Genomic DNA, 72,089 nt, shown 5'->3' with positions numbered 1-72,089 from the left:
TCTTGGTATAGGATAAAGCAGACTTATGGTGCTTCGCGGTGTTTTATTCATCGGGTACTCCTTGATCCTCCTATCGTCGGATTTGTTTGGTGATGAGTACGTGGCAGATGATGGCGACGCATGCCCCTTGGGTGTTGTAACATGGCATCAAGATTTGATGGTTCTTTGCCTCGTGTTTCCCACGTGTAATACTTGTGACACGTGGCTAATTGGGGATTATGTGTATACAGATACTGTAGAAGAAACTTAAGAAATCATGCTCATTTTGATTTATTATTTTTTTGACAAATAAAAGGGAAATTCATTAAAAATTAACACTCATTGAAAAATGAGAGCTAAGACAGAAAATACAGATATACGTGAAAAATAAAAGTGACTAAGTGACGCTAATCACAGCTTCCCAATTACAAATCAAGATACTTAAAAGAGAAACCTTTAAAGAGAGAAGAATGCAAAGACCAATAATATAAAAAACATTTAACCGCAATGATTAATTGATCAATACTTCTACGCTTCTGCTTATAAAGTCAACAATTACGCCCAAGCCAAATATTCCACCAAATTGCAAAGGTAGCAAACTCCAGACTTTCTTGATCATCTTGTTACTCTTTTTGTTACACCATTCCCAAATATTTGCCTTGATGTTATCAGCAAAAATCCAGCTGACACCGAAACTGTGTAAGAAATAGTGCCACAATTTCCTTGTTTCTGTGCAATGTAAAAAGAGATGATTATGAGTTTCCCTTTCATTAGCGCATAGCAAACATAAGCTCTAATCCACCTTCCCAGCAGCATAAAGAAAGTCTAGTGTAGGTGCTCCGTTATAGCAGAGAGCCCAAATCAAAAAAGAAATTGTCAGCGGAATTTTTGGATTCCAGACTTGTTGATGTGGGAAGACCAGAAACCCATCAACATCCAGAGATTTATAACAGTTGACGACTGAAAAGTCATTACCCAAGTCCCAAGATCTAAGTATTACTGCCGACAAATCCCCCGTTAATTCTAATATATTAGCCGAAACTCCTACTTCATGCTCGTTCAAATTTCTCTTGAAATTAAAATTCGAAGCTCCATTACTAGAAATCATATCTCTTATAGAAGATGACTTTGATCTAGAAATCTTATAAATTTCTGGAAATCTCTCACTGCTTATTTTGATATTCATGGCGCAGATTTCTTTCAATGCTCTCTCTAGCTATAACCAAGCTACTTCGCATTCTCTTTCGATAGTTAGATCCTACACCAGAATGTATACACATGAAGACTGTCTTTGCAGCTGAATAAATAATGTAGCAACACAAAAGAAAGGCAGAATGTAAAATTTGTATTCCATCAATAATTTTAAAATGAAAAATCCGAGAGAACACGCCCTTTAGAGCAGGTAAAGGTTTACCAAAGAACAGATACTAAATCCTGGGCAAAAATCATGGCCTTGTGGTTGTGTGTTATGCAAGGATGGATAATGGATCATGGTGCTCATCATGACGGTAACGAAATGGTGGGAATTACTTTTGACTGGTTTTAAAGATCATATTTGTCCTCCCAGATAAATGATTCGAGTTTATCAAGTGGACTTGCATGACTTTGCCTTAGAATTGTGGCAATTACTCTAGGGAAGGATCCGTTGACATGGTTATAACGACATAATCTTGACATTTTTGCTCTATTTTCTCTGCCAAACACAACCGGCAATGAATTTGAAGCTAAGATTTTTGTGACATGTTCCTTATATAAAACTCAATATTCCCACCAAAAATGAAAGTATTCCGAAATACGAAACTTCAGCGTATTCTTTACATGATTTTGCAAAGTATAGAGAGAGAATCGCGAGTGTGTACACGGACTGCTAATTATGAATCAGGCGCATTTGTTATAAGCTTTAACATACCCAAGTAGCTATTGTAAGGTCTGTAGGACTACAAACTGAACCTTTGATTTGTCAATCTGATGAAGGTTGTGGGTCCTTGTTGGACATATCTTCCACGTGTACGACAGAGAAAGATAGGTACGGACTCCCAACTTACACCGGATGCTCACTATTTTATTTAGAAGATCTCATTGGTGCATCGACTGCATTTTCCATCTCAAAACAACGAGAATGCTTAAGTCACCGGAAAATAAACAAAACTCACACCTCGTGAGGGGGTGTTGGGGCTTATTCCAATACCATTCCCTATCCCAATACAGACAACCCTTAGGTCTGTCTGTCCGATCCCCTTCGGGAAAAATTGAAGTGCAATTTTCTATGTGTCCAGCACTAACCATGGTTTTCTTGGCCTTGTCGGCTACTCTGAAGACAGTCTCCAAGTATCATTCGGAGTGGTTGCTTTCTGATACATACGGGAAAGTTTAGCATGTCGACTGGTCGGAAAACATAATACCTAGACTGTCTTACACTAATAAAATTCTATGAAGTTTAGCGTACCAAAAAATAAACAAAAATAACAGAAAGGCAAAATAAGTTTAGTGTGAGAAAAAGATACTCACACTAAAAAAAGGAAAACAAATGCAACATCTATATGATCCAGATTTTTTTTTTACCTTCCATCAAAAAGATGAACGATTTCTCTCGACCAATTAGCTAGACACGAAACATAATGCTCGTATGAACTGTATTTTGGAGTATTTTGTGCGCAATTTAAAAACCACGCATACTTATAAATGAGTAAGTAGTTGTTGTGTGAATTTTAAACACCAAGGTGCTCTCTAAAACGAAAACGGTTTGGGTCCTGAGAAGTTGGAGAAAGCTGAGTTAAAATTGAATGAGTTAAAATTGAATGAGTTAAAAAAAAAAGAGTGAGTTTAATTATGGGTTTTGGTCCGACTCCTAAAGCATTCTAGAGAAAGCTAGAAGAAATTGTACGAGAAGACAACTTTTGCTTCCTTGGAGGAAGTACCTCTTCAAGACCTTCATTCATTTTAGTTTATAAGCTTTTTTATTTTTGAATTTTGATAATATAAGAGAGATTTTAGGAATAAGAAGAAATCCTCTAGATTACAATTATCTTTGTTTTGATAATTATGGTGCAATAGAATGAAAGTCAGGGGAGTTTTAAGCCACTTCTGGGGGTCGTATATCAATTTTCGTTAAGAGAAGTGGATCCAAACCTTTTTATTATCACATTTAGAAACAAAGAAGATTTTCTTCTACGAACGTCCCTTGGTACCGTTTTGCAAATGTAATGGCTGCAACAACCGCTTACCAATGAATGAGTATATCTACTGATAAGGTTAAAGAGATACCTTTATGGGCTTCCATCTCAAATGCAAAGTGTGAGCATAGAAGTGAGGAGGTGTTGGGTTTAATAGCTAGTAAATTAGGTCAAGTCAGGAGAGTTTGTAAGGGTTCTGAAACACCTGATTGTTTACCAAGAGTATTAGTATGGGTAAATAAAAAAAAGCCACTCATTGATCATCTACTTGTAAAAGTAGGCAGATACCCAGTTACCTCCATTTACTTCAACTACCTTAATCTTCCATCGACGTTCTGCTCTCATTGCTTACGTCTAGGACACAAAGTTGATACTTCTGCAGTTCTTAAAGGAAGACCCTTAGAAGATATTTATGATATCACAGTTAATTCCCCTTACCCCAGTGATGATATGGATTGGATGAATGGAGTGTTAGTTCAAGTATGGAACCCGAAAGATAACTTTGATCACCATGGAACAACAGTACCAGTTGAATCTTACCTTAGTCTACCTGGAGTGCGTGACACATTCACTGGTATATTTAGAACTTATGTTGATGAAAAGCCAGCTTTCCAGCAGCCTCAACAGTCATATGATGTGTTAGGTCCCTTTGTAGTTGAGGAGGAAATGCCTCTTGCTGCTTCATCAGTACTAGGAAAGAGAACTTTCCATTTCAACTTGCCGGAAAACTTTATTCCGTTACCTGACTCTGAGGAAGATTCGTTTAGATCGGCCAACTCGGAAACCTTTAGAGTTATAGATGAGTCCCGGATGGCTGAATTGGTGCTTCAAAATGGATCCGGTCTGTTACAGGACACACCTAACCGGTTCAGCAAATTAGGAGTTCAGATTCTCTTATGAGGGAAGGCATCTTTCTTTTGACGATGTTGGGGATTCCTTTGAATCCCAATCTCAATATCTTCTTCTCCTGCTTCGCTTTCCTCTTCAAACAAGAAAGACAAACAATTTTTCACTGCATCATCTTTCCAAACTCCTTTAACTCAACCCAAATCATCTTTCAAAATATCAATTTCAGATTTTCTTTCTTCATCTTCTTCTCAGAATGATGGAATTTTTTCAAGTATCAATCAATATGGATCTAATCTCCCAGTTCTCGAAGCTAAGAATGATACCATTTTGCCAATTCCATTCCCAGATTTATCCCCCTCAATGCAACAGGACGAAACACAGGTATTCCCCAATTCTTATTAAGCTTATTTACTTTCCTGCAGTTTCCTGAACCCCTTTTAATTTCATTGGAGCTTATTTTAAAATAGTAGTTACTTTTCATCAATCTAGCTGTTTATTTCAGGCATAGTAAAATTTCTAAGTAGTGTAGCCTTGTAGTTCTCCTTTTTTTGTCTGAGCTTGTTTCTGCTTAACTTTGTGATTTAGTATTCTGTTAATATGAAAATCATTGCTTGGAATGTCCAAGGGTGCAGAAACCCACTAACTCAAAATCATCTGAAAAGTTTTATCTCTAAGGAAAAACCTGATATCCTTTTTTTATCTGAAACCAAAAATCAGAGACACCTTGTTAAAAAAATAGTATCAGATTTCTCAAAGTATCATATTGTAGATCCAGTTGGTCTAGCAGGAGGTCTAGTTGTGGCTTGGATAGATGGTTTCCATTTTGATATAGTTCAATGGAACATAAACATGATAAATGTCATAGTTAATACTTCTTTTGACAGTAAACATTGGGTACTAACTTGTTTCTATGGAAGTCCTTACCCTGTAAATAGAAAAGTAGCTTGGGATTATCTAGCAGAAATCAGTGAACATATAACAGTTAGGAATATGCCATGGATAATACTAGGAGTTTCAATATGATCTTTAACCAGTCTGACAAACAAGGAGGATTACCTTTAAAAAAAAACTGATAGTGAGTACTACTCAAATTTTTTAGAAAATGTTGGTTTATATGACCTAGGATACATAGGAAATAATTACACTTGGGACAATCATAGGGAAAAGATTCATAATATACAAGAAATGTTAGATACACCTGTGCTAAATGCAGATTGGCATGCACAATTCCCTAATGCTGCTTTATCTCACTTAACTGTTATAGGTTCAGACTATTGCCATATTCTTCTTACTTTAGATGCTAAACTCTCTAAACAAGAATGGGTTTTCAAATTTTATGATACCTGGTGAAAGACTCGTCTTGTATAAATGTTATTGAACATTCTTCGAGTTTTAATTCTGAGGAAAATGTTGCTGCTAGTCTAGTTAATAATCTAGAAAAACAGGGAAAAACTTATTAGAATGGAAGAAAAATATTTTTGGGTTGCCAGCTAAGAAAATTAATAGATTGCTAAAAGAGATAGAAAGACTACAAAGGAACTTGCCTCCAATATCAAATCAGAAAAAGTTGAAAGACAAATTGGGAGAATTAGAAAACCTTTACGACATTCAAGAGGCTATAGCTAAACAAAAGTCAAGAGATAATATCATAGATCTAGGTGAACGAAACACAAAATATTTTTACACTATCACTTTAAGGAGAAGGAAATGGAATAATATTCATAGCCTGTCTTAGGAACTAGGGATAGTTAGTAGGGACATAAAGGAGATTAGCTCCATATTAACCTCTTATTTTCACTCTCTTTTTACTGAATATCCAACTGACTCTTTTTCTTCTTTTCAGAATACTAACTCTATATTTGAAAATATCCCCCCAGTCATCTCCCCACAAGAAAATTTAAGTATCCTACATATCCCTTCTCCTGAGGAAATCTTCTCTATTTTAAAAAATATGAAACCTAACAAATCTCCTGGACCGGATGGTTTTCCAGTTAGTTTATTTCTTCATAATTGGAACTTAGTAGGACCACAGGTAATAGAAACAATACAAAATTTCTTCAAGACTAAAACAATGAACCCAGATTTAAAAAAACTCATCTTTTTTTAATACCTAAGATAAAACACCCTAACAATCCTAGTCAATTTAGACGAACAGGGCTCTGCAACACTGTCTATAAAGTCATAGCAAAATTGCTAGCTAACAGAATAAAACCTTTTTTTAGAAAAGCTTATATCCCCATTTCAATCGGCTTTCTTATCTTCTAGGCAAATCTCAGATAACATAATAGTAAAACATGAAATAATTCATTCTTTCAAAAAAAGAAGAAGATAGAACAGGAGGTTTAGGTATTAAGATAGATATGTCTAAATCTTTCGACAAAGTGAATTGGAATTTCTTGTTAACTTCTCTGCATACTTTTGGTTTCAATCAAGAGGTCTGCCAATTAATAGAACAATGCATCTCTACAACTTCCATTTCAGTTTTACTAAATGGAACTCCTGGAGATTCTTTTAAACCTTCTAGAGGTCTTAGGCAAGGAGACTCCCTCTCTCCTTATTTGTTTATTTTATGTATGAAGGTCTTTTCTAGGATTCTCTTGTCTCAGGAACAAAAAAACTCCTGCAAGGAGTCAAAATAACTCCTAAAAGTAAACCAATATCTCACATTTTCTTTGCAGATGATTGTCTGCTCTTTATTAAGGAAGATTTAGTAGAATGTAAGAACCTACTAGGCACAATAACTATTTTTAGCAAAGCCTCGGGTCAGACTATTAATTTTGAGAAGTCAGGTGTTTTCTTTAGTAAAAAGGTGGAACCTAAACATCAAAGAATGATGTCAAAATTGTTGAAAATTAAGCATATAAATCTTAAGAATCCATACTTCGGAGCACCACTATTTATGGATAGATCAAAAATTAAAACTTTTGCCCTTGTTCTAGAAAGAATGGAAACTAAATCTAAAGGTTGGAAAGGCTTGGTACTTTCACAACCAAGTAGGTCAGTTCTAAATAGGGCAGTTCTGTCTAGTATCCCAACTTATCAAATGTGTTGTTTTCTGATACCAAAAAAGATTACCAATAAAATGAATGCAATTAAAAGAGATTTCTTGTGAGGGAAGGATGCTGGCCACAAAGGATTTTATCCAAAAGCTTGGCCAAATCTTTGTAAACCATTACTCAAAGGGGGTTTAGGCTTTAGAGATGCTAGAAAGTTTAACCTAGCAATGTTGGCAAAACTAGCATGGAGATTAGTTAAGGAACCCAATACGCTATGGGAAAAAACCATGGGATCAAAATATTTTAGCAATAAATCTCCTTTTAGATCTAAATCTTCAAACTCAAGCTCATGGACCTGGAAATGCATTAGACAAGGCATTGAGTTGATTAAGCAACATAGTATTTGGGAAGTAGGTAATGGCAAAGACATAAATATATGGTCGGACAATTGGATCCCGGGATTAGAGGGAACAATTGAAAATTTTAAAAATAATAGTAATAGCAACTTAAATAGGGTCTCAGATTTGATTGACATGGACACTTGTAAGTGGAATGTTTCTTTACTTTCTGCCTTTTTCCCTGAAGATATTGCTCAGAAAATTAGTAAGATTCATTTGTTTAAGGATAAATTTCATAATCTTATAAAGGATCAACTTAGATGGAAGCTAACAACATCAGGTGAATTCACAATAAAGTCTATGTACGATAAGCTGGATGAATCAGGTCAGGATATAACTAGTCTAGGTCTACCTGAATCTTTTTGGAAATTTCTATGGAGTTTAAATATCTCTGAAAGAATCAAACTATTTATCTGGAAATATCTACAAAATTCCCTTCCAACCAATTCTAAACTTTATAGGAAAGTCAAAGAGGTATTGCCACATTTCTCTATGTGTAAATCAGAAATAGAAACCACTGAGCATCTTATTTTCCATTGTCCTTTTGCCAAAGGAATTTGGGAATCTTCTCCTAATCCTGTTCACCTTTCTTTAGATAGTTCTTGTACAATTTTAGATATATGTAAAGAGTGGCTAGTTAATCCTAGAACAGATATTTCCTTAGAAGTATTTCTTACCAAAATGTGGTTTATATGGAAATAAAGATGTGACAAAGTGTTTTAGAATAAAGTATAATCAGTTAGAAGTCTAACATTGGAAATCCAGAGACACCTAGAGTTTTGGGCCTCAAGGAAAAGGAAACCTACAAAAAGCAAAAACCTGAACAACAAGAAGAAACAACACACATGGAAGTCACCTTGCACTGATACTCTGAAGATAAATGTAGATGCATCTTGGATCTCCAAAGATTTACCCTCAAGTTATGCTTTAATATTCATAAATAATGCAGGAAACTGTCAAGGTGGAAGAGCAGGGCAATCCTCAAGTGCATATCCACAAGAAGCAGAAGCTGTAGGAGTTCTACGGGCGACAATTTGGGCTAAAGAAAAGCAGTTTAACAGCTTCATCATCGAAGGCGATTGTGAAATCATCTTCAAATACTTAAAAGGTCACTCTTAAGAAATTTCGTGGCGCGTAAAAGCTTGTCTTGATGAAGCTAACAGAATAACTCATCTTTGTCAAAAAAAAAGTGGGTTTTAATTATGTTCCTAGATTAGGTAACCAAGTTGCGGACAATTTAGAAAAATCTGTAAGGGCTTCAAACTCAGTTGTAGAATGGGATATTAATCCCCCCTCTTGTATCCTTAAACAACTCTTAGTAGATAAATCTAATGTGGGGATGCCTCAAACCTCCAGATTAGATGGCTCTACTCATGCTGTATTTGCGACTCTTAGGGAGTCCTAGTTTTAATATGAAGTATCTTATTTACAAAAAAAAATCTGTAGATTTTTTTCATTACTATTTATGGCTAAGTAAACCCAAAGTATTTCATTTTTTTCATACAATCTTTACAACCTAAACAAGAAACATTTACACATAAGAATAATAATACAGACAAGATGAAGACTGTAATGCTTTTAAGAAAAAAAAAAGAAAAAAAAAAAGAAAAAAACCATGAAGATTGTCTTTGTAACTTTGCTATTTGTACCTTTTCTCTTGAACTTCGCATTTAACAGCTGAATAAGTGGTGCAACAACACAAAAGAGATCCCCGAGGTAAAGATAATCTTCCATCAATTTAAAAGGTCGGAAAAAATACCCGTGATAACTAAAAGTTTGAAAAATAACACTTCATTAATACTAAATCTTGGGAAAAAAAAACTTTCCTTTGTGGTTGTGCGTTAAGCAAGGATGGATCTTGGATTGTTGAAACTAGCTTAGTTAATTTCACCTGATTTCTGGGTCATAATCGGAAAGATGACCGAGTGATTGACACATAACATTTGGAACTGTTATGTAGGATTATTTTTTTGTACTGAGAGTTCGAACCCCTCTTGGATTGTTGATACCAGCTTAGTTAAGCAAGGATGGATGTTGGATTGTTGAAACCAGCTTAGTTGATTTCACCTGATTTCCTATTCTTCAACGGGTTAGAGTGGATGTTGGGTAGGTTCAAACCCTGGACTTTTGAGTTACAATATAACAAGAAACCATTGTACTGCATGGACAATTATGATTAAAAATAGTATAGGATCTTTTATTCTATGTAGCCGCCACCCATTTCCTTGAATCCTCCTACTCTGCTAGTGCGGCCACCCATCTTCTTGCAAGTAAGGGATTGGTAACCAAAAATTGACCCGGAAAATCAGAGATATTCTTTTGCTAAGGTTTGTATTAAGTTCCTTGGGATTATCTTAGAATATTGGATATAGGGAAAAATTTGTTATCTATAACTAAATCTTTCAGCAAACCTGTTCAGGTAAATAAGAATATTGTTTTTATGATTATGGTTAGTTTGCTAGTGTTTTGGTCGAGGTTGATTTTACAGTTAAGATTCTAGACCGAGTTTGGGTTGGTGAAGATGATGATGATAGTGAGGAAGGATTTGGCAGTGTGCCGAGTTCCCCAAGGTCCCTAAGTTTTATTCTCACTGCAAGATTATGAACACTTGGTTTTTGAATCAATAAAAGAGGATGTTTCGAATGAATTTGAGGATACTAATGTTTTAAATGAGACTACTAAGAAAAAAAAAGGAGATCTAAAAAAACAAAGAGTCTTTAGCACTTGAGGAGAATCAATAGGATAATTTGAATGGTTGTGCAACAAGAGTTCGTCCACCGTTTGAAAAAACAACATATCTTCAGACCCGTCATCCCCCTGGCTCTGAAACTTATAATACGTTGCATAGGTTTAAAGAAAAGCAAGAGGTCATTTCATATCCCTTGGTAAAGGAAGATACAAATATCAACATCTCAAAACAAGCTTCGTCTGCATATACTTGCAATACAAACCCGAGCCTGAAATCTAAGGCTGATTCTAGTGGCTCAATTTTGTACAATGACAATAACAATGACCAGAAACCGTAGTCTAAAGTCCAAAAAGTTTAAATCCCCATTTTCTCTGCTCGAAAGCAGGTAACGTGAGCGTGGATTTACAAATAGGCGAGAAAAACGAGGATTGAATCCTCGCTTACTCTTCTATTATAAAATATATTATAATAAATTATATTAATACCAGATTCTGGGCCAACCATTAGTGTTTTATTTTGAATTCTCGCCCATATCCTAATTACCGCCTCACCACTAGACTAAGACCTCCCTCCTACGTGACGTGGCGCCACTTTTCAAGTACCACCTTACCTCTTCCACTAGACTCATCCTAAAGCAACAGACCTATTCCTAAACGGTACGTTAATTTCATTTGTTGAGCTCTTGAACGTAGGTTTTACGTTGAGATTAAGTTTCCCCTCTTCAAAGAGAGATCACAAAGAAATGTTTTCCTAATTTAGGAAAAATCATAATGATCCAACCATTAAGGAGGTTGATGAGAGTCCTACTTGATAGAAACCTTCATGGTTTGCAAGTTTATGTAATTTTTTCTATGTACTTCAAGAGGCTCTGTTTTCCTGTGTATTTGAATATCTATATCTTTTGCTCTTCCTCCATGTTATTGTCTTTGTTTTCATGGTTTTGTTGCTCTCTTTTGATTGTATCGCCTGAGGATTTGTTGTGCGTCTTTTAGTATATTTCTATTGACCGATCAAAAAATAAATAAATTTGTCAACTTTATTTTCTATTGACCGATCAAAACATAAAGAAATTTGTCAACTTTTCTTTGGAAGCCCTTAGTATCTAACAAATTTAGATTTAATAATTCTTTACGTATCCTGTCAAATTCTCAATTGTTATTTTTTTAATTTTGTGTTAAAAATAAAAGTTAATAATAATAATTTGCTTGTTGCCGGCTAAATGAGAAGAGAAACGACAAGTTCTTTGAACAATTTAAAGAACCAAAACTGGTATTTCCCTTCCTCTGTCAGTGAGAATAAAACAAAAAAACATCTTGGAAGAAAACAAAAACACATAGATGTCAGGCTTTGGATGACCCTATTTTGTCTTTTGTGTCGCCCCTATTTTTTTTGGGGTCTCCCCTAAATATGCTAGGCTTCTTTGGTTTGTTATTAAAGAAAATTTATTGTGACTCCCCATCGTAGGATATGTATATGTTATCTTTCCTTCATTTATTTTACACCTGTAATACATTTTTTTTATAACAGCTGAATTTTCCTCCCAAAATACCTGTGGTTGTGGGAACATTTTGTGTGCAGTCCAAAAACAAATTCATGTCTGTCTATAAATAAGCAAGTAAAATCTACTAAATAATGTTGTTTATTGTGGTTGTCTGAATATTTGTGTGTGAGTTTTGTATTATTATTCTAGTTTTCTAAAAAATTTGTTCCTAATACGCTTATTAAAACGAAAGGAATTTGGGTCATGAGACATTTGAGAAAACTGAATTTCTTTTGCATTGGAGACATTCGAAGTTTGCATCGATATGGCTGTAAAAGATGAACATTTACTATTTATCCATTAACGAACTGAAGAAACTAAAACCACTCATGGTTGCATGTTGGATTTGTAGAGATTGATATTAAGAATTTAAAAAACATTAAAACCACTCATGGTTGCATGTTGGATTTGTAGAAATTGATATTAAGAATTTAAAAAACATGCAACGGGTATTAAAATATAGAATCAAAATAAGGGGAACTCCAGGTTTCTTTCACAACATGGGGAAAATCGTAAAAACATACAATGTTTGATGACTATTGTCATTTTTCTTCTTCTTCCAATTTATAGGCTATCTGTAACATGGTGTTGATTTCGTTCCACACTCTTTCTGGTAATAAAAACTAAAATCCAAGTTAATTCGTATTTTCTTTCAATTTTTACAACCTAAGCCAGAAACATATACGCGTAATAGTACAATTTTTTTATTAATTTAAATACACATAATTACAAATCATAAACCGATACCGTGAAGACTGTCTTTGCAGTTTTGCTATTTGTAACTCTTGTTTTGAACTTCTATCTTATTTAATAGCTGAATTAACGATGCATCGACACAAAGAAAGGGCAGAGCTGAAGTTCACCTTTTAGCATACATCAATAATGTCATCTAGTGGATTGGTTAATGTCAGCTTTTTTCACTTAACGATGTCAAGTTTCATGAATGACAAATATATGTAAAAAAAATAAGACATATTTTGTGCGTTTCATTGCTTGGCACTACCGTGTATTCGATTCGAAAATAAATAGCTAGCAAATTTGAAACAATATGCGAAAGGTGCGGCCGATTTGGGCGGCAGTGAATAGGACAAAAAGGATCATTACATGGTAATTTGAAGTGTCCTTTATAAAAAAAATTGAAAATGACTAATTAACCCTTACATAGTTTAGTATTGATAAACTAGTTTAGTGTTGATAATCAAATTTCACTTATATTAACTTTAAACCAAATCAAAATTACATTGTTAGAGTTTAAAAAAAAAAGTTTAGAGGATAAGAAAATAAAAACTTTTATGATATTTGTGAAATTCTAGATTTTGATTCACTCAATCAAAATGAGTGATTCCAATGACAAATTTGAGATGGATGAATCTCTAAATTAGTTCCCATTAGCTTTTTGTCGCTAAAGTACGTAAAAAAATCGAAACTTTTAAAATTTCAGAAGAACTTACGGTTGGAATTTAGCTCGTTACCAACCGTAACTGAGAAAGTATCGAATACCAACCGTAACTGGTTCAATTTGGGGAAAACCCAATCGTAATACCAGTTACGGTTGGTAGAATGACAACATATAGCAACCGTAAAAAATTACGGTTGGTAACTAATGAATCGAGATCAACCGTAACTAACCTACGGTTGGTAAGGTTATTTGAGTTACAAGTCGTAACTCAAATACGGTTGATAACAGTGATGCAATTAAAAATCGTAAAAAGAAAATGAAACATCCACGACAACTTACGGTTCGTAACTTAAGTAACGAGACCAACTGTAAACAATTTACGGTTGCAAAAAAAATTCTTAACTGAACATTTTATCTCATAATCAAGAACTTACGGTCGGTATTTGAGTTAAATGAACCGTAACATCAACCAAATCTATAGTTACGGTTCCAATTGGAAGTATTACCAACCGTAACTCACATGCAACACAGAAATTTCAATTTCAGTTTTGATCCAAAACCCTAAATTTTGATACCAAATTAACTTAAATCAAACATAATAAACTAAACCCTAACTGGGTCTATTCGAAATATAGTTTTCAATCAACGATTATCAATTTTTCATATCGCTGATTAATCGAGGACGACGAAATTTCAATTCTAATGGAGGAGGTGAAGAGAAGATGAAAAAATCAAAAAAAAAATTTGATTTTTCTGATTCCATTAGGTTAAAAATTGGAGAGGATAATCTAATCAATTTACACCTCCTATAGGACACCCCCTAACCAATAAGAGAAACACTGCTATCACACTTGCCGCCCCTCTAATGGAACATGCCCCATAACAGGGTTGATTTGAAATAAGGGACAACAAACTGACATGCGATATGTTACATATGTACAATTTGAAGGAAGGGAGACAAAATTGACCGGCGCAAGTTCCAAGTGATAACTGGATCCCGCCCAAACTGTCACATGGCAGAAACTCTGTATTAAACGCTAGCCATTGGTTATTACTTATCACCGTTGTGATTATAAGAACAACCGGGGAACAAAAACGGGTGTTGTCTTCTGATGCAGATAAGGCAGCTGTACTGTTATACTTCCATATAATTTGGATTGAGAAATTTGGTTCTCTCTAATATCTCATAAATTCTTGAGGATACAAACGACAAGAAATTTTTTTAGGTTTGTTTGATTATTCAGAATCCTCGATGGAAAAAAAGAACAACCCATCAATTTAAATTCTACACCTAGAAATGGTGCCAACGATAATATTCTCGAACATTTTATGCATGCTTAATTGGTGTGTTTCAAGAGAAATTCCATATGACTTCTCATTAAGGGTGTATGTGTGCCTTTCATTCATTTTACACACCTTTTAATTTTATCATATTATCTTTGACTAACGAAGGCAACACATCCAGTGGGAGGCATGCATTTGATTTGGTTTTGGTAGCTGAAAAAACAACGAGAATATTTGATGTACCGAAAAGAGGAACCATGATGTGCACCGTGATTTTGGTGTGAGAGAAAGAAAGATGGTGGACCCCACCTTTAACCCCTGCAAATCTCCCCAAGAACTGCTGTAATGGTCCTGGGATCTGATCACGGTGCATCTTTTCGGTGCGTGTATCATCTTTGAAAAAACAAAACAAAGGCAACCACTACTACAAAATGTTGTTTACCTTGGTTGTATAGATATTTGTGTGTGAATTCTGGCATTCTACATTAGTATTCTAATTTTTTTTGAAGCTCGTGGCCTAATGCATGTTTTCACGATGAAGGATGGTATGTATAAGTTTAATGTAACATTTCCTTTAGTGAAATGGGATAATTCTTCTGCTTATTTATGTGTATTATTGAATGTATGGCATGGTATACTTGGCCATGTATACTATAAATCAATGAATAAATTGGCTAGCGTAGGTTGCATACCTAAATTCATTATGAATAGAAATCATAAATATGAAATTTACGTAGAATCTAAGCATGCTAAGAAATCATTCAGTAAGAATGTCCAGAAAAACTCTAAACCCTTAGAATTAATCCTTTCACGCCTAGTTGATAATCAGTTCAAATTAGAGGTGGTAAGAAGTGCTTTCTCACCTTTATAGATGATTGTACGAGCACTACAAGAAAATCTATCTATTGCTACATAGGTTATCGCGACACTACTAATAGTTTATATAACTCAGTGATTTACTTCAAAGATGCAAGAAAACCACAAATAGGATTCAAGTAGAAACTAATTAAGGCTGTAAGAAATGTCTCACCGTGAAATTCATGGAACTATAACAATCAAAAAGGTAATAAGAGATGTAAAAGACGTGTATAAATATGTTTATCATTATTTGGAACGTTTCCACGATCACACAATCATAATAATTATATTCCAGACGTAAATGTGTGATCAGTTAAAAAACTTAAAAATATTGCGTTATACATTAAGTTTATGGGGAATAAAACTCGAAAACCTGTATAATGGGAACGATGATTGATTGATAAGATCAAGAAATTCTGAAACTCTTTGATATACTTTTCAAAAGATTGAGTCTGACTGTTTAGATGATTCTCTTGAAAGTATATTAGAATTTGACCATACATATTGTTAAGCGAAATATTGGGTGTGGTTGTTAGACCCCACTTTTTCAATTGGTATCATAGCAGGCAAACACGTTCAAGACCTCATGAGTCTATGTTTGTAGCGATCTGACTCTATGGACGATTGTGTTATCTCCGATAAACGCATCATCAGAAATACAAGTTCTGTTTCCATAAATTCTATTAAAGACAAAGATTTATCAATCTCGAATATAGATGAACCTAGTGTTTCGACGAAACAGACTTGTATTGACGAGTGTTACCCTGATTACCTAACCTATGAGTCTGACTCTGAATTAGAAAGGGAAGCATCCAAAGAGAGTGCAATGATTCTAAAACTTGCTAGAATCCAGGCTGATAAAATCAATCGGTTGAAACACAAAGTCAATTTTCTTGTTGGTATGGTAAATGAACTCTCAATTAAAGGTCATTCGAGAGGAAAACGCCTTAGTCTGTTCTTCACGAACTCTGCTTGAGGAAAAACTCAAAGAGGATGCTTTAGAAATTGAACTCCTTTTGAGTACACTCTCTATTCAAGGATGTTCTAAAGAGTCCACTATGCCAACTGCTTCTGACTCATCTGTAAGAAATTCAGTTCCAGAAGTAAAATCGAAACCCTTCCTATTGGAAAAGATGTGTTTGTTTCCTCATCTAATCAAGGAATCTCCACATCACATGGAAGGAATAATTCTCCCAACGATGTTGTTAACACTGTTATCTCTAATCACTCAGGTGATCAGAAAGTGTGTCTCTTTTGTGATTCAAATGGACATATTGAACAAAGGAGGAAATCTAGGTTGAATGACAATTCTATTGTTCAACTTCAACACACCTTAGATTTAATTCTCAAAGGTGTAACTGACATTCTTATGTCTAAACCAATTGGCTTTAACAATCACCCTGTGAATCCTACCAGGAAAGTCAGTTCGATGCGTTCCTCAAATGTTCAAGCGTGTAACAGTTCTCTTAACATAAATCGTCCAAGAAGAGCTCAAGGATCTTCTTCAGTTAAAAAGGGAGATAATGTTGTTCGTGATGTGAAAAAGTACCAGAGTAAGGAAACAAAAATAGGGATATGGAGGACAACCTAAATCTGATAATTGATGGGTACAAAGAGCTCCTCAACATGCTGTCAAATTCCTTTAGACAAAATTCTACAGGTAAGAATCCATATTATGCGTCGTATTTTGATGATAGTAAGTTTTATGATAACTTTTCACATCAAAAAAATTTTCCTCAAAGAATTAGGAGAAAGAGGTTTAACCATGAACAACATTCATTTGATGAGCGCAAAGATCATACTTGTGCTAATTAATCACAAGGTTGAAATCTCACACACACAAAATCCTGGTTGAGTGAGATATGATTAGGTATACTTGATGGGAAAATGTTCTCTAATTATCTAGCTATTTTCTTATCGTTCTTAGCTGGATCGTCATTCGCAAACATTTTTGCATAAGTATTTGTGTGTGGCTTTGTTAAGTATTTTTTAATTTTTTCTTGAAATTTAATAATGTCAAAAATTGCTCCTCTTATGCTCTAATTTTTTTCTTGTGAGAATATAAAGTTTATTGAGCTAATATTTGTGAATTTACTCACTGAAAAAAATATTGTTGTACAAACAGCTTTTCTTGTTTTGCCTTTGTTTTTGTTTCTTGGGTATTTTCCGCTTATAGGTCAAGTTTGGGTTCGTGCGGGTACCCGTGTTACATGTCACGAACCAACTGTGGAAACCCTATAATTTGTTCCCCTGAGAAACGTTTTAAATAACAAACCTTTTTAGGTGAGTACGCATACTCCAGGTTATTTTTCTTGATTTATCAAGAATGGAATCACCGTCAGGAACTTGTCAGTTTGCAAAAGGTTTTCTTAATAAGGGTTTTAGTTTCGATTTCAAAGAGGAGGAGAAAAGAACTCTTGCCGGAAGTTGATGACACCTCTCCTCAATCTCCTGATGTCTATTAAGACATTGAGGACGATGAAGAGATTTCTGCTGAAGTAGTTCAGGATTTTATTAGTCAGTTTAATAAAGCAAAACTGCAGCTCATTGATACTATGAAATACCTTGACGTGTTAAGGACTGAGTTGAAAAAGGTTAACTCTGACCTTGCTCTCATAAATACACATGTTAAGGTTCGTCTCAATGAGAATATCCTCTCCGAAGAAACAATTGATGTTGTTAATCACAAGTTCAAAAGTCTTGAAACCCGTGAAGCTTCCGAACATGGACTCTAATTTTAGCTTGTGATCGGTTTCTGTTTTTAGAGTTATTTTTTATCTTGTCTAGGAAACTTCTTATGAGAATTTATTCTTGTGATTTAAGAAGGATAACTAGGGTTTGGAATAGCAATTATTGTGAGTACACATAGCTATTGCCAACGATTTTCATCTTGCAATGTTTTTAGATTTACTTATTTAAATTCTAAGTTATTTGGAAGATAATTTTGCAGTATTAATCTTTATTGGTTTTATATATTTCAAATTGTTATGGGATATGTGTGTTTACATTCGTGAACTATGATTGTCCCATACATGCTCAAAAGTTAAGTCTATCATATGTCTTTATGCAAATATTGATGAAAGATAGAATGTACTTTTGGCATCAAAGATTAAGTCTATTATATGTCATTGAGAAAATAGTGATGAAAAATGGAATGAATCCTTGAATATTCCGCAGTATTGGTATTTCCCTGATCCACATCTTTGTGAAAGTATTGTGTTGCTCCGTAAGTTTTCTTATGTTGAGCATGGCCAATTGTTTTAATCATTTTCTTTGTGGTTAATTCAATTGAGATTTTTGGATACAAATTCATGTTTCATGTGATTTGAGTATGTCCAAAGAAATCCTTGTTTTCTTGTAAAAGTAAGGTCGCTCTTATTGTTCTTTCGGGAATGGCATTTTATGGGGGAGAGTTCTTATTTGAACTTGTGCTTAATTGCCAAATCTTTGTGGGGAGTGCGGTTGTGGAATATTGTAGGAGTTTTCTTGTATATTTATGAACTCCTTGATGAATGCATTTAGTTTCGACTATATGATTGCATCTAAACAAAGTTGATATGTTCTCTTTTGGTCATGAAGTATCTCTATGGAAATTTCATTAGGATCCCACTAGTTTTCGTACCTTTGATAATTTATATTGACAAAAATGGGATAATTAATGTGTAGTTCACACTACAAATACATATGGTTTACGGATTATTATGTAATGGGGAGTCGTTTTCATTATGAGATGAAATATTGACTAAAGGGGAGTGATACATATCACCATAATATTGTTTTCAAAGTTGTGATACAATTAAACTTTGATGTTGTGTAATAATACTATGACATTGTATAACAATGATTAAGATTAATTGTTTTCTCATTGTTATAGCTACGGATCTTCAACAACTATGATGATGAGTTGAACACGTTCAGAATCACTGGAGTACTGAGAAGTAACGAAGATTTCGAGTAATGTTGAAGAACAAATGAGATCAAGCATTTGGATGAGAAGGTACAAAGTTTTATTTATTTTTTAATCCATATGTATTGATAGTTTTGTCATTAAAATTGACAAGGGGGAGATTGTTAGGGTACTGCTCGGTAGAACTCGCAAGCGTTGCTATCTCAAGCTTGTTTGTCAAGTTAGTGATCAAAACTATAAGTCTTGATTTATAGTCTACTTATATCGATGTCTCGGACTAGGATAGATTGTGTAGTTGAGCTTTAGACTTCACGGCGTTCATCAATTGAAGACGAAGAACTACTAAGGAGAGCTTGTGGAACTTCATCAACAAAAGGTATGTGAAGACTGAAACTCATCTATAACTCAGAAAGTCTATTTCTACCCTATCTTCTTCTTGAGACAAAAGTCGTATAGCTTTATAGTATTCAATTTATACACATTTGATATTTCGAGCTGAGTTTGACTCGCTTACATATTTCTCGAAATATGTGTTGTTAAGCTTTCGCTTTAACCAAGTTCATCTTATATTCTTGACGAAATTCAAAAGATGATCATGTAAAATCGTCTGGTAACATCTTACATGATCTGTGTGAGATAGTCATTGATGTAGACTCGGAATATTTCGTGTTAATCATTCAATCACTTGAAAATTGCTTTGAAGCTAATCGTTTGTGTGAGATAGCTATTGTCGTCTTCTAAGAATGTTTCAATGATTGAAATGGAGTTTAGAACACTTAACCTTAATTGGATTATAGACATAGTATGCGTACTTGCATATATGTTGATCCAAGACTAGTGTAGTATATATACCAGTATGCATATTAACAAGGTCGGGTGAAGTCCGGGAGCTAGAGTATGCGTACCCGTACGCAAACTGGCGAACTCAGTTAAAGTCCGGGAACTTTGGTATGCATACCCGTACGCGTACTGATTTCAACTGATGTTTAGATGTGTAAAAGTTTGCGTACTGTCGAACATATTCCAAACTTAGGCATGCGTACCCGTTTGCATACTTGAGTGAGTTATGTTCCAAAATCATTTATGTCATGAACCAATACACTACTATAATAAGGAATGCAATATTTTGCAAACTGTGGCTATAATGTTCATGAATAATTCGAGTGAATCAAACCGATTTTGTTTCAATTGTGTCTTGTATACTTCTATGAGAATATAAACAATTGAACAACTCTAGAACTAGTTTTATTTGAGTCATTTGAACTAGTTGTGGTTAAGATGAATAAGGTTGATATGAAAGTGTTCATATGGCTAACTTCGGTTTACTATTGTTGAGCCAACAAGGTGTACACGTTTAGGTAAGGTTACTCATATCTAAATGAAGGTACATTTCATTTTTGTGTAACAAGCTAAGTTCGATCTAACGGTTGAAAGATATTAGCTTGAGTCTAATCAGGTTTTCATCTAACGCTGGATATTGAATGTTTTGTTACCAAGGTAACATTGATTGCAAACCCTAATTTGAAAACTATGTAATGGAGAATTCTAGAAACTGGAAAACCTAATCCCAACACCTCCTATGTGATAGTAGTTACGACTAGATTTGATGCTCCTTTAACCTTAGGTTTTTTCCAAAATCCTGTAGGTTAACGACTTGAATACTTCATTGGGATTGTGAAGCCAAACCCAACTATTTTCTTTGTAGTTTTGTGTTTAGATCTTACCCTGTTCCGTTGTATTGAGTATTATCTTCTCTAAGATTTTCTCGAGATTGATCTCCGATAGGTAAGATAAAAAAAAGTCACAAACATCTTCGTCTCATCGTTTATGATTCCACAATATCTTGTTTCGCTTCCATATGATTAAGATTATTGTGAGGTTATTGATAATACTAGGTTGTTTTTCGGGAATATAAGTCTGGTTTATCAATTGGTTCCTGTGCACCTTGATTTATCAAAAGATGGAACAAAACTAATAGGTATTTCTGTGGGAGACAGATTTATCTATCTCAATATACTTTTCTGTGAGAAACAAATTTGTTTATCAAGTCTTCGACTTTAGGTCGTAACAACTCTTAGTTGTGGGTGAGATCATCTAAGGGAATCAAGTGCATAGAATCATGCTGGGGTTCAGAGACGTAAGGAGTGCAACTGTACCTTGATCAGTGTGAGATTGATTAGGGCTCAACTATATTCTAGTCCGAAGTTCTGTGGTAATAGGCTTGTGTCTGTAGCGGCTTAATACAGTTTGGTTCTCAAAGCTGGACTAGGTCCAGGGGTTTTTCTGCATTTTCGTTTTCTTCGTTATCAAAATTTCTGGTGTCTGTGTTATTTGTTTTCCGCATTATATTTGTTTATATAATTGAAATATCACAGGTTGTCGTTAAGTTCAATCAGTTCTTGAGTCCGACCTTTGGGTTGTTGATTAAATTGATTGACACTTGGATATTGGTTTGCGATACCGCCCAAATTATTTCTCTTATTCAATCGGGCTCGCAAATTCCTATTCGTTTGATTGCGGATTGAATTGAGAAATTGAGATATACTCTTTGATATACTTTTCTAAAGATTCAGTCTGACTGTCTAGTTGATTCTCTTGAAAGTATATTGGTGTTTGTCCATACATATTGCTAAGCGAAATATTGAGTGTGGTTGTTATACCTCCACTTTTTCACCATTGAATAAACTAAGATTAGCTGTTTTATCTAAATATCTGGAGAATCCTTCCATGGCAATATTGAACAGTAAAGGAGAGATGGGACAACCTTATCTAACTCCTCCGGTGCTACCAAAAAAAAAAAAAACCTGAGCCGTTAATCAATACATAAAATGAAGTCGTAGAATAACAAAATCTAATTCAGTATCAAATGCCTTCTCTAGGTCTATCCTACAGATAATCCCAGGCTGCAAAACCATACCGTCTAATTTACATACTTATATACCTCGGGATTGAGAGATTTAGTTTTCTTCGATGTCTCGTAAAATTGTAGACACATGTTCATCAGTTTATCCACAAGAACAAATTGTAGACACATGTTCATCAGTTTATCCACGAGAACAACAACAAACGTCAAAAGTTCCCAGTTTGCTGATTGTTCAAAATACGTATCGTCTTTTACTTCCTCCATTAAATACATGGTATTCTCTATTTATATAGTTGTTGCCTGTTTTACACCAACGAAGACACTTCTCCAAAAGATTAGGCATGCTTAATTGGTTTGTTATAAGAGAAATCCAATATGACATCTCATCACAGGATGTATGTTGTCTTTCATTCATTTTATACTCTGTAACTTAATCTTTTTTTTTTTTGAAGCTGAATTTTCATCCAGAAATATATAACGATCATATGAATTACATTTGGAAACATTTTGTGTGCAAAAAACAATTCATGCCTATAAGAGTATAAGTAGAATCTACTATGAAATGTGGTACAATATTGTTGTGTAAAAACATTTGCGTGTGAATTCTGCTTATTCTGATATTTTTAAACTTACGTACCAGGCGTTCTATTTAGTATGAAGGATGGTTTGGGTTATAAGACATTGGAGAAAACTGTAAAAAAAAAATTGTTAGAGTAGAAGAGTATGAATTTGGGTCCCGAGACGTTAGAGAAAGCTGAAAAAATGTATACGACTAACAACTCATGATTTAAAGTAACAAATAAAATTTGGGTATGATTTTGGCTCTTCAGACACGGGAAAAAGTTTGAAAAAAGATTGTACTAAGTAAGATCTCTGATTTTCAAGTAAATATTGGGTAACGCTTTATTGTACGAAAAATTACTTTTAAATCCATTTCACTGTAAGAAGTTGTTGAATCCATTGTTGCACGGATTGGTGGAAGAGGAAAGAAATAATGCAATCACTAAAGAGGGGTTAAGAAATTAATCAAACAATGCAGCAGGCATTGGTGTAAAATCAAAATAAGCATAATTCATAGTGTCTTGCAACAACATGGGGAAAAATCGTGATAGAAATATAAGGTTTTTTAGACATTCATCGTCATTTTTTGTCAAATTATTGATTATTTTTTGAACTTATTGGTTGTTTTCATTTTGATTTTAGAAAATGTAAGAGGTTTTTAGGAAGGACGAGAGATACCGTATAGGCCTAGAAGGAAATCAAAAAATTGTGCCAAAGAAAACTGCATTGATGCTAAATCGTGAGCAAAAAACATGCCTTCAAGGTTGTGTGTTATGCAAGGATGTATAATGGATTGTTGAACACATGGTGTACATCATGATGACAGTAATAAGCCCTTGTCTGGCTACTTGAAGTTTGGCTTCCTTTTTCCCCAGGTGAGACTAGCATGATTTTTCCTTCAAATTGTGGCAATGAATCTAAGTAGTCAATTAAACATTTTGGAATCAAATCTCCTTGAACCACTTGTTAATTACAGAAGAAGCACCAAAGTGGGCAATTTTGGATGTCAGGTTTTGGAACGCCCATGCTGTTAACATCCATCTAGGGATGGCCATTTGCCCAACCCGAACTCATCTCCGTGGATACCCGTTCTGTTTGGGTAACGTTTTATCCGTACAAATAGGGATGGGTCGGGTGTGGATAATATCCGAAATCTAAGATTCGGAGATCCCATCCCCGCCTCATACCCGCCCCGTATCTTTCATATTATAGGGACTTAGACATCTATGCAAGAATTTGTATCGAAATTCTATACTTTCACCATTTAGTTGAGCTTTTTTTCATTTATCATATTCTTGACCTTTTTTGTATATTCATCAATTTCACTCCTTTGTTGCGACTGGATACATTCTATAAAAATTAAAATAGAGAAATCAAGTGGATAATGAAATGGTTAACATGGACGAAGATAGATTGAGAAAGAAAAAAGTAAAAAATCTAATAAGTCATATACAAACTATTTTCTTCAGTTTAAGATGAATTTCTGAATTTAAGATTTTAGAATCTATTGTTCTCACGTTATTATTTTAGTTTGAATCATATTTAATTTTTTATTATAAACAAGTTCATGTATTAGCTCAGTATTACGGGTAACTCATAGAAATTCCGTCACATATGGATATTCTTCATACCCGTCCAGCCCCAGTCCATCTGAGTAACAGGGCGGATATGCGTATCTTTTTTACGAACGTGGCAGTGACCGGGATTGTTATACCCGTCCTATGTACGTCTCATGGCCATCCCTACATACACCCTAGCTATCCTTCCATATGTGGCGTGTTTGTAACGTGGATAGTAGCTCCATTAATCTTAAATGTGTTATCACAAAATTATTTTTTCATTGAATTTTCATGTGTCAAACAATTTGTGTATATGTCGTTGATCTACTTATTTAGGTGATAGTAGGAACCGGAAAAAAAGAAAAGAAAATTAAGCTAGATTATGTTGACTAAATTGATAACAAATATGGAACTAAAACCATTGAAATGTTGGAGAAAATTGAAATCAAAGGGAAAAAATTCGTAAAGGGAGAAAGAAGAAGGAGAATTCATCGAAAAATAGCGTCTTCACATTATTCATTTTCAGTTTTTTAGGGAAAAATCTTTATGGAATGAATAAATTTTAATGATTTGCTCATTTTATTTCCACTATGAACTCAACAAACATGAAAAATGAATGAACAAACAAACAAATTTATTGGTTTGTTCACTGAAGACAAAGAAGACACACGCATTTCTTGCGAGGTGGAAGCTAGGTCGCCCGTTGAAAATTGATCCGCTTGACCGGCACACAGAAACTGACCAGTGCTTCATATCTCCTGTTTTTCCGTTAAATTTTTATATTATAATGATAATGATATTTTATTTTATATTAGACAGATTTTAAAGATTCTCTAATATTATACTCCCTCTGTTTCCGGAAAAGTGATACTTTCATTTTTTTCAATTTAACCTATTTTTAGGATAAAATAAAAAGGTAAAAATATCACTTTTTCAGAAGGAAGAAGTATAAACCAAATTTCGAGTCCTCGTTGCATGGACGTCGAAAAACTAACATGTTCAAGCAATTGAGTGTCAATCAATCATGTGCCCTCCACAAGAAAACACATAAAACATGCTATTTAGGGAGGGAATTTGTACTAACCTTAAAACGTTTTCATCACAAGAATTTGATTCATAAAGATCTTGAACTAACGAAACAAAGAACCATTACTATCGTTTAAGTCAAATAACTTCATATAGATAATAACAAGATATTTAGCCGTCTTCAATTAAACATGAAAAATGAAACTCATAACAAAGAAAGCAAGCAATGCAAAGAAGGCATCTATACCATCTAATTATCTTACATATATATACTTCCAGATTGGGAGACTTAGTTTTCTTCAATTTCTCACAAAATTGCAGACACATGTTTATCAATTTATCCACGAGAACAACAAACTCTGAAAAGTTTCAGCTTGTTGATTGTTCAAAATACATATCGTATTTCCCTTCCTCCGTCAAATACTCGTTTCTTCTGTTTATATAGATGTTGCTTGTTTTACGCACACTTCTCAAAAAATGAGGCATGGTTAATTGGTTTGTTATAAGAAAAATCCAATATGACTTCTCATGATAGAATGTATATGCTGTCTCTCATTCTATTTTACACCTATTTTGACATTTATGGTGCAGATTTCTTTCATTACTTTCTGTGGATATAAAAACCAAAGCTACTTCGCATTTTCATTCAATCTTTACATCCTAAACCAGAATGTATCCACATGGAGACTGTCTTTGCAGTTGATCAAACAGTGTAGCAACACAAAAGAAAAGCTGGAGAGGTAAAATTCGTCTTCCAGCATTAATTTGAGAAATCTGTGAGGACACCCTTAGGGCAACCAAAAGTTTGCCGAAGAAAACTGCACTAATGCTAAATCCTGAGCAAAAAACATGCCTTTGAGGTTGTGTGTTACGCAAGGATGGGCAATGGATTGCTGAGACACATGGTTGGTGGACATGATGACAGTCATAAACCTGTCCGGCTACTTGAAGTTTGGCTTCCTTTTTTCCCCAATCATTTTTGAGTGGTTTTAAAGATTCAGTATGTATATTTTATTTGTCATCTCAGGTAAATGATCATCCTGGGAAACCCTTTCGAAATCATTCAAGTAGACCTCATGTGGACTTGCATGATTTTGCCTTCAAACTGTGGCAATGAATCTAAACTGTCAATTAAACATTTTGGCATCAATTCAAAATTATGAGTCGAAATAACTAACATGTTCAAGCATTTCATACAAGGATGATAGGGGCAATGACTCCTTTGTCTGTTCTACCCTATACCATTATATGAGAGTTCACTGCTAAACAAAAACTATACCTGAAAAAAAAAACCTCCTAATGCACCAAAAAAATACAACTAGAGTAGTCTCACAAAGATAACGGAAACTTACTATTACCATTTAAACTCCGATTACATGCTTAAATAATGAAGTCATAGATTAAGTCAACATTATCTACTGGTTTTAGTAGTGAATTTTAACTTGCACATAAGCAAACACAGGAAGAAGAAAAAAAAAACGCAGAATCAAAGACTGGAGAATTGTCGCGTGGAAATTTCATTCACAGCTTCCTATGAAAACATAGGAAGTTTTACAGAATTACAACCAGGATATGGCAACTATTACGCTTATGTACTAGGATTATTATGACAAGGATGCCAAATGATAACAGTTAACCCACTAAACACGAAAACTAGAACCCATAAATAATTTAAGTTTTACCTGTCCCATGAACACTCTGCAGTGCACACCTGTTTGCTGCTATTTTTGCAATGACAGATGCAGCTACAAATCATTTCTGGATGTTCCATTACAGCTAACATCACCGGGATTCATTCAAAAGAATGGAATCCACAAACGATGAAGTTCCATTATTCGGAGCTCCTTTTATCTTAAGAATTGAAGTTAGCAAGTTATAAATCTGAACATTCTCAAATGACGGAGCTTTGCAACCCCTAGCAAACTGAGGACCGTGACCTATAAATATAGTCCTCATGGAGAAGAAAGCATTATCATAACCATGAGCACCACCACATTCCTGCCTCTTCACATTCGTCTGTTCTACCTTATACCCTTCTCCAACCAATCCAATAATAGGTGGAATTCGATAACTCGAAGCATAATGCAACCGTTTCGGCAAATCCTCCTTAAGATAAACCTTCAAATTCATCCCATTCTTAACCTTACCAGATCCCAAACCTTCATTCATCTTCGCCACAACATCCGAATGAGAAACACCCTCCGGAGGACTAATTGCCAACACCGGAGTATACGATTGAACCCATTCTTTCGGCACCTTCACCCACTTAGCCAAATCATCAAGAAACACTAGTTTCTGATCACAAGTACCAACCATACCATGGTCACCTAACATAATCACACTAACATCTTGGAAAACCCCTCTTTTCTCTAACCCTTTAATCAACCTACCAATCAAACTATCAATATGAGCTACGGCTTTCGTAATCTCAGGATCATCAGGTCCAACTAGATGACCTTGATGATCTGGGTCTTCAAAATAAAGTGTCATCAATGAAGGGATTTCATCACTAGGCAAGTCAAAATACTCTAACACAGAATCAACCCTATCTTCAAAAGGAACAGAACTATTATAATGCTTACAATATTTAGTATCACAATTCCAAGAACCTTTATTTACCTCAGACCCAGGCCAGAAGTAAGTAGCAGCGATCCCCCCTTGATTCACAATTGTCTCCCAAATTGGTTCTCCTAGCCACCATTTTGGTTCTTTACTCTGCATTGTAAAACCCTCACCGGAAATTGGATCAGTAAATCGATTATTGATAACTCCATGTGATTCAGGGTAAAGACCAGTGACAATTGAGTAATGATTTGGGAAAGTAAGTGTTGGAAAAACAGGGATTAAACCCATTTCTGCTTCAGTCCCATTATTGATTAATCGATGAATATTGGGGGTATCTGTTTTGTATTGATAACCAAATCGAAACCCATCTGAAGAAATTAAGATTATGACTGGTTTCTTGAGTTTCTGTAATGGACGGGCTGTGAGTTGAATTGGGGTTTTGAGAGCAGTGGGATGTGAAGATGATGTGGAGGAGAAGAAAAGGAATGCAAATGCGATTGATGAAGAAAGAGCAATGCAAGTGATGAGGAGAAGTGAGATGAAGATGAGGGTTGTTGTGGGTTTTTGATTTGGATGTTTGAGTGAAGATTCAATTTTGCTGTGTGAGAGCAGAGCTTGAGATGGGTCTGGTGTAGGTGATTGTGAGATTGGGAGTGATGAAGATGCCATTGTTTTGTTTTTTTCTTCCTCTTTGTTTACTCTTTTTATTGGGAAGAAGAAGAAGAAGAAGTAGATGGACAAAGGTGAAGACTTTTTTTTGTGGACAGTCTGTTAGTGAATGTTGAAGAGTGGTTAGGTCGCTAATTAAGACTTATTAAAGCGTAGTGGTGAAAGAGTGAGCCGGACACTGTAGTAATCTGATTTTTTCCAAAAGCTAAAGTTGCTAATTTTACTCATTTCGTATTATTATCTATTGTAATACAGTGATAAAATAATTATGTGAATTAACTCATTACACGCTGTATCAAATTCTTTAGCGATCAAAAAATAAATTCTTATTAATTAGTAATTTAGTGGGATATTTTTACTGGTTGATTAAGATGTTATTTCTATTATTGATTGATTTGCGTGGTTGATAGAAGATTAATAATTTCTAACATGAAGATTCTTTTTTCCTTCCTTTAATGTTATTGTTGGAATTTTTTTTGTTTTATTGATTAAGTTGTTTTTTCTACTATCCATTACCAAAAACAAATCCCATTCTAGTTGGAAAATAACCACATGAAACGGATTGATTGATTAAAAGGGTGTACCCGATTCTTTATCGATTAAAGAAAAATAAATTTTCTCAGATCAAGATATATATTTGTTATTTTTCTTATCGACAAATATATTAATCAGAAAAAATGTACAAATTTTCCACTAACCATGAATAATTTGAGCAGTGTTGTCCTGCGCAGATGCGCGCGACGTGAAGATAAGCAAGCATGTTGTTCAGCCTCGGATTTTTTTTATGTGCGGCTAGATGGAATTCAGTTTATTTTTCCTTGAAATAAATTGCCAGAAAACTCTTAATATTGGAAATAAGTCTCTAGAGTTTATTTTATTATTTTATGCCTTTGCTTTAATTTTTCCGTCTTGTTTAGGGTTGCACAAAACCGAACCAGAACCGAAAACCGAAACCGAAGATTTTAAACCGAACCGAACCGAAACCATATTGCTATGGTTTATTAATGGTTGTCAGTTTCAGATAACCAAAAGTATTGGTTTCGGTTTAGGTTTTATCTTAAAACCGAACCAAAAATCAATTGGTTAACCGATTAATAGTGACCATAGCAGAATGAATTTTTTCACACTGATGAATTGTAGTTAATGAATGGTTAGGACTCTTAGGAGGATTATTCGAGTTAAAGCCTTTTGATGTCATTTTAGTTGCTCGCCATTTATGCCTCTGATATGTTGCCAGTAAACTTTTCTGCCGCTTGTAGTATTGGGTGTACTGTTTGTGTAAACTATAAAGCACTGGCACATTATTGTTTATAAATCATTCTGTTAACCAAAAACCATATGGTTTTTAACAAAACCGAGTAGAAACCGAAACCAATGAAACTGAATATGCTATATGGTTTCATTGGTTTTCATTATTGGAAAACCGAGTACTTTGGTTTAGGTTTTGCCAAAAACCGATAAAAACCGAACCATGTGCAGCCCTAGTCTTGTTTATCAATCCCTGGGCACACTATATCCAAACTGGAAAAAAAAATGGGATCTTCTTCTACTTACGTACCTTTATATAGACCTCCTAAAAAATGTTGGGATCTTCTTATCTTTCTTCTCAATCTCATCTTAAGTGATTGCCCACGATATCAAACTGTTTTTTTTTTTTGCTTTATTTTATTTTGTTTTGGTGATGTTGATTAAAGGAAGCAAATATTATTAACAATAAGAGCACAATTCCATCCTAGAAATTAAAAAATTGATGCAGAATTCAGTTGATAGTTAACATGATTTTGGACAAAGAAAACCCAGTATAATCAGATCTCGAATGATTAAGGAAATAAAAAAAAATATCAGATCTCGCCAATTTTTTTAATTATTATTTTTCTTAATTATTATTTTTGCATAATCACAAAGTTAATGTATCCCTATATCCCCAAGATCAGATTACCCTCTAAAGTTTTTCCAAATCAAAACCAATAAGCCCAGATCACTACTGAAATAAAATAATTACATAACTAAACTAAACTAAAAGGCAGATAATCTGGTACTCAAATTCATTATCATCTTATGCACTAAAAAAAATCTTCATTGTCATCTTTGATTGGATATTTGTTAAATATAGGGGTGTATGTGTGATTGATGAGCTTCGATCATCATCAGCTTCACCGCAAATTATCTATCCTATTGCCTATTGGGTTCAAAAATACCGTGAACAGAAAAATGGGAAGCCATTGATTTTTCCATGACTTTTTTTTGCTGAGAAACACACCATTATATTAAACAAAAAGAGAGTTACAGATTTCATTTAGGTTCTCCTTCCTAATAAGAGTGTTCAAAAAAGAAGGAATAGAGACCCAACAACTCTTAAGACTAAGTATCCTAGATCGACGTGCAAGTCGATCTGCTAGTTGATTCTTCACACGCTTTATGTACATAATTTTAAATGACAATGAACTAGAAATTAAACTCCGACAATGCTCGACAAGATCACTGCTTCTCCAAGCTACATTGATATTATCTCCATTGTTGAACCGCACAAGTTGAAGGCAGTCACTGACAAAAACGACTCTGGTAAGATTCATCTCTTCTGCCCAAGAGATGGTCAAAATTAGTGCAGCAGCCTCAGCACCTACTGCATCTGTCATCAAACCATAATCCGAACGAGAGCTTCTTACATTACCTGCGATGTTATACCAAATAACACCCAAACCCATATTATATTCTTTAAAAGATTCATCAATAAACATAAAATGATCCACCTCTGTTATAGGGATCTTGTTAACAACAAGAGAAATATTTGAAGGATACTGAGGAGTGATATAAGTATTAATCATCCTCTTAGTATCCAAAATGATCTTATTCAAATCAATAGTTGCATTCTTGAAAACCACATCGCATCTGAGCTTCCAAATGCACCACACGACAATAGCTCCAATACTAGGCCAAGAAACATTATAAGGGGAAACACCTAACACAGAATCATGCCAATACAGAAAAAAATCGTCGATCCAATCCATATCCAAGTTTATCAAGTGTTGTAAAGAAATACCAAACCAAATATGTGTTGCACAAGAACAATTGATAAAAAGGTGCATAACTGTTTCTTCATGTCGGTGACAAAGAGGACAGAATATATCAACTTCAGGTTTATAAAACTGAATCATGGTGTTAACTGGAGCATATAATCAAAAAATTTCCACAAAAAGAATTTAATTTGGGCAAACAGTCAGTAGCCCATACTTTCCTCCAGAATGCAGTATCAACATGAGGAGAAAAGTCATTCGTATAAATTCTGTAGGAAGATTCAATGGTAAACTTACCATTGCTAGTATGAGACTACATTAAGGAATCACTCTGATTAAGATTAAATCTAATTGTCTTAATCCTAGTAACTTCATCTGCAGAGAATAAAGTAGAAAGCAAAGTATCGTTCCAACAACCATTATGAATATCCAAAAGTTCATTAACAAACACATAATCACTATGAGAAGAATGCCTGGGTACCAGAGGATTCAAACTCCCGGGAATCCAGTTAGTATACCAAATACGAGAAGAAACACCATCGTTTATTTTTACCACTGAATTATCTTTAATAAACTGAATACCATTAACAATGCCTTTCCAGATTCATGAAGAGGTATTAGCCGCTTTGTCAATTTCTAACAAGTTCTGATTAGGAAAGTACTTGTCTTTTATAAAACGAGAAATTAAGAAATTGGGATTTTTAATAATCCTCCAACCAAGCTTACAAACAAAAACTCTATTAGTAGCATAAGTGTTCATAATACCTAACCCACCATTTAATTTGGACTTCCCTATATCTCCCCATGAACGAAAATAAGCAGCACGCTCAGGGTTCTTTTTAGACCACCAGTAACTTCTCTGAATAGAGTCAATTTTCGTAGTAATAGTCATAGGAAGAGGGAAACAAGCTATATGATAGACTGCTAAGCTAGACGGCACGTGTTTAGTTACTACAGTTCTTCCAGACACATTGAGATTGGTCTTTTTTGTGGCACTTAATATAGAATAAAGGTTTTCAATAAGAAAGTTGAAAGAATTCGATTTATCCTTACCAACAAAGAGGGGAGTTCCTAGATACTTTTCTGAGTTACTCTTGAACTTCAATTTAAGCGTTCTATCTAAAATTTTAACATGCCTATGATGCATTTTCTTACTAGTAATAAATCCAGACTTTTCAAAATTGATTGCCTGACCTGAAGCCTTTGCAAAGACATCAATAATCTTGAGGAGATTCCTAGCATAAGTGACAGAAGCCTTGATAAACAACATACAATCCTCTGGGAAAAAAGATGAGAGATAGAAGTACTATTCTTTTTTAACCTGAAACCTTGTATCAATTTTTCTTCTTCTTCTTCTTCTTCTTCTTTTAAGAGCAATTGAGACAAGACTTCCATGCAAAGAATGAAGATGTAAGGTTACCACGAGTTGGAAAAAAGGTATCACCAGGAGAACCATTCACCAAGACTGAATACGAGACAGTACTAATACATTGAGATATCATTTGACACCAATCATCAGAGAAACCAAGTTTTTTAAAAACAGCAAGAAGGAAAGGCCAGTCCAATCTATCGAATGCTTTCGATAGATCAAGCTTAATAGTTAGGAACTCATTCTTAGAATTTTTCTTTTTCCTTCTAAAGGAATGCAAAATTTCGTGAGTGATGACCACATTATCATGTATTCGACGATTAGCAACAAAAAGCAGACTGAAAAGGCGAAACTAAGGTGTCCATAAGAGGTTTCAAACGATTAGTTAAGATTTTAGAAATTATTTTATACACGGAATTAGATAAACTAATAGGACGGAAGTCATGAGGGGAAGAAGCATTTTTGATTTTGGGTATTAAAGAAATAAAGGAGAAATTAATTTGCTTAAGAAGAAATTTATTTTTGAAAAAACTCTGCACATGTGAAATCACTTCAGAATGCACAATATTCCAATTATCCTGAAAGAAACCCGTCTGAAATCCATCTGGACCCGGAGAGCTCCAGGAGGCCAAGTTATTAACATTATCTCTAATTTCCTGAGAGGTGGGAATGGCAGTCAAGGAAGAGTTAACCTCATCAGAGATAATTGGGTTAAGAAACTTTAAATCTTCCTCGATGTCATTGTTACCAGGACAAGAAGTAGAGAAAATCTTTTTAAAATGTTTAGAGATCAACTGAACAACTTGGACCTTGTCTACTGGCCAATTTCCTTTCTCATCTCTAATTGTATGAATGGTGTTGTACATATTTGTAAGTTTAACTGTATTATGGAATAAATGAGTGTTCCTATCATACTGAGTAAAATAATTAATTCTTGATTTTTGTTTATAGAAGCTATGCTCAATTTCATACCAATAATCTAGTTGATTAGAATAGTTCAAGATATACTCTCCAACCTGAGGAGAATAAGGAAGAGCTTGCAGCCTTTCTAATTCAGAATTGAGCCTGCTTATTGTAGTTTTAATATTCCCAAAGTAATTAATGTTCCATTTGCATAAATCATATTTTACATGCTTGAGCTTATTCACAACAACAAAGGTAGGAGACCCAGTAACTCTTTTAGACCATGAAAGACTTAAAATATCTTTCAATTCCGGATTAAGTTGCCAGCATTTGAAGAACTTATACGGAATATTTAAGTTAGTATCCCATGAAAAAAATTAACCAAAATAGGACTATGATCATAATAGATCCTCCCTAAGTTAGTGGCACGAGTTTGAGGAAGTACTGTGACCCATTTATCATTCATGAAAGCCCTGTCTAACTTTTCAAAAATCAGCTCATTGGGATTTTAAAATCTTCTGTTGCACCAAGTATAAGGATTACCAAAGGAGTAAACTTCATTCATATTCATTTCAAAAAGTTTATCTTTGACAAAATTAGGTGGAAAGGAGCTAGTAGGGTTACCACCCTGTTTGTCCGAATCGTGCAAGATAAAATTAAAATCACCTAGTAAAAGCCAAGGGTTGTCATTATTATCATTCATGTCACTAAGAAAATTCCATTGGTTTTTCATACCAAATAGGTTTAAGGAACCGTAAACAAAAGATATTACACAGTTTTTGATTGCAGGCGAGACATCACACAAGATATGGATCATGTTTCGAGAGTATCCTAGTATTTCAATGGTAGATTTTTCAAAGTAACCGAAAGCTAGACCCCCAGACTTGCCGACAGAAGGAATGATTTTCCAAGTATCAAAAGGTAAATGATGTGTACATTTCCTAACAGTTTCAGCATCAACTATAGTTTCTAATAGGCAAATACCATCTAATTTGTATTTCCTAGAGAGACTAAACACATGCCTCCATTTTTTTGTCGGAGCAACACCCATTCATGTTCCAACTTAAGAACTTCATATTTAAAAATATAATAATCATACTAAAGGAGCAAGCAAAATAACCAGAAAAAACAGCAGCAAGAGGCAGTAAAAGAGAGAACAAAACATTTAAAAGACAAGAAATAGATAAGTGAACTTACTGGATCATGAGCCATGGAGGGTTCTTCAGACATAGAGTCCTGGTCCATCATCATGAGATCAACTTATTTTTCAAATTCTTCATCAGTGATAACCGGTTCAGGTGGAAGAGAGGATAATGGCATAAGCTCTAGAATAATAGTATCCTTAAAATCTTCATTCAAAGAAGGTACACTCGAAAAATCAGTTCCAAAAATTTGAGGCATAAATTCTTCAGATGAATAATTCATTTCTGAAACTGAACTATAGGAAAAACTAGATGAAGAGACAACAGTCTGGGAGTAAGAAGCGCATGAAGTAGCCCAAAAAACATTATTAACCGAAGAATTCGTGCTAGTTGATAAACCCAAACTTCCAATACTGAAATATGATGCATAAGGAGGAGAAAAAGGAGGCACAGAAGAAATAGGAGGCCAACATGGAGTTGGCATCATAGAAGGGATTGAAGTAAAAGAGCTAGCCTCTAAGTAAACAGATTCGAAAACAGTTCTAGGCCTTTTACCCTTTCTATCATTCACAGTCCCATTATCTCCAAGAGTAAAGTTATCAAATGGCGACACAAAGCAGGATGAGTTAAAGGGTGCATTAGGGAGATGTTACGATGACGAAGGAGGATTCGACGGTTCCATAATAGTTAAAGCAGACACTGCAGGCAAAGCAGATGAATAAACAAGAGGAGAGAAAGAAGAGTTGATGTTACCGATGCTACCGATGCTACCCAGAGGTTGTAGACTGATTGAGAAATCAGATGGCTTGGAGTGGTCCCGAATGGTTGTGTCACTTGCAGAGAAAAATGACTTAGAGATTTCACCAACAACTGAGTGCGCCTCCACATTAGTAACAACAACATGTGTAGCCCGAGGAGAAGGAGCCGACAGAGCTCTGACATAGATTCTTGACTGAATCTCCTTGCATTTTGCCTCATCATGGTACAACACAAAGCACTTCTTGCATGCACGAAAAAGAAGTTTAGGGTAAAAAGCGGTCATATAGTAAGTTCTCTTATTAGTATTAAAAATAACTTTCCTTGTCAGAGGAGACTTCAAGGGCACCATCAACCTGGCTTCATACCAATTTCCAGCTGGAGATTCTGCTGAGACAAATTTTCCAAGTTGATCAAAGAATTCTCTAATCTTTCCTCTGTTAACTAGATATGAATGGATAGGTATCTTCACTGGCATTAGAGTGACTTCCCAAACTAGGTCGAAGATGGACTCCAAAGCACCTAAAGGTTGGACAACAAAAAGTTTACCAAACAATAAAGTTGGCCTTGCAAGAAAAGCAATATCCCTATCTTGACTCTTCTTAAACATCACAACAAACAAGTTTTGAATACCCATACCTTGAATATAAGGCTTGGCAAGTTTGAAATCAGGAGAATCTATAGGCCAAATCCTATTAAGATGGTGTTTGACAGAAGTTTTATGATAACTACGGCTATCATCACAAAGAAGAGCAGCAAACCTATATGGGAATTCTTCTACATCTTCATCTAAATCTATAACTCTCACCTGATCAGATGGAATTGCCATTTCAATAGCATTTACTAAATACTTGCTATAACAAAGACAGAAAATGAAGGAGAACTTCTAATGAGAAGTGTGAGTTCAGTTGAAGTATAAATAGAAGATCAACATAGGAGCAAATACTAAAAGGAAGAATATTAAAAATGCAATCCTGCAGTTATGATTTAGACAAGTCTTTAATGTAGAGGTGACAATTAATAACAGGCAAGTGAACAGACTCATCTGTCTAAACACTACTCTCAAAAGATCAAATGAATCGGCAGAGTAATATAACAACATGCTTGCAGTTAAGATTTTACAACACTTTCTTTTAGAATAGACAATAAATGGCAGGAATTAAATAAAGCAATATTCTTAATCTCTAAGATCATAAGAAGATCAACAAGACAGAGATCAGTGAAGAATAATTTCCAAGTGTAATAAAACTTCTGAATTAGCCAACCTTCTGCATAGATTCCATAAGCTCACTAATCCCTTGTTATCAGCTTTATATTAAAAAAAAACTAATTAAGACTAAATAAGATAAACACATCTTTTTATGCAATGAAAAATATAATTAACTTCCACAAGCAACCCTCTTGTGAGATAATCTTCTTAACTTTAATAATCCTCCTACATAGATGAACATAATTGTGAATAAAAAGCATCACCCAGACAAGATATCTGATTCCCAAAAATTAACTGAAATTAATTTAGCATCTCTCTTATCTAAGAATAACTTCAAATCCCTACTCTAGGTAGGATCTCAAGTACTCCAATGAAATATCAAACTGTTTAATCTTATCATTCTACCCTTAATCATGGTGAAAAACCCATTCGACGAAGCACAAAACGAATCTATTATATGAAGACCAAATCAGTGAACCATACCCAATTGACAATTTAGCCCTGTCTTCTCAAAAATCACTGTTGATTTATGAATCTCATGATGATAACCTGAAACTCTATGACTGCACCTCCATTAGCTCATGACCTAAAATAAAGCAAAAGAAAGAAAAAATTAGAAGAAACTAAGGCAACAATCTGATGAAATCAGCATAAAATAACACATAAAGCTAATTTAATTTAGAAATCATAGAAAGAGAAAATGAATAAACAAGGATAATCAGTAAAATCGAAAACACAAAAATTAGGTCATTTAACAGGAATCCCGATGTTCAAAAACTTCCATCAAAAAGGAAATTAAAAATATGTAAAATAGATAGAATCAAGACCAGAACATGAAAATTTTAATGAATTTCTAAGGAAAAAACTAAATCGAGAGAAGAATCGAAGAGAAATTTCAAGGTTGACTAAGTCAGCGTCGCAAGACTAATCATAAAAATAATCGCAACTTGCTTTAATCGCTTTTTATTAACATGTGGGGGAGGATTGATTTTATTATATATTATGATTAAGGAACCTATTTCTAATATTAAGAGTTTGCCAGCTATTTATTTCAATGAAAGATAAACTGAATTCCATCTAGCCGCACACAACAAAATCCAAAAGTGAATAACGTGCTTGCTTATCTTCACGTCCCGCGCAGCTGCGCGGGACAGCACTGCTCTAATAATTTTACCAAATTTTCATATGGAAAAGATGTTTTCTAGTTGTTTAGTAATAATTGATGGGATATTTGTACTAGTTGATATCTTCATTATTTAGTTTTGCAATTAATAAATGATTTCAAGAAGATATCTTTGTTTGTTTTATCTTTCTTTTTAAGGCATTGCCCAAAAACTTGTGTTTCCTTAATTAGGTGTTTTCTCTACTATTTAATGTCATTGATGATAAAGTTTCACTCGCGACGGTTTTTAATGTTCACTCGGACTTCATTTTGAGCATAACATGACAACAGCTGGCCCATAAATAATGCATTTGATTCGTGAATTTTTCAGTTAAAAACTTATGTGCAAAGTTCTTGACAATTCTATTTTTTTTTAAAAAAAATTATAAATAAAACTAAAACTCCAAAGGATCCGTGAGTTCAAACTTAATACCTTTTGTAATACAAGTTATCAAATAATTACTAAGATCATAGCTAAGAGCTAGTCTTATGATGGAAGAATTTCATCTTCCAAGTTTCATGACACCTCAACGCTTTGGAACAGGTCGTGGAAGTTCAATCTAATGGTGGAAGGTAAAATTAATTTCAAAATTCCAATCCTAATTGCGTTGAGTGCCGTTCCAAATTGCGTTCAATCTTGGCCCACAAAATCAACAGTCGGAAAGGCACAATCAGTTTAGAAATGAAATCAACCACAAGATTGAATGCAAATCAAATAGGCGTTTAATTTGGATTCCAAGCTGTCTTCCGTGAAACCTTTGTGTGTCTAAGAAAAAGTGTTGATGACCCCAACTTGGGAGCCATTGGACATGATATTGTATAATATATATTGCGCTGTTAGATTTTCTCTGACAGAATGAAACTAATACTGGACAAGATCATATCGCTAATTCCAATTTGTCATCTAGGAAAAACTATGATAAGATACACTCTTTTAAAAAGAAAGAAGGTAAATCCGAGTGTCTAGGAATTAAAATAGATATGTCTAAAGCTTTGATAGATCTAACTGATATTGTATTTTGAAAACAATGACTGGTTCTCCTTAATTAGTGTATGTCCACTTCAACTTTTGCAGTGTTACTCAATAGTCATGCTTGTGAAACTTTTAAGCAAACTAGAAATCTGAGACAAAGGGACCCTTTGTACCCTGATATACCTTCGTTATTTTTGTGGAGGTTATCCAGAATTTTACTCTCCCAAGAGAGAGATTAGGCTATTCTTGGAGCAAAATCTCTAGAGACTCCCCCCATGCCTTTTCATCTTCTATTTGCAGATATTTGTTTGTTATTTGCCTAAGCTAGTAATACAAGAACCTCTTGAATATTATTGAAAGTTTAATAAAGCTTCTGGCCAAATAATAAACTTTGATAAATCAGGTTTGTTCTTTTGAAAAAATATGCACTACAGGCATCAAAAGATGATGACTAGATTTAAAAAAAAAATATCATCAAAGATTCTTATTTAGTAGTATGTCGGTTTCTGGATGAATCCAAAATAAAAAAAATTGATACCATAATGAAGAAAATGGAGGATAAAATCCAATGATAGAAAAGTAAAATCCTAAATGAGCAGTGTTAGAGCAGTGCTCGGTTAAACCCACAAGTTTTTCCATCTCAAGCTTGTTGTCAATATTAGTTGATCAAAATCATATCTTGATTTCTAGTATACTAGGTCAAGTCTCGGACTAGGTTAGAATTTGGTAGTTGAGTATCAGACATCATCCTTGATGACTGAAGATTGAAAAAGACATTTGGAAAACATCTTTAATCAGGTATATGAAGACTGAACTATTTTATTTCACTCATTATCTTATCTCTATCATTTGAGAATATGTAGTATGACTTATAATAGATTCATTGCAAAGAAGAAATTTCGAGTAAAGCTTTTCTTGTTAAACATCTCGAAATATGATTCAGGCATAGATGTTCAAAGTTCCTTAACAATATTAGTTCAAAACAATTTATTGTTCAAGAATTAATTTTTAGATTAATTAAAAATTGCTCATTCAAATAATTTTATCATTTGAGAATGTTTCAAACATCAAAAGAAATAAGTATAGAACCTATGATATTTCGTCTTAGGATAGGTTGGCGAACCTGTTCGCAAACCATAGATATCTGAGTTTCAGAAATATAGGGAAGGTTGGAAAGCCAGTTTGCAAACCGTAAGTTCAGTTGGGACAGTTCACGAACCGTGGTGAACTGAATTTCCAAGTTGGTACAAAAGGATAGCAGTTGGCAAAGCCACATCCATCTGAGTTCTCAAGCCGATTAGGGTTGGCGAACCTGGTTCACGAACTGTAGTACCCTGACTTATGAACTTTAGCCTTACGGTTTACAAAACGTTTCACCAACGGTCCCAGTGGAATTTAACAGATGCTCAAAGATTATTATTTTTAATATGTTTAGCATTACTATGACTCTCTTAAACACTTCTAAGACATTATTGATCACTAAGACACTTGTATGTGTGCATCATGATTACACTTTTAAGTGTTTGAATGAATATCAAGTTGTTTATAGTTCATAACACATATTTTCCAAAGAACGACCATTGTACACGGTTTCGTAACCGGAACACTCTGTATATTCTTCTAATGTGATTTCAAGATAATTTATCACATGCTTACTTGAAACTTTAATTATAGTTTCGTCTAAACAATGAAAGTATACACTTGACTCTCAAGTTATTTTAGCGTGAAAATTATAATCAACCCTTAGTCTTGAAAAACTATAAATAAAGATGCTCTTTCAACTGAGAAATTCAATCCCTGACACTTTGTGTCCTAGTTGATAGCTTGAGTTGTCATATATTGACATAGGTTTCCTCTGAGAAATATAATTAGGTCAACGACTGAAAGGTTTCGCTTTGGGGATACGTGAAGCCAGATCCGACTATCTTTATCTTGATAGTTCGTGTATCCTGATCTTTCTTTTTTGTTATCGAGGTTCTCGTAATCTCTTTCAGACAAGATTGATAGTAATCGCAAAGTTCTATTCGTCTCAGAATTCGTGATTCCTTAAGATAGATTTCTTAAAACTATTCTTAATTGATAAGTTGAAGATTGTTCTTGAGAGGTGGTAAAGACTTCAATATTCACATCTAAGTGAGTGTAAGTGTTCCGTATTTGTGAGGTTTGCTAGCTTTATCTATTGTAAACATATTTTCAAGCCTTGATTTTTGATCTAAAGGAAAATTAAATAGGCTTATATGTAATAGGAAGATTGGTATTAAAAGTCTTCACTTAGGTTGAAGCAACTCTTAGGCTGTAAAGGACGTCAGCTAAGGGAATCAATTGCGTAGATCCTTGCGAGGTTCAAGAGACGTAAGGAGCGCGATTGTAACTGAATCGCTTGGAAGGTGGATTCGCTCTCAACTACATTCCAGTCTGAAGACTGTTAGTAGACTAGTGTCTGTAGCGGCTCAATACAGTTTGGTGTTCAAATCTGGACGAGGTCCCGATATTTTTCTGCCATTGCGGTTTCCTCGTTAACAAAACTTCTGGTAGATTGTGTTTTTCTCTTTCCACATTATAATGTTTATCTTTATAATTGGATTCACACAAGTTGTACGTATTCAATTTTAGTATATATGTCCATATAATTGTAACTGATTACGAGACTTGTTTCTTGTAGAATCCATATCTTGAAAGATAGATAACAAGTTTATTATTTGGCAGAATTCCGATTAAATTATTTGGATACGACTAGATTGATCTTGGATATTGATTTTTGAGATCATCCACGTTCACGAACTCCGTAGTCTATAAGTACTGATTGAGATATAAACTCTACATACATAATATCAAGGATCATTAAGTTGGTCTGCCTGAAATTATATTAGGTTTTGTACATACATGTTGCCGATCGAAAAATTTGGTGGTGTACTTGGTACCCTCTCCTTTTCAAGCTGCTTCCGGATCCAAAGAAAAAACTAAAAAAATCCTTATTATCCAAATAAATTTTTGGTGGAGAAAGGATTCTAGTGCTAAAGGACTATACCTCAAATCTTAGTCTTTCTTATGTAAACCAGTAGCTAACTAAACAATTAGTTTCTATAAACTCAAATATTTATATTCATTCGGGTGTAGAAATTTAGTTTTGGGATGATAGATGGGTTGGAAACTTAAATTTGACATAGGAGTATGCAGAGTCGTCTAAGCTTGACAGGTTAACTAACTCCAGTATTGCTGAGCGCATTACTTCTGATGAGTCTTTGAAATTCGAGTTTAGGAGAATTATGTAAAATGATGAAGCAAATCAATTTCCTACACTTCTTTTTTTTATTGGCACTATTCCTCCCATTCTAGATACTCTTCCATATAAAAGATGATGGTCATGGAGCCTTTGACCTATTTTCCAGTCAAATCTCTTTATGACAAGATGATAAGTATCAATGGTGTTAAAATTTTCCCTACACTTCATATGGAAATCTTGCGTTTCTCCCAAAATAAATTTTCCTGTATGGTGGTCAATCCCTGGAAATTTTAACACTCTTAATTTGTTGCAGCATAAAGGAATCAATATTTATAGATCTTGTGTACTTTGTGGAGATAGTTTTGATCTCAGGATCACTTACTGCAGCATTGCAAGATTGATAATAAGGATTGGTTTGTTTTAACTCCAAAACGTAATAGGGCATTGATTATTTCAGAAAACATGTTAGCTCTAGCAAATACTTGGTCGAACAATCATCTTTCTAGTTAAGGGAAATTTCACTCTGATTCCTTTTATGTGGACTATTTCGAAAGGGGGAAACTGTCGCATCTTTGAAGAAGTTTATAAGTTCAAGATTGACAATGATCCGTTGCAGGAAACACGGTGCATCTAAATTTCTATAGTTATGAGTTTAAGTGAGATCATGTATCTCATTAACTGATAATTATTTTATTTTATTTTTTCTTTTATAAATTATAAATTCTTATTTCTACGATAAAATCTTCTCCTTCGAATTAAAAAATAAAAAAATTAATTTCCGAAAATGCTAATAAAATTAATTCGCCAACTTCAAGAGACTAGTGGATAATCCAAAGTTCCTTTGGACTTCTCCTCCGAAAAATAAATACTTCAGATTACAACTTTAAATGTAGGAATATCTTCTCCTGAAATTGAAAGTGCATCACACAAAACAACATTTTGGAAGTAAGAGATGGCACACCATAACAATGAATCCCTAGTATTAACAGAAATTGTTTTGAAGTTTTAAAAATCCTTAATAAGTTAGTTATTTCTCATATAGAAACGAATAATATAGCTCATATAGTAATATTGTTAGTTACAATGCATTGGGAGTCTATTACTACTATGTGGTTAGAAACTCTCACTGTAGAAAAATTCTATGTACACTCCATTTGTTATAAATTTCTTTTCCTATTAAAGAAAAAATTAAAAAAAACAAGGATACTAGTTAATTGAAAACCGGAAATCTTTTGTCTCGTAGCAAGTCCAGAGCAGGTTGGAGGTGGAGGATTCCATCTCATAAATATATAACAGTTTTAGGCCGATTTGCCAGAGCCTCGACACAACCTACTCCTTTTATTCCTGCCTCCCAAATGGGCTTGACCATAGTTACAGCCTTGGAACTTTAGTTTTTAGCATGATTGCAAGGCTGGTACCGGCAAATCCATATAAAACAGAAACAGCAGAATGCTAGCCGTTGGATCTATGGATTGGTACCCGCCTTTACCAATCGTGAGTTTTTTAGGTGGCGAGTATGAACTGGGAAGAAGAGGATATACTAATCTAATTTTCATAAAGTTAAAGCGACTAATTTATTTTAATCTCAATTACACAAATCGAGGTGTTGTTATCTTTGTTTTTTCCGATGAATAAAGAGAAGAAGTATATTGGTCGAAAGAAAGGCACGAGCAGGCTTTCCCCCAAGTCAATAACAGTTTTACTACTAAAAGATCCTGATCTTTTTCCAGTGGGGTGATCAGAAAAAACCAAAGTAGTGGGGAATATATATATATATATATATATATATATATATATCGGTCGATTAAACGATGTAATCTCCATTTATTGGTGCGGTAATGGAAGATTCTTAAGATTATCCAATGATTGATTAAAAGAAGTAATCTCCATTAGCAACCACTTCAGTTTGATTCTCCTCTTCCTCTCAGTCTCAGACAACGACTCTCACCATTTTTCTACAGCCCACCACCACAAGTAAGTCCATCTCTGACTCTATACATTCAAATCGTTCAAATGGGTACTGTTTTTAGTAATAAAAGAACTTAACAAAATTTCACCTTTTAGTTCTGTCTAATTTTTTTTTTGTTGGATACAACATTTGGAAATGGGTGTTTGTCTAATTGGATTAAAATAAAACCTGCCCATGATCACAAAATTGGAAATAGGTTTCTATAGAATTGTCTTATTGGATTGAAATAAAACCTGCCCATGATTACAAAATTGGAATTAGGTTTCTGTTATCTAGTTTTCTGTGGTTTTTCTATATCAAATTGTACTGATTTAGTTAGACTTTGTACATAGGGAGGCAGAAGTTTTCGACATTGGTAGCTATGAGAGAAGTCTCTCAGGGTTTAGATGTGGCAAATGAAGAAGAATTTGCTTCTCAATCTACATTACTTAAAGAATTTGCCTCCTTACCTACCATTGACAAGGCATGGGTCTTTGAATCAGAGAATGGTAAGCATTTTGCTTTTCCAGCTTGCAATATAACTCTTGCTTATTTGTTAGTATTTGTTTTTCAGCTGCACAGTTTGTCTTAGTAATACTATTTGTTGGTACTGCAGGAGGTAGTTCTCGGGCAATGTTTTCGATAAGCCAACCAAATCTCTTAGGAAATGAAAAACGGACTCATATTCTATCTTCCCATATTGCAAAACAAAGCGACGGGTCTGTCAGCTTTCAATGGGCGCCATTCCCTGTTGAAATGTCAGGTGTATCAATAATTGTTCCGTCACCGTCAGGACAGAAAATGCTTGTTATAAGAAATCAGGAAAATGATAGTCCAACACAATTTGAAATCTGGGGACCGTCTCGGGTGGAAAAGGAAATACATGTCCCAAAATCGGTTCATGGCTCAGTATATACCGATGGATGGTATTTACTAGCGATGCTCGTCGTTTTTTATGTTTATTAGTAGTGTTTTAATGAGAGTTTGAAAGAAATCATTGTGATTCATTTGCAAAGCTTGTTTGCTTCATAGGTTTGAGGGGATTTCCTGGAGCTCAGATGAAATTCTCATCGCTTATGTTGCTGAGGATCCATCTCCATCCAAGCCAGTGTTTGATGGCCTCGGCTACAAGAAAAGAGCTTCTACAGAGAAGGACTGCAATAGCTGGGAAGGACAAGGAGATTTTGAAGGGGACTGGGGTGAAGCCTATTCGGGCAAAAGGCGTCCTGGCCTATTTGTTGTCAATATTGCTAGGTCCGACATCTTTCTTGTCAACACTCTAACTTATGCTCGCATGCATTTTTGGGTATGAATTAAATTTCATTTTGTCCTGATTTCAGTGGAGATGTACACATTGTAGATGGAATCTCCAAATCCTTAAGTGTAGGACAAGTTATATGGGCGCCGAAGAATGATGAGTTGGACCAGTACTTGGTTTTTGTGGGTTGGCCATCAGACTGTGGATCTGAAATGATTGTAAGAAAGCTTGGTATAAAATACTGTTATAATAGGCCATGCGCTCTATATGCAGTCAAAGCATCATTTCACAAATCAGCAACTGATAAACTTGAAACCAAGTAGGTTCCAGTTTCTATCTAGATGTCTTTCATCCTTCTTGGTTCTAGTTTTAGTTAGCTGGCCTGATGTTGTTTAGATTGTGATCTTAAGCGTTATTATTGTTCCAGAGGTGACAGATCTGAAGATAAGACTGCAGCCATCAATCTTACTCAAGGCATAAGTAGTGCATTCTTTCCCCAATTCAGGTGCATTATATGACTTCCAATTTTGTTTTGTTACTGTGCAGCTTAATTTGGCATGTTGAGAAAATACCTTTTGAACATATTTTGAAACTACTTTAAAAGTGCTGAGAAGAATATAGTTGATTTGCAGCCCAGATGGGAAATTCCTCGTTTTCCTGTCTGCAAAAAGTGCTGTGGATACTGGAGCACATATGGCCACTGACTCTCTCCACAGGATTGATTGGCCTACTGATGGGAAGCCTCAAACATCTCTTAAATGGTTTGACGTAGTAAGCTGTTCTTTCTTATGCATTAACTTCGTTTTGTGTTATTCGTTAAGATGGTAAGAAATAGTTGGCAGATGCATCCGATGCATCCCAGGAGATATTCTTTTGCAGAAATGCCCTTCTGTCATGAGATGGATGCTCATTTGCACCTTGGCGCCAAAAGTTCATCAAAGTGTACTAAGGAATGTGCACTTTCCGTGTTGTTTAGGTCCCCGTTGTACAGTGTGCCGAAGAGGATTGCTTTCCAGGACTTTATTGTTCAGGTTTCCTCCGTAACCCGTGGCTTTCCGATGGACGGACAATGATTATGTCTTGTTACTGGCGCAGCAGTCAAGTAATAGTTTCTGTTGATGTGTTGAGGTAACCAGCAGTATATTTTTCATTTTCTGCTCTACTCAAACCTTGTGCCCTTATTCATGTAAATATATTCATATTTTCTATGTAGTGGGAGAGTATCTCGAGTTACTCCCAATTCAAGTGCTTCGTGGAACATTCTTGCGTTAAATGGGGACAATATTCTCTCCGGTACATCAAATAATGTTCTTGTTTATCCTCTCAAATAAATCAAACAGACATTAGATAAATGATTTTTTCTTCGTTTTTTGTTTCTCTTCAACTTCAAGTGTCTAGTAGTCCAGTAGAGCCTCCTGAAATCAAGTATGGGTACTCTACTGAGAGGAAGGAATGGAATTGGCTCGATATTTCGGGTCCTGTTTCTATATACTCTACGAAGGTTAGCTACATCCTTTTGTATATTCTATTCATGTTATACATACTAGCACCTCAATTTTTTTTCCTTCTTAAGTCGACATACCTCTTATTCTTCAAATCTGCAGGTTAAATCTATGCTGTCATCCCTCCAATTTAGCATAATGAAGATTCCAGTTCGTGATACTTCTGTAGACCTTACGGACGGTAATTTATTGACATTCACTAACCCTATATAATGTAAATCAGATTTTCTTCACAAATCAGAAAGATACTGTAAGTGTCAACGTGTTCTGTTGCAACAGATGGAAGTAGCATCACTATTAATACATATATGTATTCAATTCATTTCAGGTGCTAGGACACCCTATGAAGCTATATTTGTTTCTTCTAAAACCAGGAAAAGTGGTGCATGTGATCCATTGGTGGTAATCCTTCATGGTGGACCGCATTCTGCCTCGTCAACTGACTTTAATAAAAACCATGCTTTCCTGTCTACATTAGGTTACAGCTTGCTCATAGTAAATTACAGGTGAGACCAAAAATTTCTTTCCTGTGTAACTCTGGGATAAGGCGAGCTATATCGACTCCCTAGTATATCCTCTTTATTGTGATTCTCTTGCTAAGTTGCTTGTAATTATTCAGAGGTACATTGGGATTTGGAGAGGAGGCGTTACAATCACTCCCAGGAAAAGTTGGTTCACAGGTGTGTTAATTTACTTGTATGTCTTGGATATGTTTTCTGGTTTAGATATTAAAGAGTTTTTCTCTCTTCTAATAACAGATTTCTTACTGTGTGCAGGATGTAAGTGATGTACTTGCAGCTCTAGACCATGTCATTGAAATGGGTCTTGCTGACCCATCTAAAGTTGCTGTGGTTGGAATCTCACATGGGGGCTTTTTGACGACCCACTTGATCGGCCAGGTAGTTTGCCACTTTGCATCTTCTGGACTCCAAGATGTAGTTAGATATCAGTTTTTGTATATGTGGTATTGGCTGTTTTCATCTTTGTAACCTTCAGATTTGTGTCCATCTTCAATTGATGAATAGTACTTTTTCCTTACTGGCCTCTTATAAATAGTTGCGAGTACTCACTTTCCGTAATTCACTTGTGTTGGTTTTGTTGGTCCAGGCACCAGATAGGTTTGCAGCAGCGGCTGCGAGAAATCCTGTTTGTAATCTTGCATTGATGGTTGGTACGTCTGATATCCCCGATTGGTGTTATGTGGGAGCATATGGTGGTAGCGAGGGAAAAATTAACTTTACAGAGGCACCTTCACTTGATCATCTACGTGTGATGTATAACAAGTCTCCCATTTCACACCTCTCAAAGGTATTTTATATTTGTAAATAAAGTTTGAGGTTAATCTTTCGAGTCAGTTTGGCGTAGTGGCATTGATTTATATTCGAATAGAAAGAAAGAGAGCATTTTCATATGTTTTTCCCAGGAGCATAGCATTTGGTGGTTCAGCTTTGTGCTTGTTTTTTTCTTCAGGTCAAAACGCCAACCCTCTTCCTTCTAGGTGCACAGGATCTGCGCGTTCCAGTTTCAGATGGATTGCAAGTAAGATTTTACATGTAGTCTTTTAGTCTAACACAGTTAAAATTGGCAGCTTGGGAATTCAATATTACATGATTCCAAGGGCCTGACGTCATTGGTTGGAAAACTCTGTAGTACGCACGAGCATTGAAGGAGAATGGAGTTGAGGTTAAGGTGATGATGTTTCCAAAGGACAACCATGAAATTAACAGGTTCACATCGGTCATTGATTTATCTTAATTATTATATTACACAACATAGTTCACCTAAAACTCTTCCCACTGATTCTTGTTTCCTTGTGCAGGCCGCGATCTGACTTTGAAAGCTTTCTTAATATTGGTGTCTGGTTCAATAAGCATTTTCAGTAAGTGGGGGTTGTGATTTAAAATACCTGTTCCCTTTAAATTTCAATAAAAAATCTGTCAAACTTGTACACAATGTAAATGAAATTATTGGTTCTATTTTGCCAATTCTCATAGACTCCAGTACATATGATAAAGCTGAAAAAATCCACTAGTCCAGTCATTGAATAACTTAATTTTATGTGTACATAACCTTTTAATTGTGCAAAGCTTGTCCCATTGTAGGAAGCCCGTCTATATATATATGTAGTTCTACTCCAGATTTTCAAGGTTGCATCTCTGGAAAGAAAGAAGAACAAGGATTAAAAAAAAGGTGAGGCTTAGGTTTCGAAGATGCTAATAAGACTAATCTGACAAATAGTGGCAATGCTAAGTGCTGACCGAACTAGCTTACATCATGTTTTTTCTTTTTCTCTTAATTTTTCCGAATCTGACTGAAATCACCTGAGTCATCTGGATCTGACTCAAAAAAGTGCGAGTCAGTGGCTTGGTCCCATGAGACATTCTGACTCAAACCAAGTCAGGTAGCGAGTGAGATCTGACAGAAACTAAGAATCCAGACATCGAGTCAGCAGGAAACTAATTTAGTGACTAGTGGATAATCCTGAGTCCCTCTGAACTTCTCTGTTAGAGGTAAATACATTCATAAAACTGCACCTTGTAAAAATCTCTATTTTAAGTTTTTGGATGTGGAAGTGCAGAAGTAAAGGGCTGCTCCTAGTCAAACAAAACAACATTTGGCAGGGTAATTTGATCCCTAGTATTAGTATATATAGTTCTGTCTCGAATGGGTTTGCCAATAATCTAACACTTTTTGTTGTTTTAGACTTGATTGACTGTAACCGTAAGTGGAACTTAGTAGCTTCTCTACAATAATGTTTTCCTTCTTTCATTATTTCCAAGATTCTGAACATTAATCTGCTTACTCAACAAAGCTAAATTAAGATGGCTCTTAACTTTAGTGGGGTGTTAAAGAAAAAAGAACAAATTAAAAGTAGTGTGGCATATTCAAATGTTATCTCCATTAGTTGATGACTTGCACCATGTTTATTTTGATCTAATTCGTGATTTGAATCTGATTAAAAAATGTTATCTCCATTAGTTGATGAGCACCAAGTTTATATTCGGAATCTGATGCGTGGCAAGTTATGTCAGATCGTTTGTTTTTTAAGGTCTGATTCTGCTCATATATCTGACTTGAAGCTATTTGAATTAGGCATCATTTTGTACCTGACTTGTCTGACTGGAATCAAAAAAATTCTGTAACTCAACAATTTTATAATAATTTTGGAGTCAGATGTAAAGAGTCATAAATCAGATCTAGAAGAGTTTGGAAAAAAACAAACAAACAATACCAATACTACTACTAGTCTACTACACCTTCTTCAGTTTGACTCTAAGTCAGTCTTCCTCTCAGTCCGAGACAACAGATTCTCACCATTTTCTACTGCACAGCACAAGTAAGTCCATCTCTAACTCCATTTATTCATGATTAGCAAGATGGGTACAATCTTTTAGTGATAAAAGAACTTAAAAATGCACAACTTTTGTTGGATACAAAATTGGAAATAGGTTTTTGTTGTTGAATTGAACTAACTGAGCATGATTACACTAAAGTCCTTATAGATATCAATTACGAAATCTGTTATCTATTTTTCAGTGGTTTTTTCGGTTTCACTTGTACTGATCAATTGGTTAGACTGTACACACATAGGTAGGCAGAAGTTTTTGACGTTGATAGCTATGAAAGATGTCTCTCAGGGTTTAAATGCGGCAAATGAGGAAGAATTTGCTTCCCAATCTACATTACTTAAAGAATTTTCCTCCTTATCTACCATTGACAAGGCATGGGTCTTTGAATCGGAGAATGGTAACAAAATCACTTCTCTGCCGTCATCGTTGTAATATAACTCTTGCTAATATTTGTTTTTAAGCTGCAATATTATGTGTTTGTACTGCAGGAGGTAGTACCCGGGCAATGTTTTCAATAAGCCAACCAAATCTTTTAGGAAATAAAACACGGACTCATATTCTATCTTCTCATATTGCAAAATGAAGTAATGGGTCTGTAAGCTTTCAATGGGCTCCATTCCCTGTTGAAATGTCAGGTGTATCAACAATTATTCCGTCACCGTCAGGACAGAAAATGTTTGTTATACGGAATCAGGATAATGATGGTCCAACACAATTTGAAATCTGGGGACCATCTCAGGTGGACAAGGAAATACATATCCCAAAGTCTGTTCATGGCTCAGTATATACTGATGGATGGTAGTTGCTAGTGATACTTTTTGGTTTTAATGTTAATGAGTGGTGTTGTAGTGAGAGTTTGAAAGAAACTTTTGTGATTCATTTGCAAAGCTTGTTTGCTTCATAGGTTTGAGGGGATTTCCTGGAGCTCGGATGAAACTCTCATTGCTTATGTTGCTGAGGATCCATGTCCATCCAAGCCAGTGTTTGATGGTCTCGGCTACAAGAAAACAGGTTCTACCGAGAAGGATTGCAATAGCTGGAAAGGGCAAGGAGATTTCGAAGAGGAATGGGGTGAAGCCTACCCGGGGAAAAGGCATCCTGGACTGTTTGTTGTCAATATTGTTAGGTCCGACATCTTTCTCAACGCTCTAGCTTATAATCACATGCATTTTTGGGTATGAACTAAATTTCATTTTGTCCTGATTTCAGTGGAGATGTACACATTGTAGATGGAATCTCCAAATCCTTAAGTGTAGGACAAGTTATATGGGCGCCGAAGAATGATGAGTTGGACCAGTACTTGGTTTTTGTGGGTTGGCCATCAGACTGTGGATCTGAAAAGATTGTAAGAAAGCTGGGTATAAAATACTGTTATAATAGGCCTTGCGCTCTATACTCAGTCAAGCCATCAGTTAACAAATCACAAACTAATAAACTTAAAACCGAGTAGGTTCCAATTTCTATCTAGATGTCATCCTTCTTGGTTCTGGTTTTCAGTTAGCTGGCCTGATGTTTTTTAGATTGTGATCTTAAGTGTCATTATGTTCCAGGGGTGACAGAACTGAAGATGAGACTGCAGCAATCAATCTTACTCAAGGCATAAGTAGTGCATTCTTTCCCCGTTTCAGGTGCAATATATGACTTCAATTTTTTGTTTTATTACTGTGCAACTTAATTTGGTATATTAAGAAAATACCTTGTGAACCAATTTCGAAACTACTTTGAAAGTGCTGAGGGAAATATAATTGATTTACAGCCCAGATGGGAAGTCCCTTGTTTTCTTGTCTGCAAAAAGTGCTGTGGATACTGGAGCACATTCTGCCACTAACTCCCTTCACAGGATTGACTGGCCTACTGATGGAAAGCCTAATGTATCTCTCAAATTGATTGATGTGGTAAGCTGTTCTTTCTAATGCATTAACTTCGTTTCGTATTATTCTTTAAGATGGTAAGAAATAGTTGGCAGATGCTCATTTGCACCTTCAGGCCAAAAAATCAGCAAAGTATACTAAGGAATGTATATTTTATTTATTTTTTAGGTTCCTGTTGTAAAGTGTGCTGAAGACGATTGCTTTCCAGGACTTTATTGTCCAAGTTTCCTGCGTAACCCGTGGCTTTCCGATGGACAGACAATGATTATGTCTTCTTACTGGCGCAGCAGTCAAGTAATAGTTTCTGTTCATGTGTTGAGGTAACTGTCAACAAAGTTTTCATTTTCAGCTCTACTGACTGTGTTCCTATTTGTAATTTACAAATATGTTCATGTTTTCTATGTAGCGGGAGAGTATCTCGAGTTACTCCTAATTCAAGTGCTTCATGGGACGTTCTTGCCTTAGATGGGGACAATATTCTCTCTGGTACATCAAATACTGATCTTGTTTATTCTCTCAAAAATTCAAATGACATTAGAGTAATGATTTTTCCTCCTTTTTCTATTTCTTTCAAGTGTCTAGCAGTCCAGTAGAGCCTCCTGAAATCAAATACGGGTACTCTACTGAGAGGATGGAATGGAATTGGCTAGATATTTCAAGTCCTGTTTCCAAATACTCTACCAAGGTTCGCAACATCCTTTTGTGTATTTCCTATTCATGTCTTACATACTAGCACCTCAAATTGACATACCTCTTATTCTACAAATATGCTACAGGTTAGATCTATGCTGTCATCTCTCCAGTTTAGTATAATGAAAATTCCAGTTCGCGATGCTTCTGTAGAGCTTACAGACGGTAATTTATTGGAATTCATTAACACTAAATAATGTAAATCAGATACTCTCACATATGTTGGAAAGACACTGTAAGTGTTAATGTGTTTTGTTGCAGCAGATGGAAATAGCATCTAATATTAATTCACATTAATATTCAATTCGTTTCAGGTGCCAGGACACCCTATGAAGCCATATTTGTTTCTTCTAAAACCAGAAAAAGTGGTGCATGTGATCCATTGATTGTAATCCTCCATGGTGGACCACATTTTCTCATGTTGACCAACTTTAATAAAAATCACGCATTCCTGTCTGCATTAGGTTACAGCTTGCTCATAGTAAATTATAGGTGAGCCCATAAATTTCTTTCATCTGTTACTCTGGGGTTAGACGAGATATCGACCACCCTTAGTGTGTTCTCTCTATCGTGATTCTCTTGCTGAGTTGCTGGTAATTATTCAGAGGTTCGTTGGGATTTGGAGAGGAGGCATTACAATCAATCCTAGGAAATGTTGGATCGCAGGTGTTACTTACTTACCTGTCTTAAATATGTTTTCTGGTTTAGATATAATAGCTTGTTTCTCTTCCCTTAATTATACCTTAATAACAGGTTTCTTAATGTGGGCAGGATGTCAATGATGTACTTGGAGCTCTAGACCATGTCATTGAAATGGGACTTGCAGACCCATCTAAAGTTGCTGTTGTTGGAGGCTCACATGGGGGCTTTTTAACAACCCACTTGATCGGCCAGGTAGTTTGCCGCTTTCATCTTACTTCAAGACATTAGGACATATATTAGCATATCTCTGGTTAGATATCAGTTTGTATATCCCAGAGTTATTGCTTCAACCATTTCTTTCAACTTCTTTAACCTTCAGAATTAAACATCTTCATTTTGTATTTTTAAGTATAGTTCTTCTTCCTTATTGGCTCTTATGAATAGTTTTGAGTACTCACTTTCCCTAATGTGTATGTGTCTTGGTTCTCTTGGTGTAGGCACCAGATAGGTTTGCGGCAGCGGCTGCAAGAAATCCTGTTTGTAATCTTGCATTGATGGTTGGCACGACTGATATCCCCGATTGGTGTTATGTGTTAGCGTATGGTGGTAGCGAGGGAAAAGATTACTTTACAGAGGCACCTTCACTTGATCATCTACATGTGATGTATAATAAGTCTCCTATTTCACACCTTGCTAAGGTACTTTATATTTGTAAGATTAGTCATTCGAGTCAGTTTGGCGTTGATTTATGTTCGAGTAGAAAGAAAGAGATCATTTTCATATGTTTTCCCCAAGAGCTCAGCATTTGGTGGTTCAGCTTTGCGCTTGTTGTTTTCTTCAGGTCAAAACACCAACCCTCTTCCTGTTAGGCGCACAGGATCTGCGTGTTCCAGTTTCAAATGGATTGCAAGTAAGATTATACATGTAGTCTGTTAGATTATACAGTTGAAATTCCAAAAGTCTGACATTATTGTGTTTTGTATAGTATGCACGAGCATTGAAGGAGAATGGAATTGAGGTTAAGGTGATCCTGTTTCCAAAGGACACCCATGGAATTGACAGGTTCACTTCAGTCATCGTTTTATGTTAATAATTCTTACATAGAATTGGTCTCTCAAAATTCTTCACATGGATTCTTTTTTCTTTATTGCAGGCCGCAATCCGACTTTGAAAGCTTTCTTAATATTGGTGTCTGGTTCAATAAGCATTTTCAATAAGCGGGAGTTGTGATCCATGCCATCTTTGAAATACCTGTTTTCTTTGTATTTGAATATATAAAGTTATTGGTAAAGCTGAAGAAATCCAGTTATTGAATAACTTATTTTTATATGCACAAAACTTTTCAATTGTGCAAAGTACTGGCAATGCTAGCCAAACTAGCTTAGCGACTCACTAGTGGGTAATACTCAGTCCTTTGATATGACTGACTTGTGATCTAAATCTTATTCGGCTTCTGATGTCATATCATCTGCTTTCTCTTACTTTTCTTACAGATGGTTTGTTTTTTGCCTTACATGTCAGACAGTTTGTTTTTAAATTTGTGTCAGATCCGAGTCAGACCTAACCCCTGACTTGAACTCTTTTGAGTCAGGTAACAAAATGCCCTTGACTCATGGGACCAAGCCACTGACTCACATATTTTTGAGTCGGATAAATTAGATCTGACTAAAAAAACTCATATTGAATAGAATCCAGATGAACCAGGTGATTTCAGTCAGATTCAGACGAGTCAAAATCAAAGAAGAAAAAACTAACATGCTGTTAGATACGACGACCTGACTCAAAATTATTTACCTGACTCGCTCAGTATAAAAAAAGATCATGACTAATATTTTATACTTTTTGAGTCAGATGTAAAGAGTCTGATCCAGACGTAATAAATAAATCAAATCAGATCCGGACAGTCCCAAAAGAAAATAAACCATCCTTTGATGTGGTTGACAGAGGATTAATATTCTAATTGCTCTTATCCACTGACAAAGACCAGAGAATATGGCGCATTCCACACCAATACCCCTACTACAGTCTCCCTTTCAATCTGAGACTACAGATTCTCAACATTTTCTGCTGCACGCCACAAGTAAGTCTATCTCTGACTATTTGTTCATGATTAGCAAGATGGGTGCGATTTTTAGTGTTATAAGTACTTCAAAAATTCACCTTGTAGTTCTGTCTCTACTAACTTGGATTTTAAATTCTTGGATTTTAAGTTTTACTCAACTAAATATGCAGAACCTTTGTTGGATACAGAAATGGAAATAGGTGTTTGTTGTTTGTCTCAGAAATGTCTTATTGAATTCAATTAAAAACTGCCCATGATTACACTGACTAAAGTCCTCAGAGATATCAGTTATCTAGTTTTCAGTGGTTTTTTCTGTTTTACTTGTACTGATCAATTAGTTAAGCTTTATACATAGGCAGAAGTTTTCGACATTGGTAGCTATGAGAGAAGTCTCTCAGGGATTAGATGTGGCAAATGAGGAAGAATTTGCTTCCCAATCTAAATTACTTACAGAATTTGCCTCCTTATCTACCATCGACAAGGCATGGGTCTTTAAATCGGAGAATGGTAAGAAATTCACTTCTCTATCGTCATTGTTGTGATATAACTCTTGCCAATATTTGTTTTTAAGCTGCAATATGTACTATGTGTTTGTACTGCAGGAGGTAGTACCCGGGGAATGTTTTTGATAACCCAACCAAATCTCTTAGGAAATAAAAAACGGACTCATATTCTATGTTCTCATATTGCAAAACAAAGTGATGGGTCTGTCAGCTTTCAATGGGCGCCATTCCCTGTTGAAATGTCAGGTGTATCAACAATTGTTCCATCACCGTCAGGACAGAAAATGCTTCTTATACGAAATCAGGAAAATGAGGGTCCAACACAATTTGAAATCTGGGGACCATCTCAGGTGGAGAAGGAAATACATATTCCAAAGTCTGTTCATGGCTCAGTGTATACTGATGGATGGTAGTTCCTAGTGACACTCGGCGGTTTTTATGTTAATGAGTAGTGTTTTAGAGAGAGTTTGAAAGTGAGCTTTGAATCCTTTTGATTAATTTTGCGATGCTTGTTTGCTTCATAGGTTTGAGGGGATTTCCTGGAGCTCGGATGAAACTGTCATTGCTTATGTTGCTGAGGATCCATGTCCATCCAAGCCAGTGTTTGACGGTCTCGGCTACAAGAAAACAGGTTCTACAGAGAAAGACTGCAATAGCTGGAAAGGGCAAGGAGATTTCGAAGAGGAATGGGGTGAAGGCTATTCGGGGAAAAGGCGTCCTGGATTATTTGTTGTCAATATTGTTAGGTCCGACATCTTTCTAGTCAACACTTTAACATATAATCACATGCATACTAGGGCATGATTAAATTTCATTCTGTCCTGATTTCAGTGGAGATGTGCACATTGTTGATGGGATTTCCAAGTCCTTAAGTGTAGGACAAGTTGTATGGGCACCAAAGAATGATGATTTGGACCAGTATTTGGTTTTTGTTGGGTGGCCATCAGACTGTGGATCTGAAAACACCGAAAGAAAGCTTGGTATAAAATTCTGTTATAATAGGCCTTGCGCTCTATACGCAGTCAAAGCATCAGTTCACAAATCAGAAACTGATAAACTTGATACCAAGTAGGTTCCAATTTCTATCTAGTTATCTTTCATCCGTTATGGTTCTAGTTTTAAGTTAGCTGGCCTGATGTTGTTTAGATTGTGATCATTAGCGTTATTATGTTCCAGGGGTGACAGAAATGAAGTTGAGACTGCAGCCATCAATCTTACTCGAGGCATAAGTAGTGCATTCTTTCCCCGATTCAGGTGCACTATATTACTTCCATTTTTTGTTCTGTTGGCCTGTAACTAAATTTGGTATATTAGGAAAATACCTTTTGAGCCAATTTTGAAAGTGCTGAGGGGAATAATTGATTTACAGCCCAGATGGGAGGTCCCTTGTTTTCCTGTCTGCAAAAAGTGCTGTGGATAGTGGAGCACATAATGCCACCAACTCTCTTCACAGGATTGATTGGCCTACTGATGGGAAGCCTAACACATCTCCCAAATTGATTGACGTGGTAAGCTGTTCTTTCTTATGCGTTAACTTCATTTTATATTATGCTTTAAAATGGTAAGAAATAGTTGGCAGATGCATCCACCTGCAGCGCAGGAAACTGCAAAGTTCATGAAATGGATGCTCATTTGTACCTTCAGGCCAAAAAATCTGCAAAGTGTACTAAGGAATGTACATTTTCTTTATTGTTTAGGTCCCAGTTGTAAACTGTGCTGAAGAGGATTGCTTTCCTGGACTTTACTGTTCAAGTTTCCTCCGTAACCCCTGGCTTCCTGATGGACAGACAATGATTATGCCTTCTTACTGGCGCAGCAGTCAAGTAATAGTTTCTGTTGATGTGTTTAGGTAACCATCAACCTAGTTTTTATTTTCAGCTCTACTCAGACCGTGTTCCTATTTGTGATTGACAATTCTATTATGTTTTCTACGTAGTGGGAGAGTATCTCGAGTTACTCCTAATTCAAGTGCTTCGTGGGACATTCTTGCCTTAGATGGGGACAATATTCTCGCCGGTACATCAAATACTGATCTTCTTTTTACTCTCACACGAACCAAATCGACACTAGATAAATGATTTTCCCTTCTTTTTCTATTTCTCTTTCAAGTGTCTAGTAGTCCCGTAGAGCCTCCTGAAATCAAGTATGGGTACTCTACTGAGAGGAAGGAATGGAGTTGGCTACATATTTCAAGTCCTGTTTCCAAATACCCTACCAAGGTTAGCGACATCCTTTTGTATATTCCTATTCATGTTATACATACTGGCACCTCAAATTGTTTTCCTTCATAAGTTGACGTAACTCGTATTCAACAAAATATGCTACAGGTTAGATCTATGCTGTCATCTCTCCAGTATAGTATAATGAAGATTCCAGTTCGCGATGCCTCTGTAGAGCTTACAGACGGTAATTTATTGGAATTTAGAATTTACCAACACTAAATAATGTAAATCAGATAGTTTCACATATTTGAGAAAGCTATTGTTAGTGTTAGTGTGTTCTGTTGCAGCATCTATATTCATATATGTATTCAATTCATTTCAGGTGCCAGGACACCCTATGAAGCCATATTTGTTTCTTCTAAAACCAGGAAAAGTGGTGCATGTGATCCATTGATTGTAAGCCTTCATGGTGGACCGCATTTTCTCGTATCGACTAACTATAATAAAAATCATGCATTCCTGTCTGCATTAGGTTACAGCTTGCTCATTTTAAATTATAGGTAAGCCCAGAAATTTCTTTCATTTGTTACTATGGGGTTAGTCGAGATATCGGCCACCCTTGGTGTATCCTCTTTATCGTGATGAATTCTCTTGCTGAGTTGCTGGTAATTATTCAGAGGTTCATTGGGATTTGGAGAGGAGGCATTACAATCAATCCTCGGAAAAATTGGATCACAGGTGTTTACTTACTTATCTGTCTTAGATATGTTTTCTTGTTTAGATAGTATTTCTTTCCCCTTATTCATACCTTAATGACAGATTTCTTAATGTGGGCAGGATGTCAATGACGTACTTGCAGCTCTAGACCATGTCATTGAAATGGGTCTTGCAGACCCATCTAAAGTTGCTGTTGTTGGAGGCTCACACGGGGGCTTTTTAACAACCCACTTGATCGGCCAGGTAGTTTGCCACTTTAGATGTTCTGGACTCCAAGACAGAAGGACATAAACTAGGATATCTTTAGTTGGATATATTTTGTATATCCCAGATTTATTGCTTCTACCATTTCCTTCGACACAATATAATTCGGTATTGGCTGTTATCATCTTCTTTAACCTTCAGAATTAAGTCCATTCTCATTTTAGGAATAGGTTGTTTGCCTTGTGGACTCTTATGAATAGTTTTGAGTACTCAACTTCCCTAATTAATGTACTTGTCTTGGTTCTCTTGGTGTAGGCACCAGATAGGTTTGTGGCAGCGGCTGCGAGAAATCCTGTTTGCAGTCTTGCGTTGATGGTTGGTACGTCTGATATTCCTGAGTGGTGTTTTGTGGAAGCATATGGGGGTAGGGAGGGGAAAGTGTACTTTACAGAGGCACCTTCACTTGATCATCTGCGTGTGTTGTATAACAAATCTCCTATATCACACCTCTCAAAGGTACTTTATATTGTAACTAAAGTTTGAAGTTAGTTGTGTGTTGATATTATGTTCGAGTAGAAATAAAGAGAGCATTTTCATATGATTTTCCCCAAAAGCGCAGCATTTGGTGGTTCAGCTCTGTGCTTGTTGTTTCTTCAGGTCAAAACACCAACCCTCTTGCTTCTAGGCGCACAGGATCTGCGTGTTCCAGTTTCAAATGGATTGCAAGTAAGATTGCTCATGTAGTCTGTTAGTCTAACACAGTTAAAATTGACAGCTTGGGAATTCGATATTACATGATTCCAATAGTCTAACATCATTGGTTGGAAAACTGTGTAGTATGCACGAGCATTGAAGGAGAATGGAGTTGAGGTTAAGGTGATCGTGTTTCCAAATGACACCCATGGAATTGACAGGTTCACTTGGTCATTTTTATGTTAATTAACTTCCCTAGCATTGTTCTCTTAAAATTCTTCAGGATGAACCTTGTTTTTTTGTTGCAGGCCGCAATCTGACTTCGAAAGCTTTCTTAATGTTGGTGTCTGGTTCAATAAGCATTTTCAATAAGTGGGAGGTGTGATCTTTGAAATATCTGTTTTCTTTAATTCCTAAATAAGAGCCGTCAAATACTTGTACACAATGTAAATGAAGTTATTGGTTCTGTTTTGCCAATTCTCATAGACTCCAGTACATATGATAAAGCTGAAACTAAAAATAATACCCCATCTAACTTAGTCATATGAGTGGGGTGATCAAACAGCAAACTAAAGTAGTGTGGAATATTACCCATTATCATGTTTTTGTTTTGTTCTTACTTGCGATCTGAATCTGATTCAACATGTGACTATCTATTCCCGGAGTGCACCAGACCTCTAGAGTTATACACTCCATATACCTGTTTACCAGGAGAACGAACATTCTGTCCAGTCTTTGCTGTCAGACCTAATTTGGAGTCAGCATCACACGGGCGTGGAAGATCAGCAACTGAAGCATTTGATGCAGACACAGTAGTTGCTGACGGATCCTCACACGGCTCAAAAAATCCACAGCCTCCATCTTCCTGGTCCATCAACATGTCATTGAACCATAGTTGAGTGAAGATATAGATAACGGGGCTTAATTAGGGGCCTCACCAATTTTGTTGCACCCCAAAATTTTCAAGGGCGTATCAATAATAAAGTGAAAATACTATTTTACCCCTTATTTATTTTATTTTAGTTTTTAAAATCAAAATCAAATTATTATTTTTTCGAATTTTATGTTTGCAAAAAAAAAATTTCTGCTCAAATTTGTATGAAAAGTCATCATGAATTTTAATAACGACCCTCAAGAATCGTCATTGTTTCAGTGACGATTCCAAACAGTCATTATTGTTCCAAAAATGACCCTCAGGAGTCGTCATTGTTTCAATGACGACTCTAAACAGTCGTTATTGCTTATAAAAGAGTCGTTATCTTCTTTAAAGATTCGCTAATGGCGGAATACATTAAAGGGTCGTCATATGCGTAGTTGAACATTAACGACTGTCTAGAGTCGTCACTAAAACAATGACGACTCTTGAGGGCCGTTTTTTAAATAATAGCGACTATTCAGAGTCATCACTGAAACAATGGCGACTCCTGAGGGTCGTTATTTTTAAAAAAAATTCATGACGACTTTTCATACGAATTTGTGCAAAAACTTTTTTTTTTGCAAACATAAAATTCGCAAAAAAAAAAGAAAAATTGATTTTGATTTTGATTTTAAAATTTGGACTAATTAAGTGAGATTACCACTAATTAGATAAGGGGTAGATTAGGCATTACCAAAATATTTGGATAAGGGGTGACCCAACTTAGGATTGGATGACCTTTTTTGTCCTATAGTGGGAGGCCCCCAATTACTTTCCAGGGCCCCCAATTCAGCGCTGATAAATAAAGCAACACAGAGAGATATATGTAAAGCCATATGAGAAAAGGGAGAAGATACAAACAAGTAACAACAGATACAAGTTTATACAGAATTTACAAATTACAGAAAAACAATAAAATCATAGAAAGACAAAAGGAGGAAAAAAAAAACCTAGTTACCTCGTTAACAGGGCACCTGAAAAACTCACAACCACCAGGATTAACAGTAATGATTACGAATTTTCCAGAACCACATGGACAAAGTTTCTTTCCATGGTTCTTTTCTGGGAATACTACTCTTGCATTTTTACAATCCCAATGCCCCAAGGCTCCACATTGGATGCAATAAGCCACACAGTCTAAAGGAACTGCAACCTTCTTTGATCTTTCTTGTTCATCATGATCGATGACATTCGTACTCTTTGCTGATAAAGATTTGATCTTAGCTTCTGCATCATCTTCGATGATCTCCTTCTGTTGTTTATTTGGGGATCGAGATGTTCACATAAAATAGATCAGATTGAATCGAATAGACAAAACAGGGGAAAAGAGATAAAAGAGTATATGAATCGAGATTTATCATATTAGAAGCGCCGTTGGGTTCCATAGGTATGAGCTCTTTCTCGCTAGCATGAGATTTAATCTTTCCATCCATTTCTGTCTCCTTCATGGTTCCAGAGTGAATCTCCGTGGAATTGAATAGAGGGTTATTGGAGATGATGGTATCGGTATTGAGATGGCTATTGAGATGGCTACTGATAGAATTAGGGTTTTCATTTCTTTTAGTCTTACGACGGGTTTTTTGTTGTTCTGTTCTTCTTTGTTTATCTGTTCTTACGCGTTCCATTCTCTCCTAAACTCTTGTGCCAACTCCTTTTACTCTGCTTCGTTATTTTCCTCCGACTCCTTTTATTCCTTGCATTCTCTCCTAAACTCTTGCCCCGAATCTGATCGTTTATCATTTTATACCTGATTCGCTAAGCACATACTTGACTGGAATCCCGATATAATAAAAAAATGCAGGAATACAATTAGTTACAATAAAAGAATGGAGTTCCAATTATGCTACTACTAAACATAAACTAGAGCATCGATCTTCGCAGTGGAATGCGGTGGATTGTGTTGTGGTTACACAACAAATTAACAATCAGGAGATGAAATGGTGATGAAAATGGATAACAAAATCTCAAATCCGTGAGGAAATGAGCCAAATCTGGTTCATAAGAACGCAGCCAAAAATGGGTTTCAATTCATAAAATTCAAATGAGAGAAAATAAGCCTCTCTTACACATTTAAGTATCCAATCATTAACCCTAATCCTTCCCAACAGATGAGGGACGCGTGGACTAAATCAAGTGGACAACAATCACCAAATAGGTAGCAGCAGAAATAACTAAGTACACCCACAGAATTACTAAAGGCATCCAAAAAGGACAGCCCTAACTGTCACACTATGACATTGCCTCTCCCTCAAAAGAATCCTTGTCCTCAAGGATGAATTTTGGATAATGCGCCTTTACATCAGATAGAGCTACTCATGTGGCATTTTCAGGAGAAGAGTTTGTCCATTGTAGAAGAACCTGCTGTTGAGATTATTAGTCCCACATTGTTGGGCAATCTAAGATCTTGTGGTTTATAATCTCTTAGGGCCTCTCCACTCATCGCCAATTGGTTTTGAGTTGGTTGCCCGTATTCTAACATGGTGCGACAACGTTGGGGCTACTTACTTGACTGTGAATCCGGTATTCCATGCTCGTACAAAACATATAGAGATCAACCGTCGTCAACTTCTTGTTCATTTTATCTCAACTAAGGATCAACTTGCTAATATATTTACTAAAGTTCTTGGTAATCCACGTTTTTATTTCATTCGGAACAAGTTATTCGTCGCTGATCCGCAGCCGTTCAACTTGACGGAGGGTGTGAATACAAAACATGTATTGAGTCGAAGTAGTTAACTTGTATATGAAGTTTATGTATAGCTTGCGTAGTAAGTCTGCCATATAAGGAAACTCTGTAGGGTTTACCTCTTTACTTGTACATGTGTTTTGTATAAATAGAAAGAGACATAACACTTTAGTGTTGTGCCAGAATATTATAGATTCCACTTGGTATCAGAGCAGGTTATTTGCGACGAGTCTTTGACCGCGCCTTTACTTCGCGTCACCTGATTTAATTGTCCACGTGTTAGGCCCAACGAGGCTACACGTGAGGGGGAGTGTTGAGATTATTAGTCCCACATTGTTGGGCAATCTAAGATCCTTGGGTTTATAATCTCTTAGGGCCTCTCCGCTCATCACCAATTGGTTTTGAGTTGGATGCCCGTATTCTAACACCTGCTTGACCAGCCTGCCACCCTGTAGAATTTGTATTGTTTGGAGAATCTTTTCAGGCAGCATGATTATTGCACCTTCATGGTCCACCACAAGCAGGTTTGGAACTGGAGTGTTCTTAAGTCCAATGTGTTTCTTGAGTTGGGACACATGAAATACTGGGTGTAGGCGTGCATAAGAGGGTAGTTCCAACCTGTAAGCCACTTTACCCACTTTCTGCAAAACTGGAAAGGGACCATAGAATTTTGAGGACAATTTGAAATTCTGTCTCAAGGATAGAGATGCTTGCCTGTATGGTTGTAGTTTAAGATACACCAGATCACCTACTTCAAAAGATTTGTCTTTTCTAGACTGATCTGTATAAAACTGCATTCTGGTCTGAGCTGTGTGGAGTGATTCCTTAAAAATATCTAGTAAGGAGTTTCTTTCCTTCAAATATGTCTCAACAGCATCAACAGAAGTGGTGACATAAGGAGGAAATGCAAGGTGTGGAGACACATACCCATAAAGTGCTTGAAATGGAGACATCTTGAGGCTTGTATGGAAACTTGTATTGTACCACCATTCTGCAAGAGCTATCCATTGGCTCCATTTGCTTGGTTTATGGCCAGTAAGGCATCTTAAATAAGTTTCTAAGCAAGCATTGACCCTATCAGTCTAGCCATCTGTTTGGGGATGATATGCAGTGCTGAGGTTGAGATTAGTGCCCAAGGCCTTAAATAGATCCTGCCAAAACTTTCTTGTGAAGACCTTGTCTCTGTCAGATACAATGGATGAAGGTAAGCCATGTAATTTGAACACTTCATTGAGGAAGGTATGAGAAACTGAAGCTGCTGTGTAGGGGTGTTGAAGAGCAAAAAAATGAGCATACTTGGTGAGTCTGTCCACAATGACAGGAATTACAATCTTTTTATTGCTGACAGTTAAGCCTTCTATGAAGCCCATAGTGATATGTTTCCATGGCTGGTCTGGGATATATAGGGAGGGGTTGAAGTAGCCCTGCAACATTGGTTGTGTCACTCTTATTTCTTTGGCAGACATCACAATGAGTGACAAAAAGTACTATGTCTTTGTGCATGCCCTACCAATAAAATTAGTTCCTTGCTCTGACATAGGTGCACTACACCATTTCCAGGATTTTGTCACAGGCTAAACCTGTTACTTATTGAATTTATCCTGCAACCCAGGCCTGCGACACAATTTATCCTGAAACACAGGCCTGCGGTACACATTTCAACACTCACACATACATTGCGGAAACACAAGCAAAAAGGTCTATTCATTACGATACTTACAACCAAAAAATTGTTTTATTCATTACGAAATTTAACCAAGCACAATTCAAAGCCAACACTTATAGAGCTGCAACCAAGTAAAAACAAGCTTAACTTAATTAATACACAATGAGATAAGAAGTTTCAAGAGAATAAAAATATACAAATGAATCAATAATATTTGTTATCATACCATTTAACGCGAGCATAGACAAAGTTATCATTTCAAGTAATTCCAGCATTGGCATCAAACACGCATACCTACAAATAATAAAAATTGAAAATGTTAATGACAAGTTTTGGAGTTTCATGGATCAAGAGAGGATTTGAAAGAAAAACAAAATAAAGAAATGTAAAGAACTACATTATTATCGATCCCTCTTAACAAACTCCAAATTACAACTTAGTTATATAAAGCAAAACATAGAATAAGTGGCATTCCACTTCACACGACTCCCACTTCCTAAGGTGTAGGTAAACATACAACATTAATACCTACAGTTCTTCACGTCCTGTAAAAAATAAAAAATAAAACTAATTCAACACTTCAGTTCTACAAATGTAGTTATAGCACTATTAACTTGCCAGATTTTTGTACTCACACGAACTGCGTCTGTTATATGACTTGCAATGAATACAAGAAATTCATCTCATAACAACTGACCGTAGAATACTCAATTCAAAAGTTAAACACCATGGATTTGATTAAAAATTCAAGGAAGTAAAATTCAGAAAATGGAGAACTTTACAAGAAAAAGAAGGTAAAAGGTCAGCAGACATACCTAAAGAGCACAATCAAGATCAAGAACTGATCCACCTAGTTTTTTCTTTGACTGCACCAAAAGAGAGAAAGTGAGGAGTCGAAACACCGTATATTTGACTAAAAATTCAAGGAATGATTGAATTTATAAAAATAGGGAACATTGCAAGAAAGCGAAAGGAAAAGGTTAATAGACATACTTAAAGAGCACAACCAAGATCAAGAATGGATGCACCTAGTTTTTTCTTTGGCTGCACCAAAACAAAGCAAGTAGAAGTTAAAAAAAAAATTGAACCAGACACCCACACCCAAATTTTTAAGAGTTGGAATGAGTTTTCTAATCTCTTCACACCTTTTATGCTCCAGCGAGTAACCCAGTGAAGACTTTTGGTGTAAGAACATCGAGACTTGAAATAGTTGCACGACTCACAAAGGTTATTGGCACTCTTTTCTATAGAGATAAAATCCCATATAAGCAATTCGAAGTAGTCTTGCCTCAGTAGGTTATTCACACTGCAGCTTTTTACATTGAGGAATCTTCACAAAAACAGAAAAAAAAAGAATCAACAAACTTGAAAGAAAGAATAACAATAGGACTCTAACAGCAAGAAGTTATGAATAAGCAAAAGTCACTGAAGCTAATGTTAAATAAATAAGAAGCGGAAAAGGAGGATTTACATTTGCAGAGAACAACATGACCACGAACAATCAACATACGGGCAAAAGGAGGATTTACTTGAAATAGTTGGAAACATCGCACTAATCAACATACCAATTGATTGAAATTCCTTTAAAAAGTCCCAAAAAAGTCGAATGGATTCACAAATTTACCATCTTTGCTCAGCACTTTGATTGTGTTTCTTACAGTTGTATGAAAAAAGTTTATCAGTCAACAAAATTTGAACTTTTGGGGGTGATATTAATAATTAGAAATTACACATTCAACAACAAAGAAATCAAAACATATCTCAACTTCCAGCTACGATTTGCAATAAAACAAATTTAGAAAGTGAAAAGAATTATCTCAATGAGTGGATCTCTTCCAACAATAAAAAAGACTTCATCTGCCAGAGTTCTTATGACTTTAGCACAAGGGTCATACAACTCTAGCATACACGATGACCAAATCCTGAAATATGAGCTGCGACAGCAATAGTCGGTGCCTATATGTACCACATGACCATTAACATTAGGTGGAATACCACAGAAGTACAAGTTAAAATGCCCAAAAGTAATGTTACATTAACAATCAAAACTTGTGGTTAAACACCCTTGTTAGGTAGAAGATAAAACAAAACATGACAAGAGGTAGAAAGTATAAAGAACAAAACAAATATACCTTTCCAAGTATACGTGCGATTTGTGTATCCCTCACTTGTTTTGAATTGTAGAGATCTTGACCCTGCTTTCAAAAGAAATAATTTAACATCTTGGAATTGGTCATACGAGTTAAAACTTTATGTTTTATATGACTTGCAATAAATAACATACGAACAATGTCAACAGTCTCAGGAATACTAACACTTACACACATCCTTGGGATTTCATGGAGAACCATACACTAAACAATAGTTGAGGTTTCTACCAAAATGAAAATGAATTCTAACAAGAACCTATTTTTTATGATACCAAAATCTTAATAACTAATCACTCAACCAGAATTAGTAACACATAAGCCAACGAAAGCAAAACAAAACGAATTATCAACATTCATCATATAGTAGGTAGGTTATACACATCATCAATTTATTTGAAACAGTTTCAGAGGTGTTGGATCAACTATCAGGTTAACAGATACTTCATCAAGTTTCCCATACTTATCTTCGTCAACAACAAGTTAACTTAAAAATACGAACTTGAAATCTACAATATCATGTTAACTTCTAAATAAAACCACAAATATTCTTACAGTCTTGACCAAATTAAGAATTCAAACAAACAATTTCAAATCAAGAACCACTATCATAGTTGAAAGATTACATGAATCTGAACTTGAACATTTGTGTGATGCCTTTCTCTTCTAGTAGCATAAGTTATAGAGAGATTAACATCAATCAAACATTTGCATCGTCTGGGTTGAGCCAAAAAATCAATGAAATATGAAACCCTTGATTCACAAAATCAGATTCAAACAAAATAATTATAAAAAATCAGTAATGAAACTTTTATACACATCTGATCAACAACCTTCACAAGGTAACATTAACAACACTCAACCTTAAAAATCATCTGGGTTGTTCCGAAACACCAATGAAATCTGAAACCCTCAATTCCAAATATTAGATCCAAACAAAAACAATCAGAGAAGGAAAAAATCAATAATGAAAAATATGTAAATCAAGTCTATGAAATTGGAGACATAGGTTTTCGTTTTCGTTCTCGATCTTTATTTTGATATTTGACTTGAAGAGATTAGATGAGAAAAAGAAGATGTTTATCTATCCCTACAAATTAAAAACATAAAAAATAAAAAAAAATGCTAAGATTCGATCTACTATATTTCAGTAAAGTTTGGTAAAGATAAAGTGATAAACGAACGTATTCAATGGTGGTTCGGTTTCGGGGAGTTAGGGTTTCCTCTGCAAGAGGCGGAAGATTCGATGGAAAGAGATAAGAGGAAAGGGAAAATGAAAATTAAGTGAGAGAAAAAAAAGATTGTTATGTATAAAAAAAATCTATAAGCTATGGTTATACGTGGTCATACGGATTAGGAAAGTCTTTGGACTGTAAAGATTTAGGGTCTGTTTGGTAGCTTGGATATGGAAAACGTTATCCAGGTTAGGGTATTTTTTGGTTTATCCAAAACTATCATGGAAATGGTTATTTTAAATGGTGTTTTTTTTCACATTAGGTTAATGTAGTATGTTGTTTGTCAAGAGACTTGTATCCAAGTTAAATTAAAAGAAATAAAAAATAAAACCATATAAATTTATGGTTTTGAGCATAAGAGAATTTTAGATAAAAAAAGTAATTATAAAAATAACAGTCTGACCCAGGAAAGGATTGAAGTATTCCAGGTTTTACATGGAATTTCAAAATCCCACCTTTTTAACCTTCTAAAATTTAGGTAGAATACACTATTCTTATCTTGACATGGAATAAGCACCCACACAAACACAATATACGGTTATTTAAGGGATAACCCAACCTAGGTTAGGATATGAAGGCTGCCAAACACGACCTTAGTCTAGGATTGTAATACAGATCAAGACAAGTGAGTGAGAAACTTGTAAAGACCCTCAAGCTCGTCAACGCTATTAGACCAGTCAAGTGACGAATTATCCGATAATGACTCGATTAATTAGAGAAGAACGTTAATTAATAGAAATTAATCTAACAACGATTTAGATACCAAATTAGTATCATTGAATAGATCTCGCAAAGTTATGCAGAATGGACTACTCGAACGTGTCAATTGGATACAGGAGGAAGAAGATATCATCAAACTAATATGAAGAGTAAATTTGTATTTCTCTTATCAACCGCTTAGCTGCCCTTATATTTTGGACGGGTGCTTTTAGAAATCTTGGTCGGCCTTATCCCATTCAAATTGAGAAGATAAACTCTTCTTTTTCTTCTTCTTCATTCTTCTTCTTCTTCTCTCTTCTTCTCATTTCTTTCCTTCTATTTTTCTTCTTCTTTTTCTTTCTGTTGAATTCAAACAGAGGATTGAGTTAGGTGGAAGAGTGATTCATAGACTACTTGATAACGTGATGAATTGAGGAAGTAGGTGTCGTCTCTAGGTGTTAATCCGAGTTCTGGAAGAAGATAATCGATAAGATGAATTAGGGTTCATAATCGGCTTTGGATTTTGATCGAGATCAATTTAATTTGATTAAGGATTTGATGGGTTTGCTTTCGTTTAGGGTAGAGATGATTGCATGCATTTTAAATATTGGTATCTTTAAGAAATTGAAGTCCACAGAGAAATTGGGTTTTCTGAATTTAGAGTTCGAGTAGAATTGATGTTGTTTGTGAGTTTCTGGTAGTTTTTGAAGGAAGGGGTGTTTATTAATTTAGTGATATGAAGATGTTCCGAAGATGAATTGAGAATCAAAGAGTTAGGGTTTCTGTTTTTCCCTAAATTAAGAACTAGGGTTTCATAAGGAGTTCAAAGAAGAATTCGAAGATGGAATTGATGTCATAGAATGATGATTAGGGATGGGTTTATCCTGAATTAGAGTTTGAAATTGAAGAATAACTTGGAATTGTAGTTAAGGATTGATTTTGTTTTACTGATGATTGGGAATTAAATTAGAGTTTGTCTGAGAACTGTTAGTGATGATGGGATTGATTTGGTGTTGGATGAACTGAGTTGGTCGGTTGTTGTAACCTTAAGAAGAATTGCAGAAATCAGTTAAGTCGTGTGTTTGGTTAATGCATTGTATGGATCGAGGTGAAGGTGGAGTTGAGATCATGTTGGGTTGTTATGTAGTGAATAAGTAAATTAAATGGCAAGAGGTGTTGCAAATGGTGTACATGGGATGTATGGATTGATTTGGTAAAGGTGAATTTGATACTATAGAACTGAACATCCCAGGTTCGAAGATTACTAAAGTTAGACATGAGTTTTCGTTCGGATGAACTGAAGACGAAATATATCAGATTCGAACATCAAAGATTGCTAGAGTTAGACCTGAGTTTCTCGTTCGGATGAACTGAAGACGAAATATATCAGAATTGATCAACACATATTCAAAAACTACTAGAGTTAGACTTGAGTTTCTCGTTCGGATGAACTGAAGACGAAATATATCAGAATTAATCAATACATGTTCAAATACTACTAGAGTTAGACTTGAGTTTCTCGTTCGGATGAACTGAAGACGAAATATATCAGAATTGATCAACACAGGTTTGAAAACTACTATGTAGTTAGACTTGAGTTTCTCGTTCGGATGAACTGAAGATGAGATATATCAGAATTGATCAACACAGGTTCAAAAACTACTAGAGTTAGACTTGAGTTTCTCGTTCAGATAAACTGAAGAGGAAATATATCAAAATTGATCATCACAGGTTCAAATACTACTAGAGTTAGACTTGAGCTTCTCGTTCACTGAAGAGGAAATATATCAGAATTGATCAACACAGGTTCAAAAACTACTAGAGTTAGACCTGAGTTTCTCGTTCGGATGAACTGAAAACGAAATATATCAGATTTGAACATCACAGGTTCAAAGATTTCTAGAGTTAGACCTGAGTTTCTCGTTCGGATGAACTGAAGACGAAATATATCAGATTCGAACATCACAGGTTCAAAGATTTCTAGAGTTAGACTGGAGTTTCTCGTTCGGATGAACTGAAGATGAAATATATTAGAATTGAACATCTCAGGTTCGAAGATTACTAGAGTTAGACCTGAGTTTCTGATTTGGACGAACTGAAGATGAAATATATCATATTCGAACATCACAGGTTCAAAGATTATTAGGGTTAGACCTGAGTTTCTCGTTCGGATGAACTGAAGAAGAAATATATCAGATTCGAACATCACAGGTTCAAAGATTACTAGAGTGAAAATGACCAGACTACCCTTATCGGAAATAAGTAAAGTAATATTACAGATTAAGAAAATGACCATATTACCCTTATCGGAAATAAGTAAAGTAAATAGTACAAACAATGAAAATAACCATATTGCCCTTACTAGAAATTAGTGCAATAAATATCATGGAGATAGTGAAAATGACCATACTACCCTTATCGGAAATAAGTGAAATAAATATTACAAATTATGAAAATGACCATATTACCCTTACTAGAAATAAGTGCAATAAATATCACACAGACAGTGAAGATGACCATATTACCCTTACTAGAAATTAGTGCAATAAATATCATGGGGATAGTGAAAATGACCATACTACCCTTATCGGAAATAAGTGAAATAAATATTACAGATTGTGAAAATGACCATATTACTCTTACTAGAAATAAGTGCAATAAATATCACACAGACAGTAAAAATGACCATATTACCCTTACTAGGAATTAGTGCAATAAATATCATGGAGACAGTTAAAATGACCATACTACCCTTATTGGAAATATGTAAAGTAAATATTACAGACTGTGAAAATGACCATATTACCATTACTAGAAATAAGACAATAAATATCACAGAGACAGTGAAAATGACCAAACTACCCTTATCAAAAATAAGTAAAGTAAATATTATAGACTATGAAAATGACTATTTTACCTTTACCGTAAGTAAGTGAAATAAATGTTATGGAGACTGTCAAAATGACCAAACTACCCTTATTAGAAATAAGTACAATAAATATCACACAGACGGTGAAAATGACTATACTACCCTTACTGGAAATCAGTGAAATAAATATTATGGAGACTTT

At 35.3% G+C, this 72,089-nt stretch overlaps 3 protein-coding genes and 1 pseudogene across 12 annotated transcripts; 3 read left to right on the top strand and 1 right to left on the bottom strand.

Annotated features, from left to right (window-relative positions):
- Window positions 1–26,572: 26,572 nt before the first annotated feature.
- On the bottom strand, window positions 26,573–28,432 carry LOC113347896 (ectonucleotide pyrophosphatase/phosphodiesterase family member 1-like). Its single transcript, XM_026591585.1, has one exon. The coding sequence runs from the start codon at window positions 28,313–28,315 to the stop codon at window positions 26,864–26,866; it is 1,452 nt and encodes a 483-aa protein (XP_026447370.1). The 5' UTR covers window positions 28,316–28,432; the 3' UTR covers window positions 26,573–26,863.
- Window positions 28,433–43,580: 15,148 nt separating this feature from the next.
- LOC113347892 (acylamino-acid-releasing enzyme-like) lies at window positions 43,581–50,509 on the top strand. 10 transcript variants are annotated; one of them, XR_003359319.1, is made up of 21 exons: window positions 43,581–44,041; window positions 44,369–44,524; window positions 44,632–44,941; window positions 45,048–45,269; window positions 45,356–45,592; window positions 45,701–45,778; window positions 45,906–46,044; window positions 46,250–46,401; window positions 46,487–46,566; window positions 46,665–46,774; window positions 46,878–46,956; window positions 47,104–47,281; window positions 47,395–47,455; window positions 47,552–47,674; window positions 47,883–48,083; window positions 48,246–48,314; window positions 48,426–48,502; window positions 48,595–48,654; window positions 48,878–48,965; window positions 49,755–49,824; window positions 50,367–50,439. XR_003359319.1 is itself a non-coding variant. In XM_026591582.1 (19 exons), the coding sequence occupies exons 2-19, from the start codon at window positions 44,398–44,400 to the stop codon at window positions 50,368–50,370; spliced, it is 2,307 nt and encodes a 768-aa protein (XP_026447367.1). In that variant the 5' UTR covers window positions 43,581–44,041; window positions 44,369–44,397; the 3' UTR covers window positions 50,371–50,427. The 10 variants fall into 10 exon arrangements, 6 of the variants coding, with proteins under 6 accessions (XP_026447367.1, XP_026447365.1, XP_026447364.1 ...); XR_003359320.1 differs by lacking the exon at window positions 49,755–49,824 and having other exon boundaries at window positions 50,414–50,509; XR_003359318.1 differs by lacking the exon at window positions 49,755–49,824 and having other exon boundaries at window positions 50,367–50,503.
- Window positions 50,373–54,653, top strand: LOC113347894 (annotated as a pseudogene).
- Window positions 54,654–55,305: 652 nt separating this feature from the next.
- On the top strand, window positions 55,306–60,301 carry LOC113347893 (acylamino-acid-releasing enzyme-like). Its single transcript, XM_026591584.1, has 18 exons — window positions 55,306–55,408; window positions 55,746–55,897; window positions 55,993–56,302; window positions 56,418–56,639; window positions 56,725–56,961; window positions 57,070–57,147; window positions 57,263–57,401; window positions 57,591–57,742; window positions 57,830–57,909; window positions 58,003–58,112; window positions 58,221–58,299; window positions 58,438–58,615; window positions 58,733–58,793; window positions 58,893–59,015; window positions 59,292–59,492; window positions 59,634–59,702; window positions 59,814–59,890; window positions 59,978–60,301. The coding sequence occupies exons 2-18, from the start codon at window positions 55,771–55,773 to the stop codon at window positions 60,039–60,041; spliced, it is 2,307 nt and encodes a 768-aa protein (XP_026447369.1). The 5' UTR covers window positions 55,306–55,408; window positions 55,746–55,770; the 3' UTR covers window positions 60,042–60,301.
- The last annotated feature ends 11,788 nt before the right edge of the window (window positions 60,302–72,089 follow it).

This window comes from Papaver somniferum, chromosome 2 (assembly GCF_003573695.1).
Source record: "Papaver somniferum cultivar HN1 chromosome 2, ASM357369v1, whole genome shotgun sequence".
Classification (NCBI taxonomy): domain Eukaryota; kingdom Viridiplantae; phylum Streptophyta; class Magnoliopsida; order Ranunculales; family Papaveraceae; genus Papaver; species Papaver somniferum.
The sequence above is the reverse complement of the archived record's forward strand: the minus strand, read 5'-3'. Positions and strand labels throughout refer to the sequence as shown.

Coding starts and splice junctions, on each gene's coding strand:
- LOC113347892 (XM_026591578.1), top strand. CDS start 44,398: ATGAGAGAAGTCTCTCAGGGTTTAGATGTGGCAAATGAAGAAGAATTT. Junction 46,045..46,249: donor CTCTTAAATGGTTTGACGTA/GTAAGCTGTTCT, acceptor CGTGTTGTTTAG/GTCCCCGTTGTACAGTGTGC. Junction 47,282..47,394: donor TTGCTCATAGTAAATTACAG/GTGAGACCAAAA, acceptor GTAATTATTCAG/AGGTACATTGGGATTTGGAG.
- LOC113347893 (XM_026591584.1), top strand. CDS start 55,771: ATGAGAGAAGTCTCTCAGGGATTAGATGTGGCAAATGAGGAAGAATTT. Junction 58,616..58,732: donor TTGCTCATTTTAAATTATAG/GTAAGCCCAGAA, acceptor GTAATTATTCAG/AGGTTCATTGGGATTTGGAG. Junction 59,493..59,633: donor CTATATCACACCTCTCAAAG/GTACTTTATATT, acceptor TTGTTTCTTCAG/GTCAAAACACCAACCCTCTT.
- LOC113347896 (XM_026591585.1), bottom strand. CDS start 28,315: ATGGCATCTTCATCACTCCCAATCTCACAATCACCTACACCAGACCCA.